The sequence below is a fragment of the Prosopis cineraria genome, unplaced genomic scaffold (assembly GCF_029017545.1).
Source record: "Prosopis cineraria cultivar Desert tree isolate PC_DT_omini unplaced genomic scaffold, ASM2901754v1 PC12, whole genome shotgun sequence".
NCBI classification, from domain to species: domain Eukaryota; kingdom Viridiplantae; phylum Streptophyta; class Magnoliopsida; order Fabales; family Fabaceae; genus Prosopis; species Prosopis cineraria.
The window spans coordinates 2,376,189-2,448,277 of NW_026555343.1; the positions used below are offsets into that span (position 1 = coordinate 2,376,189).

General features: G+C 32.6%; 5 protein-coding genes and 1 long non-coding RNA gene across 12 annotated transcripts; 2 read left to right on the forward strand and 4 right to left on the reverse strand.

Annotated features, from left to right (window-relative positions):
* The first annotated feature begins 14,032 nt into the window (after positions 1 to 14,032).
* On the forward strand, positions 14,033 to 16,482 carry LOC129288602 (uncharacterized). 2 transcript variants are annotated; one of them, XM_054925254.1, is made up of 4 exons: positions 14,033 to 14,171; positions 14,615 to 14,730; positions 15,134 to 15,269; positions 15,677 to 16,482. In XM_054925254.1, the coding sequence occupies exons 2-4, from the start codon at positions 14,698 to 14,700 to the stop codon at positions 16,216 to 16,218; spliced, it is 711 nt and encodes a 236-aa protein (XP_054781229.1). In that variant the 5' UTR covers positions 14,033 to 14,171; positions 14,615 to 14,697; the 3' UTR covers positions 16,219 to 16,482. The 2 variants fall into 2 exon arrangements, with proteins under 2 accessions (XP_054781229.1, XP_054781228.1); XM_054925253.1 differs by having other exon boundaries at positions 14,054 to 14,730.
* Positions 16,483 to 21,158: 4,676 nt separating this feature from the next.
* Positions 21,159 to 24,226, reverse strand: LOC129287400 (uncharacterized). Of its 6 annotated transcripts, none has more exons than XM_054923539.1 (6): positions 23,669 to 24,226; positions 23,166 to 23,451; positions 22,726 to 22,814; positions 22,577 to 22,616; positions 21,958 to 22,082; positions 21,159 to 21,432 (listed from the first exon to the last, which is right to left on the reverse strand). In XM_054923539.1, exons 3-6 carry the CDS (start codon positions 22,756 to 22,758, stop codon positions 21,304 to 21,306), a joined length of 327 nt encoding a protein of 108 aa, XP_054779514.1. In that variant the 5' UTR covers positions 22,759 to 22,814; positions 23,166 to 23,451; positions 23,669 to 24,226; the 3' UTR covers positions 21,159 to 21,303. The 6 variants fall into 6 exon arrangements, 3 of the variants coding, with proteins under 3 accessions (XP_054779514.1, XP_054779515.1, XP_054779516.1); XM_054923540.1 differs by having other exon boundaries at positions 22,726 to 22,782; positions 22,985 to 23,451; XR_008587700.1 differs by having other exon boundaries at positions 21,159 to 21,494; positions 21,958 to 22,095; positions 22,726 to 23,451.
* Positions 24,227 to 28,974: 4,748 nt separating this feature from the next.
* LOC129287728 (uncharacterized) lies at positions 28,975 to 30,554 on the reverse strand. The gene is made up of 3 exons (XR_008587788.1): positions 30,385 to 30,554; positions 29,654 to 29,719; positions 28,975 to 29,105 (listed from the first exon to the last, which is right to left on the reverse strand). It is a non-coding gene; the product is annotated as an uncharacterized LOC129287728 (long non-coding RNA).
* A 2,737-nt stretch (positions 30,555 to 33,291) lies between these two features.
* On the reverse strand, positions 33,292 to 35,860 carry LOC129288531 (uncharacterized). The gene is made up of 5 exons (XM_054925156.1): positions 35,249 to 35,860; positions 34,841 to 35,170; positions 34,444 to 34,759; positions 34,135 to 34,251; positions 33,292 to 34,028 (listed from the first exon to the last, which is right to left on the reverse strand). Exons 1-5 carry the CDS (start codon positions 35,573 to 35,575, stop codon positions 33,910 to 33,912), a joined length of 1,209 nt encoding a protein of 402 aa, XP_054781131.1. The 5' UTR covers positions 35,576 to 35,860; the 3' UTR covers positions 33,292 to 33,909.
* A 17,082-nt stretch (positions 35,861 to 52,942) lies between these two features.
* Positions 52,943 to 54,138, forward strand: LOC129289680 (universal stress protein PHOS32-like). Its single transcript, XM_054926488.1, has 4 exons — positions 52,943 to 53,235; positions 53,348 to 53,457; positions 53,593 to 53,711; positions 53,828 to 54,138. The coding sequence occupies exons 1-4, from the start codon at positions 53,061 to 53,063 to the stop codon at positions 53,919 to 53,921; spliced, it is 498 nt and encodes a 165-aa protein (XP_054782463.1). The 5' UTR covers positions 52,943 to 53,060; the 3' UTR covers positions 53,922 to 54,138.
* A 416-nt stretch (positions 54,139 to 54,554) lies between these two features.
* Positions 54,555 to 55,506, reverse strand: LOC129289679 (probable glutathione S-transferase). The gene is made up of 2 exons (XM_054926487.1): positions 55,147 to 55,506; positions 54,555 to 55,036 (listed from the first exon to the last, which is right to left on the reverse strand). The coding sequence occupies exons 1-2, from the start codon at positions 55,462 to 55,464 to the stop codon at positions 54,686 to 54,688; spliced, it is 669 nt and encodes a 222-aa protein (XP_054782462.1). The 5' UTR covers positions 55,465 to 55,506; the 3' UTR covers positions 54,555 to 54,685.
* Between the last annotated feature and the right edge of the window lie 16,583 nt (positions 55,507 to 72,089).

Here is a 72,089-nt window from a genome sequence, read left to right on the forward strand (position 1 = left end):
TTTGTAATTAAAATATTTTCAATAATTCAAATAACTAATAGAAAATCACCCATGAATTTAAATAAAGTTGATTATAAATTTAAAAAAATCACTTGTGAATAAATAAAAAATTAATTATGAATGAATAAATAATTTTACGAATAGATATCATCACTTGTAAATGTAAAAAAATCATTTGTAAATTTTAAAAAAAGATACTTGTAAATTTATCAAAAATTAGTTGTGAGTAAATATTAAAAAAAACAGAGAGAGAGGGTCACTAAATCATTGCTTTACATTTAAAGTTATTTATATTTATTCACAACTAAAGTTTCGTACATTTACAAATAATATTTTTTAAATTTAAAATTGATTATCTTTAAATTATAAGCGATGCATAAATTTATAAGACTATTTATTCTTTTACAATTGAATTTTTATAAATTTATTATTAACCTTTTTAAAACTTACAAGTGAATAATTTTAAATTCATAAATGACAACTTATAAATTCATTCATTTACAATTGACTTTTTGTTAATTCACACATAACATTACTTAAATTCATGAATTAAGTTCCATTAATTATTTTAATAATTATTTATTTTTAATTACAAATAAACATCATAATCCTTCCATAACATTTTAATAATATGATGTCTTGAATTGTCACTAATGCTTCACGGTCTGCAATTGTCATTTTACCTGGAATCTAAGTTTTGGTAAAAGATCATCGGAGCAAATTAAAAAAGTGTGTCATCTTCAATCTAGATTATGCATATATTAACATAAAAATATTAAAAATATAATAATAAAAATTAAATTAAAAATGATTGTCCATTATTATTAATTTAAACAATCTAAAAGGAGTGCTGATCGTGATTGCTCAATAACGCCAAAAATGCCCATTGATATAACACACAGATACCACCTCATAAAGGTGAGCCAATCTTTTACGGCTAAAGGCATTCGCTTGCATTATATATATATATATATATATATGGTCAGGTAACAATTTATAAAATTATTTAAAAATATATAAATTTCATTACCAAGCACGCATATAATTTTATTTTCAATCAAGTTCTGTATTTAGTATGTCATTTAGAAGAGGGGCAGCATGTAGAGCTGCATAAAAGACCTCAGATTTCGTTCATTTAAAATTGGAACTAAGGGGATTTTTTTTTTTTTAAGGTTGAGAGCGTGGATTTTTTTTTTTTTTGGGGCCAAATATCCTTGATGAAGAGAGGTATTTTTAGAAAGCAATCCGGAATTCCGGAGCAATACTACTGAAAATGAGATTGTTTTAGCATATACAAAAAGATTGGGATGGAGATGATTTGATTGAGGTGATGGGGACATCAATGGAAATTCCAACAGGTTTTGATGACGACCGAATTGGACGATGAGTTTACAAGGGGACTCGACGTGACGGCACCAAGTCCACTTGCACTCAACCTTGAATAATTCAGTGCCAAATGTACATTAAGAAATGATATTAAATAAGTTTAATAGTTATGAATTAGAGAACATTTCACTGAGAACACTTTAATCTAACTTAATTTTAATCAAAATTACAAAATTTCTAAAATTTCACTATAAGCCACCAAGTGATATGCTTGTCCCAATTCTTGATGTTGATTTCATACTCATGATTTGAGTTTTGATTATGCTGGAAGCTTCATCAAGTCTCATGAGGAGCTCATATAAATAATCTCTCTCCTTCATATCAATTAATTGCTGCCAATATGGCATGAGCAACCCCTACACTCACATTTGAGAAACAGCATAATAATCTCTAACTCATCCCATAAACTTAACACTTTGTGTAGTAAGTTGGCACCAAGGTTCAATCCTACCTCATCATTGCCATAAATTGACATAACTCATATGCATATAGGGAACTTTCCTTTTCAAATTGTTCTTCAAGACCGACTTGTATCTCACGTGTTGTCTTTGCATAACATATGTTAACATATGCATCCTTATCCATTGTACTTTTCAACTATCTTTTTACCATGACATTGCTCTACATTTATCGACTGAGATCTAGTGAATCAGTCGAAAGCATTAATTACATCTATCAATGAAATCATTTTTTTAAAAAAAAAAAGTGTGTTTCGCATGTCATTCACCCACTTTGCATAATTCCCTTCATTTAACAACTAACTCACATAGATTTACATAGGGTTATCGAATGGTTGTAAGTAGTGAGGCGATGACACATCAACTTCACTCTTGCCCTTGGTGACTTGTTCATCAGACTCATTACTATTCATAGGTAATGTAATTGCGACCTACATTTTGATACCATAAAGATTTTGACAAAGGAATGGCTTCATTCAACCAATAAATGTGTACAATACATTACATATGTGCATACTATAACTCTAATGTAATCCTCAACCTATGATATACTTGAATCTCATGTAATCATATCTACATAGTATACATTTCAATTAAATATTCTGCGATCGCAATGAAACCACAATTCTATCAAACAATATGAGGACCCACACTCAATCCAATTCCACAACGTCCGCATCATGCATTCCTTCAACACCTACATGAAATTAAAAAAAAAGAAAAACAACCTAAAAAGGCTAATATGATAACTAAATTGGATTGCCATTTTTAAGGAATTGAATTACTCTGTACTTTCTCATCAACATTACAAATCATGATAGTTGGTCTGCACATGGAGAGTTCAAGATTCATGGTTCAATGTGGAAGTTCCGAATTCACTTTCCCTCCGTCTTGTTTGTTCTTTCTCATGCTTCTTCCCAACCAACCATATGCCCCAACTATGATATCCCACTCAAAACAATGAACCCTCATAACTTAGTTCAAATAAATAAATACAAGCACAATTATTTTCCTAAGTCATATTTATAAGGTAAAGAAAGAAACTTGTTCTATTTATAAATTATGTCATTAATTTTTTATCACAAAGTTTTTCTTTTACCTTTCATTAAATGTTGGTGAAAGCAAGTATGTAAATTTAATATAGATAAAGTTAAAAATTTATTAAATTTTTAAAAAGAAGCAATGAGTTTTAAGATTTTTTTTTTATTCTATTAAAATATATGGGAAGTCACTTATAAATAAAATTGAAGGGTACTTCTTAATTTATGTAACCTATTCTCTTTCTCACCTTAAAGTCTTGAACCATTCACAACAACTATTTTATTAATTTTTAAATGTCTCCAAATAATTGTTTCTTGTTAGCCCCCGATGGAGTGTGTGACGTATAAAAACATTGTTTTAACATGATTTAAAACTCTTAATAATTAATTAGACATCATATGAAGTTTAAAGGAGTTATTGGCAGAAAAAGATAAAATCTCAAAAAATATAATACTAATTTATCAATTATATTTTATTAATAAAATACTAGATTAATTTACAATAAGAGAGATTAATTTTTGCAATGATAAAAAGAACATTTTCTACACATAACTCGGAAATTACACTCACACATTTGACCATTTAACTTGACAGTTGTATTAAATTCAGGAAGGAAGCCAGATTCAAACTTCAAAGTACAGGTTTACTTACTCATTTCACTTCATTGTTATCCTTATTATTTTTATATTATTACCCATTACAATTTTATATTATTTTATATGCATTGGAAAGCATTAGTTGCACGATCCCATTGACATTTCTCGCAAAGTTCAACTGATTCGAAGAAATATCTTCTTGCATGTGTCAGCTAAAATTTCTTCCACTGTTTTGTCCGCATGATATTTTATAAAGAATTAGGTTTTGGTGTGACTTTTGATGCTTGGTAATAATACTTTCCCTTATAAAATGATAAAAGATACACAGTTTTAAAAGTTTGTAGCATGATATTAAATAGTACAAATTATATGATTATTTCCACAAAATAAAATTCATTATGTTATTATTGAAAACTATATGTATTAATAGTAACAATAAAAACAATAGCTTCTATGTTTTTTCTTCTTTTGAAATTCCGTTGCTTAGGGGCTGCGGCTTAGCCACCAACGACTAACCAAAACCATGACCTTGTTTGCTTGTCTTGTTTTAACCCCAGCAATAAAAAATTTTTAAAAAATACAATCATCAGTATAATTTTATCGAATATTACTTTTAGTCTTTAAAATTTTTTTACAATATTTTTAATTTTTATAGTTTTAAAAAATTGAGTAATATTTATTTCTCAAATTCTTATAGTTTCAATTTTTTCAGTATTTTTTATCCTTATAAAAATTAAAAACACTTAAAAATAAACTATAAGGATTAAAAGTAAAATTTGATAAAATTATAAGAATTAAAGATTATGTTTTCTCTCAAAATTATAATATGGAAATGAATTTTGTCTTCTTCTTGTATAATATTCACGCGAAAATTTTGAAAGGAGACAAATAAGAGGAAAGAAATTAAACGACGAAAATAGAGCATGAGTTACATTTCTATAACAGGAGTATTGATGAAGTCAAAAATAAATGGTCAAGTGCACCTTCCTTTAATATTTGATTTAATTGTTTTTTGTTATTTCAATGCTCAAATGTCTTTAACAATTTTATTTATTATGGCTGCATATGGCAGGACTCAGACCTTGATACTTCAAAATATGCTAATTTGACTTTCTTGATCAATCAAAATAAACGCAACTTGATTGATTTAGATGTTTCTTGAATGTAAATTAGAATCACGATACTCATAAAAGCTTCATTTTTCGTATTGTCACTGAATCAAACGGCAACAAAAATTAATATCCGTTCTCATGGATTTAGGATATGTTCCGAACAAGTTGCTACGAAAAAGGGGGCACTAAATTTGATTTGAGAATAGGCCTAAATAATTGATTGTGAAATAAAATTAAGACGGTGGATGCTTAGTTGGGAAAAAAAATTGCTTTGGGATTGTCCTGATAACCATTTTCCACACAGCACATATCACAGAATAACTTTACGAAGGTGACAACAAATAGGCTTAGCTCATTGAAGTTGAATAAATTCCAGCAAATTTAAAAAAGTTATGTTGACATTTTAGGCATTGCTATGTGAGAAGACACAATAATCTAATTAGGTGGGAATGAGTTGTAGGTTGGAGAAGTTTAATGGAATGTTATTAGAAATTATAATTTTTTTAATTTTTCATTTCTTACTTTTCAAAACTAATATTGGAATAAAAGAGAATATGATCTGGGCCAGCCCAACATGTTGATCATTTCCGTGTAACACTGACATAACTTTTTGGGTACGCAAATGTGGCCCAATAAACTAATACAATTGTATCACATATAGTCCAAAAATATCTATAAAGGTTTAAATGAATCAAAAAATTTGTTAACTGTAACCATGTGTGAATCATTTTCGCCCCACAAAAAATGCGAATAATACTGGCAAAAATATTTGAATAATATACAGAAGGAGTTTACCAATTAATTGAACTTTTCACAACTTTTTTCAAATCAATATAACGATATATTAATGTATATAATAAACCTTGAAATAAGCTCCCAAATCTTTTGTAATAGGGAAAATATCTGGGGCTTTTTTTTTTTTTTTTGGGTGCTGAAAGAGAACACGATATGTCAATAATCAAAATAAAACAAGCAATACCCCGATAAAGGGCAACCAAAAAAAAAACCAAAAAAACAAAAATAAAAACCCCAAAGATGACAAACCAACAAAAACAAAGAAATATAAATTCGAATGCCAACAAAGAGAACATCCTAAAACTCAATTTGACAAGATCTAGAAGAAAAGTCAATGGGGGTGGAGGTTGAACAACTCAATCTAAAGAACACACCTCTAAATTTATTGTAAGAAAGATCCCATTTGCAGCAAGATTTAAATTTTATGGGATCCGTTTAAAGTTACAAAAGCTTAGTGTTTGCCCGTGATTCAAAAAATAATCCACAATGGTAAAGCACTTCCATTCAAAGCATGAAGCAATACATCTTACGATTTCTACCAAGGGGAACCAATTCGACGAAATCAACACCTTATTTGATAGTCCCAAAAAAGAATGGCACTCTAGGCAATAATTCAAGGCTTTAATAAAATATGTCCCTTATCTAATCACAATTAGTTACCAAATCCAAGATAATCAAGGGTATAACCCTAATAAAAATTACCAACTTTGAATTTTATAGAATGGTGATCCCAAGTTTTTTTAGTTTCAAATAGATTAAAATCACTTATTAAACTTGTAATTAGAGCAAAATAATGTTTCAAAAGAAATCTAAGGTATTCGATGCTTTCGAAATATTATTTTACTCTGGTTAAAAGTTCAATAAGTGATTTTAATCAACTATAAAAACTTAGGATCTCATTTCTACAAAGTTCAAACTTAATAATCTTTATTGGGGTTAGACCTTTTTTACCTTAAATTTGGTAACTAATTGTGATTAGATAAGGGGAATATTTCAACTTGTTATTAGTTTCTCTAGCTTTAAAAACTGGTATGTGGTTGGGGTAAGCGTTGCTTGCAAATGTGTTTATGCATTGCATATAGAATTGGTAATATCTTCTTGCACATGTTATTTTCCCTTACCAAGCTAGTGCTAACTCTCTTTTCCCTTTAGGATTACTTTCATCTATAGGAAGGAAGGGTATGGTGCAAACAAGAGCTATGAATGCCAGCAACACACTAGAAAATGTGCTGAGACTGGAACAAGGTGGTCCAGTATCAGTGAGACAACAAGTAATACCGGCTAGGTAAGAACAATAGTTGGAGCTTCAACAGGGCAATAGTAGTGATGCCTTGAAAGAATTGAGGCAAATGACAAGAAGCACCTAGAAAAGAATGGATAGTTATGATGAGATTATCAGAAAGAGACCTGGGAAGAGCAGCAAGACTGTAGAGCAAGGTAGGGTCGATTATGAGAAAGCCTGAAATGATATACACGCTGAGGTGCATAGGTATGTGGAGAAAGAATACTATGATGAGAGTATTTTTTAGAGGCCAATGTGATTGGTATGGCCTAGGAGAAGTGAGTCAGAAAGCTCTATTGATATAACTTTGAAGAGATTCACAAGGTTAAATCCTTCATCTTTTGAGGGTTTAATGGAGGATAGAGCAGCAAAAAAATAGACAAACATACTTAAGACTATCAGTGTCTTTCTATTACAATCAAGTGTCATACCATTGGCTAACAATCAATTCATTCCTAACATCACATCAATGCCACTTAGAGGTAAGCAGATTAAGTCAATCATAGTGACTCTATTACCAAACTTCAACTCTAATTTCAAACAAGCCTGACTGATCCTTACAGATGCACTAGCTGATACAAACACATTAATGGAAAATGGCATTTCAAGCACATGCAATTTCAATCTTTTTGCACACTTATCAAAAATAAAAGAGTGCATGGCACCAGAATCAACTAAGGCATCTATATGTACAACACACCACATGAACTTTTACATTACAATATCAAATTTTCACTTATCAACCCCTTTAATACCAAAAACAGAAGGGGGAGGCTTTAACATTGCATTTCAAAATCAATATTTATAGTTGTAATCAAATGAACATCCCTCCACTTGCACTAGTATTTTTGCTTTTTCATACACATGAACAACTTACAAACAATTTCTACTATATTTTATAGGCTTTAACTCTAGTGCAAACAAAAAAAAGGCTCCCAAGGCTTAAAAATCTATGATTCCTACTGTACAGCCTCTTAACTATATTTTTTTCTTTATGTAATAATTGATATATTGCCAATTAAATTTATATTTTGCATACACTTACACTTTTGATGTTTATGACTTTTGAAATGTATTTTGGGCACTAGATTGTTGTTTATCAATTGATTTAAATACATAAAACGAGTTGATTACTCAAAAACATTCAATTACATGTGATACAAGTTATAATTCGATAATTCATTTTATTTTCATATATCTCATCTCAAATCACATAGTATATTGCCATAAGACACACATGCATACCCAATTCATTTGTTCCTTACTTATTGTCACAATTTAGGCAACCATATGATAATGGCACATTCATTATCCCAACTTGTCACAAGCTTAGCAACAATGTGACACGTCAGGTAGACATATATGCATTATTGAACCATCACTATACCCTTTTTATTTTCTCCGACTAAAACCATAGGCTATAATATCAATCAAGGCTCCATCTGTGTGACTGTACTACTCAAACTCAGTAATTGTAAAGTGTGACCTAGCTAAAGATCACAATACTCACTCTCAAACCATGGCTTTCCCCATTCTCAAATTTCTGAGGTATTGTATTCTCTAAGCTAATTTTTTTGATAAACATATAGAGTTAGTTAGGTTCTAGTCTCTTAACAAACTATAGGACAACACTATGCCTTCGTGCACTGGAAGGCAACCATATATATCATATGAATTTTATGTACTCCTCTCTCTAGGCAAACTCTCGCTAACTTATCATGCAATGTACGATATTCACTCATTTCACAATTTTATTATTTCAATGTCAATACATTAGGCTTACGATAATTGCTACCCAAGCGAGCATCAATATTATTGTCACACATATCACATATACTTATCATTTTCAATCTTAACACAATTATCTTTATCCTACTATACTAAATCATAAATCAAATTCATCATACCAATCGTCAACTCCTTATTCCAATACAACATCATAGTTTGAAATTCATTTCAAATTCACCTTTGCATGTTGGTCTAAATCAAAGTGAATACACTATCATATGTTTCATAGCATGTTTACACATTCATAATCACAATTATACATGCAAACAAACACATTTCATGTTACAATGCAATTAATAAACAACTACCCAAGATAGGGTCCCTTCGATTACGTTAAACCTTTGAGAGGTCAAAGGTTTATCCCTCAATAACTTGCTTCTAAGCTTGCTTTCCAGGTCAAATACGATGCCCGAATGATTAATCTACTATTAATCAAGTCCAACTCATCAACATCATCAAATACACACTTCTAAACAGTCCCTTTTCACTTCTAAAATGCCAATACCTTTATTTCTCACATTTAGGCTCATCCATTCGGTATATCAACTCTCTTTATAGCTTCATTAAACTCTCACATTATCATTAATAGCTGAACAATCTTTATAATTTTATATTTAATACCTATTTTCAAACATTAATTGCTCCCAATTGTCACTAATGTCTAAACCAAAAAATTTTAAGTTTAAATACTTAAAACAACTCTTATTCACTCCATTTGAATCAATGGATTCAAACTCATAACCTATATGGAACAAAAATCATCATTCCAACTAAAACCCTCACTTTAATCCTCATTAAAATGGAAGAGAAATGGGGAAAGGAGTTTAGGAATCTTTTAGGTAATTGGGAGCTTTAAACCCTTTAAATCCTTTCCAAAGTCGTGCCCTAACAAAGATTTCTTTGTTCCTCTCGTTTTTATTTTCCTTTCCTCTACTTTTGACACTAATTCATGACTTAAGACTATAGAAAATGGGTCATGCGTAGCAACGCACGCTGCTTGTGCCGTGTGGCACAATGAGGTTTTACCTCTCTACTTTAGTCTATTGTGCCACAGTGGACCATGCCTACACCGTAGCATGTGATATAGGACCACACACCTTCATTTTCTCTCCCTTTTTAGTCTACATAGCCCTTACACAGCCTTGGACCCACATCCTAAGGTCATTATCAAGCTCAAAAAGGTTCTTTTATCCTCTTCAACCGTTTTCTACATCAATTTTACCAAATTAACCTTGAATAATTTATTACTAACTAAAGGATTAAATTTTCAAATGTTATACTTAACATCGATGTAAAAAGGAGAGAGAATGCTAATAAAGGTATAAGAGAAAAAAAGGGAGAGAGGAGAGGCAAAAGGAGAATAGAAAGGAAGAGAAAAATTAATTCCATTCATACCAATCTATTACAATTTAAAGACCTATTTATAGATAATATATTAAATCCAAACTACCGCTATATCCCTAATTTCCCTAATATTTCTAAATCTCATTATATTAATACTCCCCCCAACAAGAGATCCTTACCCTCAAGGATCAATATAAAAGCAAAAAATATATCTAAAATAAGACTTCTCTAGTTTTTTTTTATACCTCAAGCTAAAACTTATAAAAGAAAATAATTTGAAAACAAAATTAATGGACATTAAAAACCTAAACTTGTTGCATTTTTCCAAAAGCCCAAAAGTATAGCAATTGTCCTTCAAACCATAAGCCCATTATGAAAATCCACAAGGACTCATATAACATCAATTGTTGAAACTTAAGGCATTGTACTTCTATATCCAATTTCATGGCCTAAATTCCATCCAAAACTTTTAGGGCTCTAAATTTGAGAAGCCCAAATCTCATCTAAATAAGGGCTAATAACACTTTTAATGAGCCCATGTCCACTAAAGTTTCAATGATTGGCACATAAATCATACTTAGGGCACACTTAGTCTTGTAGGATGCTTAGAAATGTAGAACCCATTAATCCTTGATGTAAATACTCGCTATCAAAAAAGCATGTTTGCGCCGCCAAAGGAATTTTAAGAACCTTCAATGAAAACCTGAAACCCGTTATCCTTTTGCCAACACCATCCAACTCGATGTCTTTAACAGCCTTACTTGACCCAAGAATAATGTTTCTGCTTGATTCTACTCTAGGTTGTACTCAGCTTTCGATCAATATTCCTCCTCCTGCATCATGGTTAGACCTTCAGAAGTAAACTAATGATCTGGATAATTTCAAAACTTGAAGTATCACACCTCTGACATTGATTTATGTGAGGCCACAGTAGTTAGGCATCAAGTTTTTGATTTGAAACAAAGACTATAAAATCATCATTTGAATCGTAGAGGAATCTTGATGAATGGAATTTTGGTGCTTGACTCAATGGTAAATGCATTGGCAGTGAATGGCCAAGAAGACACATGGAAAAAGGAGAGGCAAAAATTAAAGTCAGAGAACCATTCGACATCATTATAACTTTATGTTTCTCCATCTCTTCACTATCTTGCTTCTTTTAGTCTTCCACAATGCTTGCAACGACGTGATCTAATTTTAAGGCATTGACTTTCCCTGTCTTATTCATTTCATCCTTCACCTCTTCGTTAATAAGGGTAAGTGTTGAATCTACACTAGAGTTCATGACAATTGGCACATCCATGCCTTTATCTTTCTCAATTGCTACTTGTTTACAAATATTGAATTCCTTTGAAATGTATTCATCTTCTTGATTGTCATATTTCGTCTTCTACCCATATCTTTGCTAATGATTAGCAACTTTGTCTACTTATTTCATTGGATTGTCTTCAATTTTGATTTCAGGATGTGGTTTTACCTTTTACATCGCTGTCTTCAGTAGTTGATGGTGGCAACTCTTTTTCTACCCTCGAAATAGCTTCTACTGCCAATCATTTCAATAGTTTAAGAGGAACTACTATAAGAGAGGTAGAGGTAATTATTGTCTGGTACAAGCATTAGTTGACAAACACAAAAAGCTTAGCTGGGATTTCATGCATCTATCGAGAAATGTGAGACATGGTTTGCTTGATCTCACTGAAGTCCTGAGTCTGTTAGTTTAATATCTGCCGGTTGCATTAAAGCAAAGTTGATTGCATCTCCAAATAATATTTGAGAGTAATAATATGTTCATTGGATCGGCTCTCCAATAGAGCCATAGTCAAAGTGGAGACTTTGATACTTTTGATAGAGCTAGAAGAGAAAGAAGGAGAGAGAGAAGAGGCAAAAGGAGAATATATAGGAAGAAAAAGATTAATTCCATTCATACCCATCTATTACAACCTAGAGACCTACTTATAGAGAATATACTAAATATCTAAACTATCTTTATATCCCTAATTCCCTTAATATTCCTAAATCCCATGTATCAAGTACACACACAATGCAACAACCTTGATACAACAATTAGGTAGCACTTGAACCATAAAAACCATCACTGAAAACAAAAAAAAAATCTAATACAATTGCCACAATCTATATCATCAAACTTGAGTCTCTCATTAGTTTCATCATTTTCTTTCCTATCTACTTTTTACACTTTCATTTCACTACACCAATTATTGGTAGCTCAAAATATGATAAAATATGTAGCAGTGATTTTCTAACCATACTTCTAAACCATGTAATTAACAGTAAGATTCAACACAACATAAACCTCTATGTTTAAAGAAATTTTAACACAACTAGCTATTAGAGCCAGCCTTACTGATTGAAACATAAAAGGTAAAAGTAACCAAAGACAGAACATGGCATCCCTTATCTTAAACCAAATCATACCCACAAATAGCAGTATGTAAATAGTTTTAAGAGAGTTAACCAATATAAAGAAATGAGGCACCGAGTTGGGTAAAATCACATGTTGTTCTTCAATAAATTTATAGATGTACCTTACCAGGTTCCTAGATTCAGTTCGCTTAAATTTACTAAGCTTCTTCCCTGCATTAGCTAGCTTAGCTTCTTCCCCCCTTGTTTTTTATTTCAAGACACTCTATACTATTATTAGTCTTAAAGGCACCCATCGAAGGTTATCAGCCCCCCTCACACAATTGGAGAACCTCGATATATATATATATATATATATGTATGTATGTATGTATGTATGTATGTATGTATGTATGTATGTATGTATGTATGTATGTATATGCCATTGCCATAATCAACACTCCTTGTCAAAATAGATTACCATCAACCTTTCTTGCTGTCAAATCACTTCCATCCCCACCATAATTCAAAGCAAAACTCTCTCATGTTCATTATTAATCAATTCACCTTCTCCAACACACACCCAAAATATTTCTCTCAAATAAATTTAAAAGAAGTTTCTCTTGAATTTTGCTTAGAGAAATTCTCTTAAATTATTCACGAGAAACATCTTCTCTTAGATTAATTCAAGAGAAATTTTTTTCTTCAAAATATTTTGAGAGAAAATAAAAATTCCTATAAATTTTATCTCACTTAAATTTTTTGAAAGAAAATTCAAGAAAAATCTCTTTTCTCATAATTTTTCTATATTTTCTCTCAAAATAATTCTAAAAAAATGTGTTGTTTTATTGTAGTGCATTCTTGCTGTCAAATCACTTCCATCTCAACTATAATCCAAAGCAAAAACCCTCTCATCCTCATTATTAATCCATTCACCTCTTTCAACACACACCCAAAACCACACACCTACCCACCCTACCCCCACATCTTGTCACTCCACAGCCACTGAAGAGCATTGTCAAAGAACACTTCCCATTAAAAAAGAAGATCCTCTCCATAGAGGGGAGAGCTCTGAAGAGAGATCACCTACACGAAAAAAGGGCTGAGTTCCTTGGCCAAAAAAACCAAGTGACATCATGCAAGTAGGTTCCTTAAAACATTCGAATCCCTAGCATATTATCTGTGGCTGAATAAAAAAAAATCTTTGTGAAACTAATAAATAAACAAGAAATCTGTTGAATTTGATTTTTTTTTTTGTTTGCTGTTGGATTTTATATTGAGAAAATAACAATAAAATCCCTCCAAAATATATAAATAATAATTTGGTCACTTAAAATACCATAATTTCCATGAAGTCCCTATAAATTTTTTTATCATTAATAAATTTATATAAATTACTAAATTGCCCTTATTGAAAATAAACTATTCACAAGTTTTGTTTAAATATTCACAATTTTTTTCTTATATTCGCAACAATGCAATAGCAAATAAGAAATTAACAATGCAACAGCACAACTTTGCATGTTAAATTTTTTATTTATTGTTGCATTGTTACGAATATAAAAAGAAAAGTTGTGAATATTTAAACAAAATTTGTGAATCGCTTATTTTCAACAAAGATAATTTAGTAATTTATATAAGTTCATTAATGATAGAAATTTTTTTAGAAACTTCAAGAAAATTATGACATTTTAAGATATTAAATTATTATTCATATATTTTAAAAAAATTTTATTGTTATTTTTTCTTTTATATTTTTCACTCTAGCACTTGCCAAAATTGTTCTTGAATAAATCACACAGACGACAGCGTTTCGGTTGGTGAGGGCTGAGGATGACTGTTTGAGCTGACCGTTTCCTGTTCCCTGCCGTCGTTGTAGCAGGGTTGACATGATGATTGGGGACGCATGGCGATGAAACAGAGATTGGCCGTTGGGGTCTTGGAGGAGATTCGACGGCGGACGGCACACAATTGGCCATGAAACTCAGCTTCGATTCTTCCATTCAAAGTCAGATTTTCTTTGATAGATGAAACTCTTCACATATCATTCTTCTTTTTCTCAGATTTCAATTCAAAACTCCAAATCTCGATTACATTGAAAAACAAATCATATTAAATAAAATCGCTAGCTTCAGACTCAGCTTATCTGTTCAGTGGCTTTCGATTAAATAAGTATGATAGTTTTATTGCCCGGGCACATTTTGAAAGCAATCCAAACCATTCAAAGTCAAAACTTAAATTCATTTCGATTGAATAAAATGAAAAGGGAATGCATGTTACTCACCTTCTTCCTCCTTCATTCAGTCCTCTCTAGCGGAGGCTGAAGAGCTGAATGAAAGTGGACGGCCAGATTATATTGAGACGAACGGTCACGATTTCTCCTCTTTTATAAAACGGTGCACTTTAATGCTGAGTGCCTGGTGATCTGAATTGCTTCTTCCGGGCTGATAGGATAGGTTCGCGTCATAAACCCTACTTCTTATTACTGAATTACTGGCACCTCAATTCTGGAGATCCAGTTCGCAACTTCATCTATGGCGCTCCAAGGAACTGCCCTCTCCTTCAGTGTAAGCTTCCCATATCTGCTTCCCGTCAAAAATAGCTTCTATTAGCTTCCCGTCTCACGGAAGAGGATTTGGGTTCTGACGAACCTGCGCGATTGATCTTATTCTAGTGTTGAGTTTCGACTTGCATACTTGATAGTTTGGCAAAATTTATTCGTACAAGTTCCATGACTCTTCTTGCTTCGATATTGTTACTCTGACGGAATATGGGATATGATTCATATGTACTCAAGTTTCCTAATAGCTGGGGTGAATACACTGCAAGAAGTTTTATTTGATAGGTTGCTGAGAATTATGTTTCTTTTCTTCTTATTCTTTTTTTAAAAAACAACTTCAAATTAGAATCTGATTTTATTACTTGTTGTCTGTGTAAATATAGATTGATCTTGAATTTTTGTCTATGAAGGGACTTTCTTCCACCACGAAAGAGTTTAACTTCTTGCCCGGTTCATTTAATGATAGCTTTGGGAAGCTTCAACATGTTTCTCTGCCTTCATTGACAAAAAACAAGGTAGTCTTGGGCAAAAGCTTTGGAAGATTGAGTAAGTCTATTTTGCTTAGGAAAAAGTAGTTCATGTTTGACTAGGAATTTGCTTACGATATGACGACTAGGTTTTAGTGAACCACCATATTGGTTACCTTTTGTCATTTCTTCTTGATTTTGCTCTAGTTTAATTTTCTTCAAAACAAAATTTGGATACGAATTTGAAGTTTCAGGTACCTAGTTATCCAATAGAAGCATGGTATGTGCATGTCTTGTGTCCAAGTCAACACCCTAAGATTGGGCTATTTGAAAATTTTTATCTAGATGTCATGTTTGGAGAACTTGACTGCAAATATGTAACTAATTTTGTTCTTCTGAATCCAGCAAAGCTTTCAGGGTTCATTGTTGATTTTATACTGGAGCTTCTTTAGTATTCATCTGACCAATCTTCTAGTTTTCTGTCAGGGAGACTAGTTAGAGTGAAACGAGAAGACTCTGAGAGTATGTGGAGCAGTGAGAGCATTGTACTGGATGAGCAAACTTTGGAGGAAGAGCTACATAATGCCATTGCAGAAGAGAACTATGCTAAAGCAGCAGAAATCAGAGATGCTCTGAAGAACCTTCAGAAAGACATTAAGGCCACGGTATTGGGAGCCAACAGCCGGTTTTACGATTCTTTTAGGACTGGGGATCTTGCAGCAATGCAAGCTCTTTGGGCCAGAAGGGATGAGGTATGCTGTGTCCACCCTGGCTTGAAAGGAATATCTGGTTATGATGATGTTATAGAGAGCTGGAATTTTGTTTGGGCAAACTATGAATTCCCATTGGAGATTAAGCTAGAAGACATCAAGGTTCATGCTAGAGGGGACATGGGATATGTCACATGCATGGAATTTGTAAAGACAAAAGGAGGAAGATGGGGAGGACAGTTTGTGACAAATGTGTTCGAGAGGATTGATGGCCAATGGTTCATTTGTATTCATCATGCTTCCCCAATAGACTTATGAATGCTTCAAAGTTTGCTTCTGACATTCTCCTTATCAATTTTGTTTTGGTTTTTCACTTTGGCTGATGCTTCGCTCTCATATTCAGAACTCATTTTTTAAGTTACACGTGTACTGCATACATAATCTGTTAAGAGTTGTAATATTTTGATGAATAAATGAATCCATGATATATGGGAACCTGCCTCATACCGTTTTGCCCGGTCATGCCAGGTATTTACTAGGTTCACCATGTCATGGAATGAAGTCCAAGATATTTAAGTTCAACGAGCTTGTTTTTTCGCCTTTGATATGTCAAATCATTTGAGCTTGGATTTAGAGTCGAAGACTCGTTATGAGTGGCAGTGTCCACTTTTGTTTGATATGATACAATAATAGCTGGCGTCCATTAACCAATGTTTGGTAAAGATTCATTTTGCATCTCTTAAATTACAACATAGAGGAAAAGTACAATCTTAGCTATGAAGTTTTGCTCATCTTACCTTGTATTTTACTATGAGAGACTTATATACTTATTCTCATATATTTAATATACTTTTATTTACTTAAATTAAAAAATATGAATTTTAATATGCTAATAATATTAATAATAAAAATTTATTATAGAATAAATAATTTATAATACATACACATGTTTTTATTTAATTACAATAAATACCTTAAATATATAAAGTTAAATTTATAAGTTTTTTCCTTATACTATTATTACATGTTTTCAGAATTGGGTTGGGCATTATATTGGCTGGAAAACTAGTTTAAGGTTCAATGGTCAAACTTGAATCAATGTTAATTAAATTGTTATATTTTAATTAGATGTTGATTTTTTTTTATAAAATTAAGTAAAGAAAGTAAAACAGGGAATATTTTTTCAAGAAATAAGTATATAGATTCTAATGTCAAAAAATAACTATACAATACTTAGAAAGTAACGAAAATATCATGAATTAAGATTTTCATACTAGCATACAAAGATTAAGCTATACTACTACAACTTAATAATAGAGTTACTAATTTTAGTTGATGCAAGGTGAGATGTAATCAATGTATTTATCCTGAAAATTCTCCTCACAAATTAAAAAAAGCACTTAATTCTTATTAATGGAGTTCATTACCCATTAAGCGACTCAACTATATTGAATGAGGAGTACATCTGAAAAGATAAATGTTTTGGGAGCATTAACTCTGCATTGGTTTGTGTTAGTTAAAATATAAAAAATATCTCTTAATAGTAAACGCTAAACAAGAGCAACCAAAAAATTATAAAAAACAAAAAATTAGGGTCCGTTTATCAACCTATCCTGGGAATAATTTTTTATTATTAAAAACAAAAAAATATTTGGTAATGTATTTTCAAAAAATGTTTTAAAAAATAAAGTATTGTTTGAAAAATAGAAAAACAAAAACATATTTTAGATGTTTAAAAATTATTATTTTGAAGAACAAGAAAAAATAAGAAAGACACATTGATGGGAAAAAGAAAAAAGAAAAGGACATAATTAAAGATTTAAAAAATTAAAAAATTAAATATATTTTATTAGGATATTTTATTAATTAGAAATATTTTTTTTAATTGTCATAATATTTAAATTATTATTATCTTTTTATTTAATTTTAAAATTTCAAGAATTTATCACATATAATTCTAGGGTTAAGGTTAAGGCTTATAAATACCGTCTTAACTCATTTGTTTTGTAAACGTACATTTGATTAAATAAGAATTATCATTATCTTACCTCTCCTCTTCTGATTTCTTTATTCTCACTATATTATCTTTACTCTCTTTCTTGATTTTCTATATCCTCTTTTCCCTTCTCCTTCCCCCCTTCTGCATCAACTGGTGATAGGAAGAAAAAGAAGCAACTAAAGATATTAAAGATTTGAAAAGATTGAATATATTTTATTAAAAAATTTTATTAATTAGAAATATTTTATTTTAACTATTATAATATTTGAATTATAATTATCTTTTCATTTAATTTTAGAATTTCAAGAATTTATCACATTTAATTATAAGATTAAGGTTGAGGTTTATAAATAGCATCTTAACTCCTTTGATTTGAACATACATTTAATTGAATAAGAATTACAGTTATCTTGCCTTTTCTCTGAGTTTTCTCTTCTATTTATTCTCTCTATTGATCCTTTTATCTTTTTTCTATATTCTCCCCCTTTCCTTTCTCATTCTACATCAATTGGCATCAGAGTCAGGTTTCTACCACTCCGCTTCTATTACCAAATCCCTTCTTAGTACCAAAAACCATCATACGAAAAGGCTTTAAGAGATAAGTTTATAACTTAAAGCTTCTTAAGTTACTCAGTTAGGCTCTTTGATCCTAAAGTTTAAGTCCCTTGCTATTTGTCTCTTTTTTTTTATCCTTTTTTTCTATTATTCTTGTTTGTTTCCACTTTCATTCACTTTAAGCTATTCTATCATATTTCTTTCTTTTTGATATTATTTTATTTTTCATATTTTGCTTCCTTCCTTCCTTTATTTAATTATTATTTTATTCAACCCTATACTTGAGTCAAAATCCACCATGGGCTAGCCAAAGTTTCTATCGATTTTTTGAAGGGGTGTCCAAGCCCTTAAAGGTTATTGTGAAGACTTCACTCAAGTTGTTACTTATTTAGCATGTTTGATCCCTAAGAAATTTTAGAGTTTTCAAATGATTAAACTTGTTAAATAAGGTTTTTCATCTTTTAGGTGAGGGGTAACTTGAGAACCTTTTCTTAAATAAAATATTAAAACTTCCCAGTCAGAGAGAGGGAGAGAGGGAGAGAGAGATCTTACCTTCTATTGCCTACAATCACCAACAACACAAAAACATATTATGGCTTCATTTAATTGCCGATATGATTATATTGATTATCATTAATATACTTATATTGATTCTCATCGATATAATTATCATTGTTAATATGATTATGCTACTCATCACTACTATGATTATGTCAATCATCATCAATGTCACATTAGTATGATTTAGTTGACCAATCAGACTTATATTTCATATGTTCACGCCTTGGACTGGTGAGAGATAAAATTGATGAACTCTAAAGCTCCATTCGATCCACATTAAACAAACAACATTACTATCAAGTTAAGAAAGAAAAGTTGTATCAAAAGGAAATAACTCCTAATCCTCTTGATAGTATATTAAAACATTATAAAAATCCTAATATTTTGACTTCTGAAGGAGATAATATGCCTAACCAAAACAATGTACCTATATTGATTGTACTAGAAAGTAATATCACTGCTGATTTTAAGATTGAGGCATGTGACGACATAAAAATTAAATAAATACAATCGAATCATATTAAAGCTTTTGCTCATATTCTAGATATAAGCATTGTTGATACTCAAGAGGCAACTCTTAATTAAAAAGAACAAAAATTATGGAAGCAAATGCTACATATGCTAGTTGAGAATTTTAAGACAATTAATGATGGTATTCAATTTCAACCGACTCTTGCTTTGCCTAATTCATCTACTATACCCTCTAATGCTAATGCTATTGCAAATATGGAAGCTATTACTGTTCATGAACCATACGATCCCCTCCAATATTATCTTATTTGTTGAAAAGGATTTCCAAAATTATATATTATGCTTCTACATGCTCAAATTGTTTGCTGTTCACATGATATCATTTATTGGTATTTGATTTACTGAAAAGGATTTCTAAATAGAGACACAACTTAAAATCTCTTGATCACATCATACTTCCCGAACATATCCCATTGTAATTTTAAGATTTTAAGAATTTATCATGTTTAGTTCTAAAATTAAAGTTGAAATTTATAAATAACACTTTGGCTCATTTACTTTGGACGTACATTTAATTAAATAAAAATTACTGTTATGTAGCTTCTCCTCTATGTTTTATCTTTTCTTTATTCTCTATCGATCTCTTTATCTCTTTTCTATATTCTTTACCTCTTTCCTTCCCCATTCTATATCACACATATTTTCATTATTTTTGTTCTTAAAATGTGTTTTATAAAACACCAACTTTTAAAGTAATAAAACAAAACTAGTTTCAAATAGACCCTTGGTTTGAGCAGTCATTCTCTATACAAAACTCTTGCTCCCCACCCCTGGGGTAACGAAGAACAATTAAATTCCTCTCTATGAAATGGGCAATTTGACCCGACCGATCTACACATTCATTACTTTCCACACACTTATGTTTCTGTTGAAGTCATATATGTCATACCATACACCCTTCTGGAGTTGCAAAGGGTGAATTGAGAGACCCTTGCAGCTTCATATTGAATCCAAATCTAATAATTAATACATTTTAACCTTGCCAATGACAACTTAAATCAATAACTAATCCAAATCATTCCGGACTAAAGTGGGGAGGACATATAAATTGTACTCCATCACTTAAAAGTTAATGCCAACTTACCAAGTATGCATCGTACACAACATTGAAGATGCATGCCATGGTATGTCAACCGATCTTCAGCTTCTTCAGCTGCTATTTAGTAACTATTACCAACATTTAACTTTTGTTGAGCCATGTAACCAAGCGAAATTTTTTATTCAGCCACCTAATACATTTAACCATATCAATAGCTTAGGCTAAAGGAGTGGAAGGGAAGTTAGTCACTTGAAAAACTAATGTTCCTAGTTTGTTATGACTCATGACTTGTCTTGAGTTTTAGCGGCAGCTATTTCTGAATCTAGCTTGTTAATTAGCTACTCACTCACATGCTCGGCCACAGAAATCATATCAAGAATGATGCTAGGATCCAACCCTGCACCTCCTCGTTTGGTTATACCACCCTTTCCTATTAACAGAAATAGATACAGCAGAACTAATTTGTGATTCCTCTTCCGGAGTGGAATCAACAATATAGTGCCACTGTTGAATATTTTTCACAATATACCATAAATATAGGACGGGAGAGCTATACTTGCGACACGCCACGAGTGGAACCAAACATGTTTATCATGTAATTTAAGGTTTCATGCTGTGTCGAGTGAGAGGGTTAAAAGATATGTGAAACAAAAAACAACCCTTTTTTTGAGGTCGTATTTCATCATAGACGAGGAGAATAGGACCTTAGTCAGGGTAACTACAACAGGACCGCAGAAGTGTCAGACAGCAGAAACTCATCATCGCTTGTGTTAGCTTCTGTTTGCTCATCACTAGATGCACCTGCAACAACATGGATTCTTGGGATGCCCCTGTTGCTCAAAGCAGCCTTGAAGAAAAACAGGAAGTCATCAAGTCCTCCGTAAATGCCTTTAGCAATAGCAGTGTATTCTTGAAACCGTAAAAAAGAAAATCAGTGTGGAAAAAAACAAGCCAAGCATACTGTTTTCAGTATCCCATGTCTTTTGGAAACTTCTGAGCATAGCCAGATACTACTACTACAAAATAAAAGGTTATTTCACAGCTTTCCCAGTGCCCAGATATGTGTCCTGTTATTGACAGCTCAAAATTGATGCATGGAAAAAGACTGAGAATTCTAGCCTGTTTGGATAATCCTCAAAAGCACATTTAAACCACATCTGGGATGTGTTTTTGCCATGTCCAACAAATAGTTGGATCTTCCAAATGTGCTTTTGTCAAATGTAAACTGAAAACTAAACACACACTCCATAAGCATTAATTTTATTGGCATAAAGGGATAACATGAGAAATGCTAATTTGCAGTTTTGTGTGCCAAAAACCAAATATAATTGTCTTCCAAGCTCACAATAGCTTGAATAGTAAAGACTGCTACCTTAATGGAGGCTCCAAGGGCATCTAACAAATTTCCATCTGAGCTGACCACCAGCCCATCAATATAAAGTTCCCAACAAATTTTTCCCAACACAGCAAGAAACAAGGAGAAGTCAATTCCAGCACCTAGGAAAATAGCCTGGCAGTTAAGACTAGAATTTAAATTTCAATACAAAGAAATAACGCAGGAGGGAAAACATATGGTAAAATGAATACAGGCCTGCCCCACTTTTATCACCCAAGAGACAACGCTGAAGAGCAACTGACAGTTCTGTTGACAATTCCTCACCTCCTCTACCCTATGTTGAAGTATAAATGGACAAACAGGTGTAGCCAAAAAAGATACCTATATTTAAGTTATTAACTGAATAAAGACCTAAAATATGTTCCTTAATTCTTGCAAACTTAAAACCTATTGCTCCGTCTAGTAAATTTCAAGGATGAATACTTTGCTTTGTTAATAATGCTCATAGGAATCAAAGTTAACTTATATGGAAACAACCACCATACCCATAAGGCTTCTCTAAACAAAGAGGTTGAGAAACTGGCAGAGTTAAATAGGAAACCTCAAAAGCTGGCTCTGCAGTTGGGACTGCAATCAATAAGTATAGAGACTCTACCTTTGTTAGGTTGCAGTGAGTTTGGCTTTCCTAATTCAGCCTGCACATAAAGCCAATATATATCATGGTTTAGTCACACGGCTAACAAGAAGCTTAAGTGGCTTATACAATGATACAAAAGGAAGCTGAGTCCTAAAACCATAAAAAACCTTCACACTGGCAATGACATCTGTGGCACCCATTCTGACTCTTGCTGAACCATTTGCCTGTCATGAAGCCCATCAAACGTAGAAATTAAAACTACATACAACAACAACAACAACAAGCCTTTATCCCACTAGGTGGGGTCGGCTACATGGATTGCAAGACGCCATTGTACTCTATCATTTATCAAGTTTTTAGGAATATTATTAATTAAGAGATCACGTTCAACAACTTCCAAGAGTGTTCTCTTAGGCCTTCCTCTACCTCTCTTAATCGGACTCAAAGTTATATGTTCTACTCTTCTCACTGGTGCCTCCCTTGGTCTTCTTTGTACATGCCCAAACCATCTCAACCGATTTTCTACCATTTTTTCCTCAATAGGTGCCACCCTCACTTTTTCACGTACGTGCTCATTTCAACATGAAAAACCACATGGTCACAAAATAACTACATAGAGCACGCAAAATCCACATGGTCAGGCAGCCATGAAAAACCCTGGGTGAAAAGATCAGATTACTCTTTCAATTCATTTGTGTACTGCCTGAGGAATGACAGCAGTTTCAATATAGATGGGTCGAAATGTCAGTCTCTTTCAACCATCAAAGTGGAGGTCCTGAGCAATACCACCTTGTATGAATTGCTTTTCTTTCAGGGATAGACCCACCATTCTTGCACATGTGAAAATTGTGCAAAACCTTTGACAATAGTATAGTCTGGAATTCTCCAAAATCCTTCACAATTCAAGAAACAATAGCTCCCATTAATATTAGATCATAAGGGTGTTACGGGAGGGATTCAAAATTTCAAATCCCCTGCCCAAATTCCCTGTCAAACTTATAAGAACACTCAACATTATAAAACTACAAAATATGTATTTCCATGAAACAAAAATAACACTTAAAATGCCTCACAATAGAAAGACAAACCCAAATACACTATCATGAGTACCTCACAAGTGAAGTGGCCTTTATAAGTATGAGGAGCTCTCTCGGCGTAAGCACCAAAGGAGTACCTCTGAAGCGTGAACATGGCAAAATGGGCGCCAGGTTATCCGACATGAACACGCGTGGATGCGGCGTGTCCATTTTTTTTATTTTTTTTATTTTTGCGAAATAGGCTGACACGGGCAGGTGCCGGTAGAACACAGCATATTGGGCATTCTTTTTCCCCACGAACAGATGCCCTACTTCACGAGACGTCGACCGATCCCTTTCATTCCTGAGTCCTCGCCTGACTCGCGTTGCTCTGTCTCTAACCCAGTGAACTTCTACTGTCGCCGACCGATGTCCTTCCCTCCTCCTCCGTTGAGCTCGAGCGGGCTCCTCCATCACTCTGTGTCTCCGAGCCACTATCGCTCTCTGTCGTAGCCTCCTCAGTCACCGTGTCGCCCTCTGTCTCTCCTTAGTAGTGAATCGCGAGGTAATATTCTTGAGCTTGGCTGCTGTTCTTTGTTATTATGTGTACGAACTGATCGCTGAAGGTGGAGCTATTAAGAAAAAGTTTGGTTTCCCCTTTCATCCGTTGACTTTAATTTTGAAATCTTTCACGACCCTATTAAAAAAAAAGTTTGGTTTCCATGTGTTGTACTACTCTCATCTTCTATATAAATTATTTTTACCAATTTTATTAATATTAATATAAAAAAATATAAAAAAAATAAAAATACATAAAATTTTAAATACATTTTTATATAAAAAATTTTAAAAATAATGTCATATTATTTTTGAGAAAATTTGCTCAATGGCCTCAAAAAATACAACTTCTATAAATTATGGAAGAAGTTTTTGAATATTTTGGAATATGGCCCATTCAAAAATAAATTAGATGTGTTTTTACTTCTTTGTCCTCAAATCCGTTCAATTATTTTTAATAACTGATGTTATTTTTATTTGATTTTATTTCTTCATCCAGATGGTTATTTTCATCATCTTCATCAAGGATCGCAGAACGTATCTTATCGTGCAATGCTTGCCTCTCTCTGTTTATCTTCTCTGTTTTTCCCAGACATTGTCATTACATTGAACAGGAAACTGCATTATCGAATAGAAATTGTCTTGTATTCATTTTTCTAGAGGTTGAAGAGAATCATTCATAATCGAATTTCCATCATCTTCATATATTTAGATAATATATCCATTGAATTAGTAAATCATCTATTTCTAATCTATTTTTTGTTGTCATTGATCATGCAATTTGCTTGAATTTCAAACAGAAAACATATTATTTTCTCACTGTTCATGATTTTTTATTTTTTATTTCGGGTATTTGATTTTCTATGATCAGTTAAGACGTCTGTAATTTTTTTCGAACCTAGTTTGATCTGATTTGGGTGAAGGAGTATGGCGTTTTTGTGTTTCTAATTAACGTTAGTATATCATTGATATACTATAGTATCTCATTGATGGCAATTTCGTGTTTCTAATTAACGTTAGTATATCATTGATATACTATAGTATCTCATTGATAAGTAATATCAGTGATAACTTATCAACACTATGTCATCTTGTAAATATGGAGATACTTAATGTCATAATTTCTTATGATGGAAAATGAGATTTGAACAACCGTTATGTCGATACAAGGTAGGATGTTTTTAGCTCTGAATAACAGAGAAATCAGGAGGTCTAGGCATTTGATATACAGCCCTACATCAAGGATTCTGAAAAAATACTTGGTGAAGTAGGACGATTTTTTCTCTTTGATGCCATTGACAGAATATTTGCAAAATCCTCGCTTGAACTCTAGCTTGAATAACACAGTGTCATCGAACTTCTTCACCTTGAAGCTGTAGCAGTAGTTGTTCCTTACCTCGGCAGCATTTTTGATTTTTGACACCAAATTTGTGGCAGCAAGTCTGCCTCGCTTCACCTTGCCTCGCGTTCATGTGTTTTTCCAGATGAAGGCAGAGCTTCAGTTTGCCTCACCTAGCGTTTGTGTGGTGTCCTTGCTAAATCTCTGACTTCATTTGTCCACCGGCGGCAGCTATTTCGTTACCTGCTGTCAATTTCTTCGCCCACAGTCCAAATGCATAGCACTACCTCCAGGTCTTTGTGTGGTGCAAGCGAAATGCCATCTCCAAGTCTCCAAGTTTCTAGTTTAAGAAAGGCAATGAAGGTATTATAGTCTTTAAGCATTATTTTGTCTTTTGGTCCTGAGAAAAATTAGCAGATCGGCCATTCTCTTAATTTAGGAAATGGTGAGTTATTAGTTTTATTCAGCTACATAATATTGGCTATATATGCTAAAGCCCCATTATTTTTTTATAAAAAATAATTTTAAAAATAATTTTTAAATTTACTTAAAAAACCGCATCATAACTTATAAATGAAATTAAATAAATCTTTTAAAATGTAATTTATAAATAGGTCAAAGGAGTACACATTTTGTAGTTTTCGCTTCAATTTCCCTCTTCCATTTCTTATTCACAAATATTGGTTGATAGATATTGGATAGTTTTCATGGTTACAATTATGACAAGGCTTGAATTTAAATAATTTTTATTTGTTTGTTTTAAATTTTGATTACCTCTCTTCATGTTAAACTATGTAGAAAATTGCTAACAATTTTTTAATATTTATTAATTTAAGTTGATCATTATTTTTGCCACTTGATAGTGCTTATTTATTTACTTATTTATGTATATGTATCTAAATATTTAATATTTAATTATTTATATAGCTGTACCTATATGCTAAAATATTTGAAAATTACCATATCCACGTATCATGTCATATCATATCCAATATTTGTACTTGTATCAATGCTTCATAGAAGAAAACCCATTCCAAAAACCTATTCTGTTTGGTAAGAAAAGTCTCTCATACTTATAAATCTTACTTCACTTGTGAGGGACAATGCCACCTCATTCAACAGTTGATATTTTTAGCAACTTAACTCCACACCACTTTACTCAACCTTTTTATAGTCAAAACCTCTCATGGATAACCTTTTCATGACATTAAACTCTCAATGAAAGTATTAATATCACGAGCATTAAGCCCAAGTGCCAATAATTCAAGCCTACTTAAATAAAACCAACCCAATCAGGCCCAATCAGGCCCAAACTTTATGAAAAGTTTAAATCGCTAAGCTCAGTCTCAAATCAATCGGGCGATTCAGGCCGGCCCAAATACTAGCATATAATCAACGTTTTTTTTTTTTACCTTCGATTTCAATATACAGATGTTGTGAAAAACAGGATCAAAGACATACATCGGATTATTGGACTCGGGAATGGGGTTTAGGAAATAAATGAAGAAATCATCCTTCATCAAGATTCAAGCATATGAATTTCAGATTTCAGCCAACAATGTACTAGTAAGCATTCAGAACACGCTAGCAGAGATGAAGGCAGAAAGCATTCAGATTTCAGCCATTGGATTCGGTGATTCAGCCTGGGGTTACAAAATAAAAAGAATATAACTGGAGCTCGTGGGCCTCGGTCTTGGCCGTGGGTTCAACCATTAGATCCATATTTTACGTTCAGACAATGCCAACGTGAATGAGAAAAAAAGAAAGGAGAAGAATAAAACCACTTGAGCTTGTGGGTCGTGGCTGTGAGGAGTCGCCAAGCAGAGAAGTTGGCCGAGAGGAGTCACAGATGCAAAGAAAAGCGTCGAGAAGAGAAGGTGGCTGAGCAGAGAAGACAGTCGCAGATGCAAAGAAAACAGTCGCCGAGCAGATGCAAAGAAGATGGTGAGACGGAGATGCGAGAGAGAAATCAGGGAGGCACACTGGACTGAGCTCCTCCAGCTGCTTGACAGTCGACAGGCACAAGCACAGCCACTCGGTCTCTCGGACAATCAAGAAAGAGTCAGCGCGGCAAAAGATCATTTACTGAAAATTTATTTGACAAAAAATAATTTAATAAAAATCAATTATTATAATAAAATTCATATTTTGATACATTCTTTTCAAAAATTAATTTAATAAATTAAAAATTATTTAAATTAATGATAATTTATATTTTAAACAATACTTTTAAATATGTAATGATAAAAAATTATTAATTTATAATAATTGATAATTTTTATTATAAAAATTTAATATATAAAAAATGTAAAAAAATAAAATAACATAAAATTTAATATGTTTAAATAATAAGAATAAAAAATATATAATTTAATATTAAAAAAATAAAACATAATAAAAGCATTATAGTCATTTATAAAGTCCAACTCCTATTTTTAATTTCAAATTTATTAAAAAGTTAAATTGCTAAAATTATATTTTAATCACATTTCAACTCACTTTTAAAAAGTTATTTTATTCGCATACAAAATATCTAAACAATATTTAACATTTGAAAGGTTAAACATTGAAAATTCAAACACACCCTGAACGATGGAACAAAAGAGGAACTAAAGAAGGAAGGGTGGGTAGGAGATGCAGCGTTTTAGCCATTTAGCTAAACAAAAAAATAATAGTGTTTAAGCGGATATTTGAGCTGGCCGAATCTATCCTAACCTCTATCACGATTTTTTAATCCCAATAGGATGTTGTCGAGTTCTTACACACACCACGATTCGGCATATTATTTCATTTATGAAATTCATGCATATTTATATTCTATTTTAATTGTTTTATTCATAAGGAGATAATGTACACTCTAAATTTTCATATCAATTTTTTTACAAAAATATAATTTAATATTCATGTATTAACTATTAAAACACTTATTGTAACAGCCCTCCGCTCACCCCGCCTCCCCGAGGTCTTTTGCGGCGCTGAACACTCTCCCCCAAAGGCCCATAACAGGGCGACCCCACCTCTAACGGTGAGTATCAGGAGACAAAGGCTTCCCCGCAGTAGTATGCAGGATTATTCCCCTTGTGGAGAGCCTCCCCAGGTTCGATCCTCCAACCATTGAGTCAACTGATTCAATGGTACCAGGTTCAGCCTCAACTTTGTTATGTAAGAGAGGTTGGAGGATCAAACCTGGGAAGGCTCTCCGCAAGGGGAATAATGTAACACCCTCAAATTTATAAACCGATTTTTCGCAAGTTATTAATTCAAGAAATCATTTTTTTTCATTGAACCCTTATCATACCCTTATCATGGTAGAAAAATTTCTACCATGATACATCCAAGACAATATACCACAGGTCTTAAAATATCTCAAAAAGCAATTAGAACCATGAGGGACAGACATGATCCTCATAGCATGTTATTTAAATTAGGTCATGAATCAAAAGGGACAGACATAATCCTCTTGGACATATAAATGCATTTAATAAAAAGGATTAGAGTTTACATGCTCCATAGACAAGATATGTCCTAAGTTGGCACAAGATACATTGTATAATCCAAAATAAGAGGCAACGTAAAAGATGGTGTCTCATACACCATAATTACACCTCTGGTGCTTTCTCGGCCGGATTCGCTCCTGTAAAAATATTAACCACGGGGAATGAGACTTAAAAGTCTCAGTAACCAAAAATTAATATGTAATGATGCATGCGGATGTAACTAATCATGCGATTGCTAAGTGGGCACACAAAACATTTAACCGAATAATATTTTCAAACAAACCGAACAAGTATTTAATTGCATGACTGCACCTTATATCCTCCTTTCACCATGCTCGGACGCCAAATCACCCGGCCAAAGGTGAGTTGGACCAAGCGACACGCCACTCATTGGGTCCAATGAGGGCTTACCACGTGGTAATAATTAACCGAACAGAAATTCCCATTAACACCATACATTAAAATACCCTGACAAGTCATGCATCATTCAAATATCCAAACAGGAATATATCCGAACAATAATATCTCATCATGATAAACAAAAATAAATTTTTAACCCACTTGGCAATAATTTCAAACAAGTATATACAGTATTTATTTTCAATAATTCATAATTTTTCCAAACAACAAAACAACACATAACCATTCACAAACACACTCATCACAACACATTAATAATGGTTACCTTGTGTCTTGAATAACAAGTTCCCCTTCACAACTCCTTTTTCACCACTATCTTTGTCAATATAATCTACATAATTATTTCACAATACTATATATTAATTTTACATTAAAATAAATAACTCTAATTTAAAGAGTTAGAAAGTCTTAAATCTATAGTCCATATTAACACTAATTTAAGATTTATGCCTTATTTAACTTCCCAAATTCTTTTTTAAAATTCTCGTACCCTAATGAACTATTTTTTTTTATCCTCAATTCACTTCTAGTATCGCAATTTCATCCTTCTACATTCTAAAAATTCATCTAAAAATAAATTAAAAATTTTAGAATTATCCTGAAGCCTCAAATCACCTTTCTATAACCTCAAAAATACCTATTCATACTTAAATAAATATTTAATAATCATAGATTTATCCCTACATCTCAGATTCCACATAAATTCAACCATATAGATCTAGATTTTAACTCAAAAATTCTTAAACATGAGTTTCAACCTTAAGAAAATATTCTATAATATTTACTATATCCCTAAGAATTTTAACCTATATTTTTAATCCATCATATCATCAGATTAACTATCCTATAGAAAAATCCTAATCAAAATATTTACTCTATCCTACAAAATAATCATATCACTAGAAAGCTAATATTATTTAGAAAATAACTATAAAATTAATTTTGTAATTAAATAAATTTTTAAATGCTAATCTAAACAGGAAAGTTAGAACATACCTGAAGAAAAAAGAAAATAATCCCCCTTTGCGAGAAAACGCCGAGCAACGTGAGAGGAAGAGAGAAAAATAATATAAAAATGGGATTGTGAGTCCCAAAATTATATTAAAAAAAAACTATAGGTTTGAATTTAATTATTCAAACCTTTGGGCCCAAAGTTGCAATTTTCTCTAAATTGCATCTTAGCCTCTCATGCTTCCTAATGCACACACCCTCTCCTTTTTATACATGAAGGCACCTCTTCTCTTCCCTCATCTAACCAATGTGGGACTTAGAAACAACAACCTTCCACCCCCCCTTTTTTTTGTTCCTTCTACCTTCTCTCTTTTTTTTTTAACATACACATAAAAAAAATTATTTATGTATTATATCTTAACTAAATATTGCTTATGTGGTTTTAAATTTAAATTTTTAAATTCATAATTAAATACCTAATCATAATATTATTTCTAAATAACCTCAAATAATATAAATTCCTATTATTATCATTTTTTTTCCTCAAAACCTAAATTCCACAATTTCTTTATTATATAAAAATCAGGATGTTACAAATAATCCTGCATACTACTGTGGGGAAGCCTTTGTCTCCTGATACTCACCGTAAGGGGTGGGGTCGCCCTGTTGTGGGGCCTAGGGGGAGGGTGTCCAGCGCCGCAAAAGACTTCGGGGAGGCGGGGTGAGCGGAGGGCTGTTACACTTATTATGATAGAAAAATATCTAGCATGATAATAAAGGATAAAATTAATTTTTCAAAATATTATCATGATAGAAATAACTTTAAATATTATTTTCAAAAACTATTATGATATAAAGAGAACAGCCATGGTCATTAAGAATCAAAAGCACCTTTTAAAATTTATCAAAGATAAAAAGAACTTTCCTACAATAAAATATTTCACAAAACAAATTACCACAATAAAAAAGGTTTAAATATGATAAAATTTAGGAACTAAATAAATTAATTAAATAATTGTTAGTGAAATCGTTATCAACAAAGGTGCCTAATGGAATCCCATTTCATGCAAGTATTTAAAAATTCACCAATAGATTGAAAAAAACATAAGCAAGCAAAAAGCGTGGTTTTCAGGGCATTTTAATCCCAAACATGGCCGAACACAAAAAATAATCAACAACATCAACTACATATACCGAGGGTGTAACTTAAAATTCTCAAATTCAAAATCCACCCTCAACAATGTTTTATAACATTCATTAGACCTCCAACAAATTAACCATAAAACATGGGAAAAGACCAAGCTCAACTCAACAGAGCGAAGGAAAGAGAAACCAATGGTGGTCTCGAACAGTGATTTTGGATAGGAGGAGTACCATACCTAGTCTGAGACGGCTAGTGATAAAAAGGCCGTGACAACGATGGAGGACGACTGGCCACGATGACTTTCGATAGTGAAGAAGATAGAAGATGACCGTGCCCGTTCAAGGAGGAAGATGGCGGCAGAATGGTGCCTAACTGGGGATTTGGAATTGCCTTCAAACGACGTCGTGCAAGAAGAGAAAGTCAATTAAAAAAAGCAAAAGATTCGCACGGTTTGTGATTTGTGAACGACGGCGAAGTGCAAGAGAGTCAGCTAAGATTGGGATTTTCTTGAATGGGCCATATTTTTTAGCCCATGTGATAATGGGCCTATATTTGATCTACTTTTTATATTATCATTTGTTTTAGGGGGAAAATATTTGTCTAATGATTATTGTCAGTGCTGGGTATAACATCATGCAGAAATTGCAAGCCGTATCAAAACTTCACCTATTTATGGATGAAATTCTCGGAAATTTGCAGCTGCAAGTAAATTGCTCGACTTCATTTTTATACATGAAACTGAAATTCTTAATGATTTTTTTTGCCAGGTAACTCTTAATGATGTTTGGTCTTCGTCGGTAATTTGTGGTTTGCCATAATTTTGTAGCAGACTCTCTGCTTTCCAGTTAACAGCAGCATATGAAGAAAATGATCGAATGACTCTTTAATTCGATAGTTTCCAGGTGCTGCGCATATTATCACCCGTTAATTATTTAATTATATACTTCTCTAAGAGTGTTAGGATATCATGGTCCAATTCAAAAACTTGAAGGTACGTATTGCGTTGGCGTGTTTTTTCCCTAGATAAAAAGAAAAAGTTTCGAGAGATACGATATCTGGTGACTTCATAAATGCAAGGATATGAAACGACTTCATAGCACACTTTATTTGCGACACGTGTAAAGTTTCCCGTGAGGGCCCAACCCCAACCCCATTCACAGAAAAGACTTGCCTCACAAGTAAAGTCTGCCTGCCCAGACAGTTATTCGCTCTAGACTTGGAATCCGCCCTGGCCAGCCATGAGGCTTCCCCCCTCCTTCGCCTCCCTCTCTATTTTCACAAGTTAAAAATTAAAAATATTAATTAGTTCAGCGAGTTGAGTAAACATTACGCCTCAAAGATCCAGCTGCCCCCACCAAGGGCAAAGCAAAGGGTCGATATTTTTATGCCTCTTAGGGCGAACAAAAGCCCCTTCCCTCCCATAATTAATGACTTTTAAGAAAGTTGCTCATTGCTGAAGAACCTCACAATGGCAAGAAACCATTCACTCATCTTCATTTTCCTCACAGTTCTCTATCACTGCCTTAAATGAGCGTTTAGAAAAATAGTGTGGAAAAAATAACGATGACAGAGAACTAGAGAGATTCTTGAAAAGCCACTTTTCAGTAGCGAGTACTCGCTGAACTGGAGACTTCTTAAAAGATCGAATTAAATCAAACATTCATCAAATCTTGGACAACGCCGAAGCTTCAGGTTAAAACAAAAATACAAAGACCGACAAGAGACAGGACCTGACCAAATGACCCCGTGCGAAGAAAACAAAGGCAGTGAAATAAATCAAGGGAACAAGAGCAAGCAGAGAGAAAAACTGATAAAACCCAAATAATTTATTATTACTAATATAATAGGATAAGTAATGGGCGGAACAGGATTGGAATCTGAAATTGCTGACATACTTCAAATTCTGGTGTCACCAATTCCACTGGGATACAATATAAAGGGGAAGTATTTTAATGACAAATAAATCCCCCATCAGAAATTTGCTAAAGCTTTACTTAAATCCTATTCGGCTTTATCTTTCTTCATTGACTTGACTTGCCGATCTTGTTTATTATCCGCACAACAAAACAAGGCAGAAGTTATACATACTCTACCATCCATTGCTTTTGTCTTTTACCTTTTGACTGTGCCCCGAGCCCATCAAAACGAACAAAAGTTACTGCTATCACTGCATCTACTGCTGTGCTCATCATTCATCCGGCTTTAAGCAGGGACCCCTTTATTTTGCCCTTTTCATTTCCTTGCTTGCTTCTATGGCTAATAATCCAAAAAAAAAAAAAAACACGCCTTCTTCGAAAATAACTGCTTCTCCTTTAACTTCCCTGCCAAACCACCCTATTTCTTCTCTATAACACTATTCTCCTTTAGAAAAACCTAATCAAAAATTAAAGTTCCTAAGCAAAGCACTGGTAACGGTTCAGTTCAGATTAATAAGACCACTCCGGAGGGAGACGGATTTCATTGTTCACTGGTCGCTGCTGTGGCCGGAGGTAACGACTCTGTTGAGAAAGGTTATGGTCATTTCGAACATATGAAACACGGCCATCTGCAAAAGGCACAGACATTTAAAATCCGATAAATAAAACATAGTTGACAGAAACTAGTGGTAAATCATCTCAAGTTTAGGACAAGAATGCCCAGGATCTTATTACCACTGTCCATGGGGTAACATCCATTTACACGAGGCTGATATTGAGGCTGGCTTCCAATCTCAAACTTTAGATTCAGGGCCTGTATAACTCTAGCAGGAACAAGCACCGTCGAACAAGCTGGAGAGAGGAAAAAATCAACACAAATTTAGAATTTACATTTATTATAATCATTTTCTAAAATAAAATCACTAACACACAGGCGACAGTCATTAAAGAGAAACAAAACGATAAAACAGGGCCAAAATACAACGATTTGCAAGAAACTTAGAGAACATCCGAAGGATTTTTGTTGAGAAAACAAGAGTATACCTGGCTTCCTTCTTGACTCCGCAGGCTTGTCAACTCGACGAGGCAAGAAGACGCCAGTTCCGGCACATTCCCTTTTTCCGTTAGGGTTTTCAAGAAAAACGGCTCTCATTCCAGACCCAATCTGCTGCTGCTTCGCCTGAAGAGGAGGCCATACAGATGAAGACAAGCCCACATGCCGACCAGCGTTTCTGCCGCCAACAAGAGCCTCGCTACTCCTCACTCCTCTGTTTGAGACCGTTTGCTTGATTTGCCTCTGTTGGTTAAACCCACTTCCGGAAGCCGCCTTTGCCATCTGTTGCTGCCTCAGCATCTGGAACTACAACAGAACAAAAATTAGCCACAAACAAGCAAAAATACGAAACTCGTATATTCATTATAGAACCACAACGGGGCTTACTTGGGCTATCTGCAATTGCTGGTGAGAAAGCGACGATTGGTTGTAAAATCCTACATCAGGATTGGAGCTCTTCACAGGCAAGATCACGGGAGAGGGCTTTCCGGAAGGAGGACCCAATAGCCCTCGATGGTTGAAATCATAGCCATCTTCATTCATCTTCATCCTCTCCACTTCCCAGGCGGCTGCGCGTAGTAGATCCCACGTTGCCCTGGGAGATGATGCCTGGGAAGCACTATTGGGACTACCATGGCTAGAAGAACCTTTCCGGTATCCACACTCACTCCCAAATGCGCAAAGAGTGGATTGAGGCGAACCAGATAAAAACGTAGCCTACAACAAAGAAAATCTTATTAGCGCCCGATGTATAATGAAAGACTAAGTCATAACGACCTATATACTGTTTCATACCTTGGATTTCTTAAGATTGGAAGCAAAGTCCAGATCAAAATCAAGGGTGGAATGAGCCATACGACGGGTTAACTCGGCCATGTGCTCTTCCTCATCACTCTCCGTTTCGCTTGAGCCTACCACAGACTCAACCGGAGAACTGAAGTTAGAAGGAACTCCGGTGAACACATTTCCGAAGGGGTACTCGGAAGGAAACACGTTCTGGAAAGGATCAGCATCGTCGTTCTTTGCCTTGCCGAAACAGCTATTCTTCTCCATGGCAAAGTCGTCGTCCACGAGGATCTGCGGTGGCAGCCAGAACTCACCGTCATCCAAATTATCAGCCATGATCAAACACTAAGATTTAAAGGGTGACTACAGAGAAAGAGAGGCCGTTAAAGAGAGGAAAAAAGGAGGAGGAGATTTCGAGTGTGGAAATGGAAAACTGAAGCACGAAAGTGAGGAAAGGATTTGCTGCTTCGTGAAGATTTAATAATAACAAGTCGCAGAGGTGCAGCATGCAGGATATGCAGAGTCACAGGGCCCCATCACAGCCAAAAAGCAAAAGACGCAGAGGGTGGGGGGGAGAGAGAGTGACAGAGGAATGGAATGGATCCGACTGGCAGGAGGGGATCTGAAACTTTTCAACGAAACGGAGCCTGCTTTTCAACCCACAACAAAACGGTGAAACGGTTTTCCGTATTTTTTTATAAAATAAAAATATAAAATAAAACGCAGTGAGAGTGTGACTGTGTGAGCATAAAGCGGCAGTATCTCCAGAGGCGGAATGAAAGGTCAGTGACATGAAATTGACGCTCTTGGATGAACGCGTCTAACACGCTCCACCCTGCAGAAAGAGAGCGTGGTTTTTTTATCCAAAAAATACGTCACTGCAAGGAAATGTATTATGGAAAATACTAATTAATAAATGAAACGGAAAAAGTTTGTAAGATACCTTCCACTCCTCATTTTAATTTACCTAAAGCGAGTTGAGATGTCAAGATATGGCCATGAAAACATTGCCATTTTGCGAAGCAACATCCTTAACCCGCTGTATATTTATGGATCTGTCCAAAAAAAAAAAGATCTTACAATTGAGTAGTATTTAATTAAAAAATAGAATGCTATTCTTATTATCCTTTGTTATTTATTTAATTAGAGTGCACATTCCCAGCCTATGAAGAAGTTTGAAATGAATTAGATTACTCATAATTTATGCATAATACAGGAGTGTAATTTTTAATAAAATTTTCTAGATGACATGCTTATTTATTTTCTACATGGATGATAAATATGCTTGTGGAACTATAATAATGATGATTATAGAAACAGGGCAGCAGAAAGAGAGAAGAGTGATGGATGCATGTGAGAGTTAGACGGTGGAGTCACTTTTTGGGAGGTGCTCTCTGGTGATTGTCATCCACGACGTGAGAGTCGCGTTGCCTTGTCGCTATATTTAATATTTTATTTTATCTTTTTAATTGAGAAAAAAAATTAATAACATTTTTTAATTTGGACTGTCATCTGTCCAGTACATTCGCTCCCCGTCCTACGGACTCCACTTGGCACCGTGCCTGTAATCCCTCGCTCCCATTTTTTGCCCATTTTCTTTTCATTTTTTTTTTCTAGGCTTTTTGGTTGAGAATGCTTTTCCTTTTTCGACCTTCCGATATTTCATCTTTTTGGCCCAGCATCCTTCGCTTACAAGTTTTCGCATCAGTGTCTATCCGCTTGTTCGTATCCCACTACTGACATTCATTTTATTTTTTCAACTGCACACTGGAGTTTTTTAAAAAAAAATCAAACGTATTTTATTTTCAGTAGATCCAGCTCCCATGTGAGTTCATTTCATTTTTTCTTTTTAAGTGTTTTATACTGAGTTTTAATTTGTCGGGCCAACAATTTTTGGCATTTGGAACTTAGGTGTAAACATGGAGAGTAAAGGTGGTGTTAATAGATATTAAGGGCTGTGACTAAGGGAAGGGATGGTGTGATACTGATAATCTAAATATGTAATGATGATAAGGAGATTTGGGTGGTGAGAGTGAGGTGACACACTCGGGGGTTGGGGGATCAATTGCTTCCATGTTAAGGTTTTTGGAGGGGATAAGCCGGTGGTGGTGGCGCCAAAAATCTCACGGATGACGTGGCTTGCCTACCCAACGCTGTCGTTTTTGCCTTACCATCATTTCGGCGTGCCCCTTTAACTTCTTCTCTGATTGGACCGCACTCTATTTTATTTTATTTATTTTTTCCCCTCATCTCTCATTAACTGCTCCTACGTAAATTATTAGTATTGGCTCCAAGTATTAATGTTACACAATTTATTGAAGAAATAACAAGCGGATAGAAATCCTTTTACCAATATGTACATTAATATTAATCAGAACAAAATTTTAAATGAAAACGGATAATTATGCAACATCACGTCCATGTGCTGGTTTTTGTTTTTAGTCTCAATGATTTATTTTCATGTTTTTATTCTTTTTATTAACTTTATTTAAATATCAGTTTTTGTATTTAAAAATGCTCAAAAGTATCCTTAGATGGTCCAAATGGGATTGATTTTTATTACGTGGACTTAGCACCGTTAAACATGTTAGTTAACTAGAGGAAAAAAAACTGTCTAATTAAAAAAACAGAAAGAAGAACCACATCATTTTAGAAAAAAGGAGACACATTTTAGATAGAGCGACCAAAGGAGATTGGGAACCATAAAAATAAACTACAAACACTGAAAATAAAATCTGATTGAAGTAAAGGGGCTTGATGTGATATTTGTCCTTGTAGGTTATGGAGAAGAGTTCTATTATTTTTCTATTAGTATTATTTAAATATGTTAAACAAGTTTTTGATTTTGATAAACATAAAAGATGTGGATTCATGGATGAAACAAGAGGACTGAAGGTGAGAAGCACCAAGTAAGATAAACACAAGGGACAAGATATAATTAGTATCATCATTAACTTTAAAGAAACGAAGGATTGATTCATAATCCCTTTCTGATCATATATTCGAAATTTGGGCGCCGAAAGAGTCGATCTGGGGAATACGACCTTCTCATTCTCGTCCTTTGCACTCCTTTTTGTTACGCTCTTACATGCTACTTCGTATCAAATTTACTAAAGGCGTCTTTGAATGAATAAAAATTTGAATTTGAATTCAGATTTAAACTAATTTTTTTTATTTAGATATACATAAATTTATAGATTTGAAATTGAACATTTCAAATTATAATTCTTTGACAATTCAAATTCATTGTATAGCCTAATTATTTAAAATTTTAATTATTTTAAATGTTTTATTCTCTCTATATCTCTTTAATTGATACATTTATAACTTTTGTATATTTTCGCATCTCTTATCGATTAAAAAATAAATAAAAATTATCATTTTTAATCTTTCATTTTCATTTGAAATTCATTTCTCTTATTTATTTGAATTTTTTAAACTATCTAAATAAAAATTTTAAATATATAAATTTCAAAGATTATATTTAAAATGTAATATTTCAAACGTAAACTCTAAATCCATAAACCTAATCACTACCTAAATTTTCTCATATTCTCATTTTGACCATTCCACGTCATCAATCTTTTTTCTTCTTTTGCAAGATAGAGACACTTTCAGTCATGTATTTTCTAATCAATTTACTCTACGTTCGGTGAAATAAATTATTTCAAATGATGTTCCGTGTCTATATTATCTATAATTCAATTTTATATCAAAATTGGGTTTTTGCATTAGACATAAGTCAATCTGACCTTTGGAGCTGATAACCAAGCACACGTAGCGAATGGGAATTATATTGAGATAGTTCATTGTTTTGAGAGGTTAGCTCTGTGTAATATGGTTCATGAAAAATCACACTGCATTATTTTAGAATAGTCTCATAAACATTGGAGATTTAATGTATACTCGTATAATGGCTTTCAAAAAAAAAAAAAAACGGTTTACGTGCAACCAACTAAAAAGATGAATGATTTTAAAACATTCAACCAATATAGTTCAGACGAATTGATATGGCAGGACCAAAACTTTAGTCTTCAAATCTGTCTCTTTATCCTTCCTAAGAACCAGAGCATATATATGACAAGCAATCAAATCTTGAAAAATGAAACCCAAGCATGCTTGATATTTTTCTCTGTTTGGAAAAGCCAAACCGGGAGGAAAAAACAAATTTATCTGCGCATCATGCGATCACATGTGCATGTTATAACTTGAGCATTTTAATATTGACCCTAAACAATTCTTTGCGGTGTAGTCGGAACTTCTTTCTATCTTTATTATAAATTATTTTTAACTGTCTCATAAAAATTAAGAATGCCAAATATAATTAACTCATTAACTTTATTTGACAAAAGAAAAATGAAAAAAATTACATATTGGTCCTGTGGAGCAGATTTAATTATCAATAAGTCCTACAAAAATTGGCCAAAACCACAATCAGGTCCTTCGAGCTTAAGTGTAATTTAAAATTAGGTTGTAGAGACAATAATACTTTTATTAAACATACAATATATTAATGAAATAATTAATTTACAACTATTTTATCAGCAATTTGCAAATATAATTTTAATTTTTTATGATTGTAATTTCAGATATCCAATAATTAAACAATCATGTCTTACTAATAAAATTTAATATTAATTATTTATAATTACTTTATCAGTAATTTACAATTATAACTTTAACTTTAACTATTTATAATTGTAACTTTATGTATTCAATGATTAAAATAATTGGTTAATTATTAGATATATAAAGTTACAGTTGTAAATTATTTGACTAATGTAATATATTTGTGTGTGTGTGTTTAATAAGGTCATTATTGTTTGTTTATCCTAATTTTAAATTACAATCAACTCTCAAGGAATCCAATTATAGTTTGTGAATTTCATGTGATTTATTTGTAAATAAATTTACTCCACAGAACTTATATGTAATTTTTTTAAGAAAAAATTTTTAATTTTACTCAAATTTAAATGAAAAGTTTTTAAGTTTGCACTACATTCTCTATCATAATTAAAAAATTTAAATAAAAATGATGCTCAAAAAATATAACTAATATTTTGCTAAGTGTCCTGTATTCAGGTTTATTAATTTTTTTCAGATAAGTCTCATTATAACAAAGACGAAAGGGAGTAAGTAACGAATAATTTAATGAACACGCCATGGTTGCTTGGTTTGGGTGCCCGGTGATAAGTGAAATGCTAGCGCACGCTTGTACGAACTAAAGAGGGCGTCACTTTGCTCGAAATAGATAATGTCAGTAGAAAGAACCGTGTTTGCCTACTCGTGAGAAATTGTGCTACGCACGAAACATGAAAAGTAGAAAACCCTAAATATGTATTTCTTTGCAAATTATCATACCTATCAGCAGTAGCAAAACTCAGAATCTAGAAGTGCAAAATAATTTAATTAAAAAGTTATTAAATTTTAAAAATATTAATTTAATAATTAAAAATAAAAATTATTTTAGAAATAAAATTATAATAACATAAATAAATTGATCATCACTTTATTTGGTCTTTTATAAAATTATGCTCATCATTTTTTATCTTAATCATTAAAATATTACATGTCTAATAAAATTTTAAACCCAAATATTATTATTCAATCCAAAAGGTGCAAAATATCAAAAATAAAGAGTTTAAATTTTTAAAATTTACCTACCCTACTTGTAATATTTTTTAAAGTGAGGGGATGTATTTGCACACATTCACCGTGGAGTGGCTCCACTATTGTCTACTAGCATGTATAGAAATCTAGATTAACCCATTTGGTTGAATTAGTAAGTCATCAGACCAATACATCAGTCAATTTAATAAAATGCTTTGTATTTTTCGTATTTTCTATGTAAAAACATATTTTTCTTTCGAAATGTAATTGCGCTAGGGGTGTTCACCATGTTTGGGGTCTGATTGGCTTGGTGCTATTTGTATTTGGACAACCTAAGCTATGCATTATTGTTCAAAACTCATGTGTTCAATCAAAAAAGATTATAGGGTAAAGATGTAAATTTAACCATTAACTATTTTTTGAAAAGCATCTGGTTACCTATATCATGAATCGATGCGAAATAAATCACAAGCTTTAAAAAATAAAACATACAACATCTCTTGTTAAATTTCAATAGACAGACATTAATTAACCATATTTTGACCCAATCTATATCTATGTGGCTATACATGTGGGCATTGTTCCTTACATCTCTCTCATACCTTGCTATATCTTCTTCTTCTACTACCAACAAGAATTGAAACCAACCTTCATCACATCTAGATTTGCAAACAACTCTTGGCTTGAAACTGGCTCCAACCACCCAACCCAAGCCATTATGCATCTCCATCGCACAAAGAAAGGTGAAAGAACATGCTACTATTAATAGGCTGAGAATGATCAATGTATGTTTCTATAATGAGGCTCTCAAAGCGTTGACTATAATGATGCTGTAATAAAACCATTTTCAAATTTATATTGGTTATCTGACTTATGGTGTGTTTTTCTGTTCTCACTCTCACTTGATATTTTTTCAACTAATTTTAAGTTTGTTTGACTTTAAAAAAGTATCACGTGCTTCTTTATGCAGTTACACTTAATTTTTGACCTAATAAAGTCACATTTGATTTGTTTTATAAAAATTAAACTTAAGATCTCAGTTGTTAAAAAAAATACTTTTTGATTGCTGAAACCCTTTTAGGGTCTGTTTGGTTCGAGAGGAGGGGAGGGGAGGTGAGGGGAGAGAAGGGAAGGGAAGGGGAGGGAAGGGGAGGGGGAGGAGGGGGAAGGGAGGGGAGGGGAGCTCCCCCCCAATTTGGAGGAGAGGCTTTGGAGGGGAGGGGAGGGAAAATTTTAAAAATTTCCCCTCCCCTCCTCCTAACCAAATGAGGGGAGGGGAGGGGAGGGGGCTCCCTTCCTCCTAACCAAATGAGGGGAGGGAAGAGGAGCCCCTCCCCTCCCCCCAACCAAACGGAGCCTTAGATGATTAACCATAGTTGAATAATCCTATTAAATTAATCTCAATGATTACTAAGTGTATATTTGGTTGGGTATTGGATTCATAAGAGCAATCTTACAAAAGGCAATAAAGGAGACATGGCAAGATTGGTCGAGTGAGTGAGATTAGAGGAAGCAATTGATGGAGGCACAAGTGAAGAAGATTTGTGAAGGAGAGTGGTGGCAACAGTGGTAAAAGTAATGTCCTGGGACTTGGAGAGATAATCAATGATATAAGAGCGAGGGAGCGTGGTGAGGATGCAAGGAAAGAGAGGGAGAGAATGGGGGCGATGGTTAGGGTCTGTTTGGTTCGAGGGGAGGGAAGGGGAGGGGAGGGGAGGTGAGGGGAGAGGAGGGAAGGGAAGGGGAGGGGGAGGAGGGGGAAGGGAGGGGAGGGGAGCTCCCCCCCAATTTGGAGGGGAGGCTTTGGAGGGGAGGGGAGTGAAAATTTTAAAAATTTCCCCTCCCCTCCTCCTAACCAAATGAGGGGAGGGGAGGGGAGGGGCTCCCCTCCTCCTAACCAAATGAGGGGAGGGAAGAGGAGCCCCTCCCCTCCCCTCCCCTCCCCCCAAACCAAACGGAGCCTTAGAGAAGAAAAACAATGCACGTGTGGCATGACAATTCTTTTTTTTTTTCAATCTGTTTATCATAATCAACAGAAGATGCCAGTTGCCTTGTTTTTTAAAGTTAATAATTTTATTTACATTACCCGATAGTATAGGTTGTCCAATGATTTTCAAAAAAAAGTTGGTGGTTGAATTTACATTTTTATCCAATAATATATGAGATCAAGTTTAGCAAAATGAAGTTCGCCCAAGTACACGCGAAAACACTAGTAATATGATTTGGAAAGGAATATTAGTTAATCACTATAGCCGTTGACGTTAAAATCATTTTTCAAAGTATTTTCTTAGAATTAAATGGTAAACTGACCTCTCAGCTATAAGTACAGGAACATTTAGGATCTCACGTTCTTTTTTTGTGTGAAGTTTACCTTATACAATTCAAAAGGGCACAATATAGCTATTATTGCTGACAAATGTTTACAAAGAAAAACTTCAAAAATTATAAAAAAAAAAAACTACTAAAATTTTCTTAATATTTCTCATAATTATTTTGGTTATTGTATCGTAATTTTTAGGTCTTTTTTAATCTTTTGAGTTTTTTAAGTAATTTTTCATATTCTTTTATATTACTTTTGATTAACTAACTAATAATTAAAATTAATTTTTATTAATAATTGAGATAATATTATACTATTTTTTAAAGTTGGAGGAAATATCATACAAAAAATAAGTTTGAGATTTCAAATCATCCTAAACTTATAATTAAAAGGTGAATTTATCATTTGAACTTTTTTTTTTTTTTTTAAATCCTGAACAGACCAAATCGTTTTCCCCAAGCACGGACAATGGTTAAGGTGGCAACTGGTGAGTAATGCTGCCATAGTACTCTGTGAAGGGTTCAAAACTGTAGGGGCTTCTGGTCAAAAAGAAAAAAGAAAAGAAAAAGAAAAAAAACCGATTGCGGCATCCGGGCATGTGAGCCGAGGTGAGGGGTCTCGGAAGAGGGACGGAGCGGGCAACATGGAGACATGTAGGTGGGGCCCAGGAGGCCACGCAGCTCCAGTCGACAAACAGACCAAATGGCCCAATCCCTGTCTTCTGTCTCTTCCTTCGCATTTCACACCCCCTCCCCCCTCTCCCATGGCGCGTGCTTTCCACCCCCGACTGTTTCTCCTTCTCTTCCACTAACATCCTCGCCTCCTTTGTTTCTTTTCTTTTTCTTTTTTTAAATATATAAATACGTTAACCATAATCTTGACCCGTGCATTTCAAGGACCTGTTTAGACTGCTAGCTTGTTTGATTTCAAAGGTTTAAAATTATATTGTAAAAAATTGCAATTACTAATAGGATTGAATAGAGATAAATTCTTGTATGGACTGACACGTCATCTACATCATGTTATGTCTAATAAAATTATATTAATTCAGTTACATAAAATTTTACGTATTATTATTTTTAATAAATTTATTTTTTGAATAGGGTGTTCTCTAATTTTTATTTTTTATCATTATTAATAACATAATTAATTTATATTTATAATTATTTAACATAAAATATTTTATTAAACAAAACATGGATCCCAGCCTCATGGAATCCATGCAGAATTTTCCAAAATGTAGCGAGTGGCGATTGAAGGCGTGAATAGAGGCGAGTGGCATCCAGTTGGGCTTGTTCATGTGGGCCTTCACCCCCCACCATCCTCGCTCCTCCGTACCACTTCTTTCAGGCCTTATCGCTCTATTTCTCTATTTCTTTTTTTATCAAAGATTTTAACAAACGCGTCTCGGCGATTGAATTACTAATGGGTTAGAGGTTAATCCAATTTAATCATCAAATACCGTGCAAATCAATATCTGAAATTTTTTGGTCGAGACACACAAAATATTTTAACATTTAAAAATTCTTCCAATACCTTTCGCCCAACGTGCCCCGTGTTCGCTGCGTGTCTAGTGTCTACTGCCAAACAAAACATATTTCTGCCTTTGCATGTGTCCAGGAATACGAATACAATGTGTTGATAACATATCCGTATCTTTCTTTTCGTCACTAATCACCATCTCCTTGTTACTCCATCGTAGTACTCACTGCTAAAGTTGTCTATAATGTTCCAAATTTTTTTCATTTTACCTACCGTCTCATGTTAAAACCTAGAAGATAAGTTGTAAATTACATGATCAATAGTGATGTATTTTTCAAACTTCTTATTGACTTTCCAAAATTTGATGCTAACATGCAACTAATATTCTACTTTCTCCACTTAAAAATGTAATATATTTTTAATCAAATTTTACCTCAAAAAATATTACTTATTTTTAAACTAACATCATACTTTAATATTTATTCTTATTTAATAAAATATTTTACTTTAAAATAAATATAAAATAATTTATTTATTATGAGCATTTTTTAAAAAAACTTATTAATTATATCATGAAATACTAAAAATACCTTATATTTTTTAATGGTGTTAGTAACTTTTAATAGAAATTAAAAGACAAGGGTTTTGGAATGCCAACCGCATTGAATCTAACACGGATATATGAAATTTTTTTAATTGGTTCTCTAATTTTCAACATAGAATATTGAAAATACTTGTTACAAAATTTTAATATTCATCTCTCACAATTTACCTTGTTTTTTTTTTGGGGGCCAGGTTTGGCACTTGACAATTGGCTGTATACTTTACATTTTACAACTAATCTTCCAAATATAGCATGGAACATTTCATGGGAAATTTTAATTATGCAATTTTATATGATCATAATTCAGTAATTTTTGAAAAAAATTTTGTCTTAAATTTAAATTAAGTCGATGTATTGGGGCCAAATTTTCATTGCCCCAATTTCTAATGGACGACACACTGCTTTTGTTGCGTAATTACTGATTGGGATGCGATAGAAAGGCTAAAGGTCTATATCCCTCCAACCATCCCTCTGGCCCCATTCTTTCTCTATTTCACACTTTGAACCTCATTGATTACTCCGTTCCCTCTAAATTTAATCTAAACACTAAAAAGAATGTGTACTATCTCATAGTAATATGGTTGATTTTAATCAACTTTTTTTTATCTGACATGTCCTCAACATACATAAAAATTATTCAATGTACAAAACCTGAGCCATCTGTGAAACTTTAATTAATAACTTTAATGAAACCACAACATAAAAAAGTGTTCATGTAATGATCTTATATGAGAAAAAATATCCCACAGAAAAATCTATAGCATATGCAATTGTAAGTTTTACTCGGGAAAAAAAAAAAAGGGTAACAGCGACCTTGAGTGTGAGATGCTCCATGTCGGATAATCATGATTTTTTGTGTGAAATGTTCATTGACAACAATTAATACATTATTAATAATTGAGGAAGGAATAGATGTCTGAATTATGAATTGAATGATGCGCCCCACAAACATTTTAGCTTGAGTATCATTGATTGGTGTGTGTGGGCGTGGTGGATGAAGCAACATTATCAAGCAAATTAGTACTCATTCCATTTAGTATGATAAGGCATTTTTTCTGAAGCATCATGAAAAAAATACTAGTATAAAACATTTTGGGTCTTTTAATATATAATTAATATGTTTTTTTAATTCTTAATTAAGTTGTGTAATTAATAAAAAATTTTAATTGAGACAAGGGTAAATAAAAGTGTGTAATTTTAAAACTCATTGGGAGATGTAATTTAATTTAAAGTATTTTATAATATTAAAGGGATGGAGTAAATTATATATGTGTGTGTGTGTGTGGCCAATGATTAGGGCGTGGCCAGCAAGTCTTTTTTTTCCACAACGTAGAAGGTTGTTAATTATTAATTATGTTATAATAACATTATGTGCATCATCACGACCATACTCATTGCAAAGATGGTTCACTATTGGGATCGGAATCTGATCATTAATAAATTCAAACCGGTTTACATGGTGCCCCACTTCCTCCTGATTCATCCATCACCATGTTCTTTAGTGTTCATTTTCCTTTCAAAAAAGTTGAACGGCACAAGATTGTCACAAGTGTGAGAACCGTGTTAAAGTAAGTTCAGAGTGATGAATTTAAAAACGAGTAGTTCAGTGAAATGAAGTAGGGGAGGATCATAGTCAGCAAGGCTAGTTAAATCAATAAACCACAGGACCAAAACTAATATCTTTATAAGTTCAATGAAATATTACCTGTCCATATTTTAACTAATAACTCTTAAATTAATGTATTGTTGAGTTCAAGTACCAATCTAATTTTTAATGCTCTAAGAGACCTATTCTATGGGGTGGAGAAAGAAGAGGAAGGAGCATGTGAGCTTGATTAGCGGTGAAGTATGCGGTTTGGTGGGATAGGGTTTGTCGTTTGCAGGTTTAGATACTTATTTACGCGCTTATCACTGACAGACTCGCTGTCTATGGAAGCGTCTCAACTAGAAAAATAGATTCTTCTTTTTTATGAGACAACATTGCTTTGACTATATGTTCCCAATGCATCATATTCATTTACTACCCACTTGAATTGTTCAATATGTTTAGCCCCTTCCTTTGACCAACACAATAGCTATCAATCTGGGTCACATTTATAGCCTTTTCCAATATTAGCATTTTTTTCCCTCTTAGGACTCGACTTGTAAATTGAATTTAGATTCATTGGTAACAAGTAATGGTTATCGATGATTTATTATTAAAAAAAAATTCTTCATGTCAAGATGCATAGTTTGATTTAAGATTAAACAATGTGCTAAGTTAAAGCAATTTTGAATTTCTAGGTAATATTATAGGATAAATTTCACTGCTAAGGTAAACATCAATCCTTGTTTGATTTGAGTAAAATGTAGGGGGGATTTTAATTAAGATTGATTTAAAAATAATAAAAAAAGTAAGATTGGGATTTTTTAATAAATTTTTCTCACCGTTTTTTCCCTGTTTAAATTTTATAACTTCACTTCTCCATTTTCTTAACGGAATTTATTAAAATTTTTCCATCCCTCCATTCTCTTGAAACAAGGGTCGTGATAAATCATGTGTTGAGTCTAGTTTTAAACACCATACCCATTCCTTTTATCATTATAAGGTATTTTTAATCTAATTGTATCCCCAATGACCTAATTATTGTTTTTAAAATTACATTTTCATTTTTAGTTGACATTTATTTAGGAAGTATTTCAATTAGAAACCTTATCAGTAAAGTAACGGTATTTTTGACAAATTTTATTAATTACGTCTTAAAAAATTTAAAATATTTTATATTTTTAAATATCATACTTTAAAAAACTATCTTATAATATTAAATGGAGGGAATATATGATACCTTTAGGTGAATATATACAGAGATGAATTTGGGGGGCTTATTTAACTTACATTACAGGATAATCAAAGAAAGTGATGGGCTATGGATGGTGGAGGACAGAGGATAACAGATGTTAAATTATGTTTTTTCAAGAAAAGGTAAGACCTAAACCCATGTTGTGTTGGCATTAGGGTCAGATATCAAGAAAGAAAGTGGATTAATTAATGTGTGGGTGCCCAACGTGGGGACCCTGAATCCCGGTTCGTTACCAAACCAAACTGTCCTCATTATTATTCTCTATAAACCACTTTTGATTCTTTTTTTAATAAGTTTGTCTAAATTACACCAACTTCCCCTGCACTTATCCTAAATTACACTTAACATCATCCTTTTAATTTTCAATTCCCTCGCACTTATCGCTATCTTATTTCATTGAATATTCTTAGTGTTTTAGTCACTAGAATTAAATTACGTTGGAAAGTCCAAAGTCATCTGGAGAATTTAGTGCTTTTTTTTTAAAAAAAAAAGCAATCCAAGCATTCGCAAGTCCTTGAGTGTTTGATAATTAATTAAGAATGATAATACATGAAAATGTAATGTTGACGCATGCAGATCAAAGTGGTCAAGATGCGTAAAAGTTCCAAGGAATATATTTCATTCATATATCCCCTCAATAACTGAAGTCACGGGATAGAATGCAAAATTCCTTGAACGAAATTCCACGTTTTTTATGTTTAATGTACAATGAATCTATACTTTTCTATTCATTCATACTTGTTTGTTTACGTTTATCCCTAGCTAGCTGAGATTCATGCTTTGCTTTGCATTGAGTCCATACACGAACGTCAAAACCAAGCAGGTCCTGAGTTGTTTAAAAGTTTGAATTTGTAAAATAAGACAGCCAAGCGTCTAGTTAATTTTGAGACAGGCTTAACGGGGTGGGCATGTGAGAAACAAGTTGTGGAATAGCTTTCAACGGAGGTTGCGGTCAAATACTGAGAAGGGATAAAGAGATTATAGGCCTCGTGAATGAAGGTGGAATAGCATCCAATGGACAGGAATCGTGTCCTCATGACAGCCTCACAAATTAACAAGCGTGTATTCAGATAATAAGGTTGTTAGGACCTCAATCTCTCTCTCTTTCTCTCTGTGCGATCAGAAACAAATAAAAATGGACCAAATTAGATGCACCGGACAAGAATGTCAGAATCAATTCCACTGCCAAATTTAATGTTAATCCCCCTGAACATCATTGATACACAACACACCCATGAATAAATGTGATGTTATACTGACCCCATATGCCCCATCTCTCATTGGATATTTGGATCCTCCCATCCTTCACTCTCTGCATACAGAAAATGCTTCCTTACTTAAACATCCATCAATATTACACAATGTCCTCTCATTCATTTATTCATGTTCTCTTCGTATCCACTTCGCTTTCACTCCATTATTAATTTGGTCACCCATTTCCGAACGCACTAACTTCATCCTCTCAATCATACATTTATATTCTTCTGATTGTTTATTTTTTTGGCAGCAGAGGAGAAACACTCATTGAGATTTCTTCACATGATTAATGTCAATCTATGTATTCTCTTAGTCTTATTTATGAGAGATGTCATTAAATTTTTATCACAAATTTTTAGATAAAATTAATGAGTTTTAAATTTTTTTAATTTTAATAAAACATATTAAAAATGACTTATAAATAAAATTAAAAAAGTATTTCATAGCACTGATATATATAATCCGTATGGTTTTAATTTTCCCACCATAATAGAAAGGCTAGTGTGGCTTATTGTAAGCAACATACAGGCCCATTACAATTTAGTGAGAAGGAATCTGAGTTTTTGGGCCGACACTGGGCCCTTAACCCGATCTCTTAACTCTTTAATTTTTTTTGGGATTGTGACAGACTGCCTTAATTGCCGAGATTAAAAAAAAGGGATGGTATTTGACTATTTAATTGGAATTCCAAATGGTCAAAAGGCCATTATAGTTGAGCACGGGGTACGGAGAGAAACTTCGTAGCACCTTCCCGAGTCCATTCTAATTTCTAATTCAGACATTTCTCAATCAATAAACTTCTTCCCGTGCATCTGACTTTAGAAAAAAATATTTTTAACTTTTAATAATTATTAATAGTCGGCATTAATGCATATGGATGCGATATTCATAAAATCAATAATTTAAATCAAACTCAAACCCACATGCAAAATTTAAGATTGAGCCTGAAAAAAATATTTTTTTAAATATTTGAGCTCAAGAAAATTTAAGCTAAATCTGATCGGGTTTAAATTTGACTTGAATATCCAAATAATTTTTTTTAAAAAATATATAATATAATAAAGATTAATTAATTTTTTAAGTTTTATGCCATTTTATATTAAAATATCATATATTTAAATGCATTGCTATAGTTATTTTTTAAAAAATTAAAAATAATTATATTTTCGTATTTTTTATTATTTTTAGTTAATGAAGTAACTCAAATAATATTTAAAATATATTGTAATATTAATTTTTATATTTTAAGACATAATTTTTTTTTAAATTTTTTTGAGTCTTATACATTATTTGCATATCTAAAAATATATATCTTATATTTTATATTTTTATAAAATAAGATAATTAATTTTAAATTAAAAATAAATTTAAAGCATGTATGAATTTTTGACTCTATAACTACATAAATATATTAAAAATTAAGAATAAACTAGAGTAAATATTCCTTGTATATAGAGGATTAAATAATGTAAAAAGTTAAAAAAATAATTAAAAAATAGTATGTTACTCATAATTAAATAATTTTGTTTCATATAATATAATGATGGCTATTTTTTCACATTCTTAAAAATAAAAAATACAATTTATCTAAAAATTATTAAAAACTTTAAATTAGTCGGAGAAATAATTTAAAATTAATGATTTAACCGTGATTAAATTGAGATCAACTTGATTATAGTTAAAATAATATATTTTAATTAAAATATATAAAATATTTATATATAATTATGATAAGAGCAGTATTTAAACAATTGAGACAATAATTTACAAGTAAAAAAATATTTATGAATAAATTACATATAATACAATAAAACAGTAACAAAGCTACTTAAGAACAAAATTGATTAATTAATATTTTTTTAAATTTAAAATAATATTTTATGTTCAACAAAGTTATTTAAAAAATAAAATTGATTTAAAAAATAAAAAATATTTTTAAAAATTTCAGGTGTTAGGGTCGGCTCAAATAAATTCAAAGTTGTTAGGGTCGAGCTTTATTATGTAGATTTTTAAAAAAATATAATATTTTAAGCTTGATTTAAATAAGTTTGATTTGAATAATTTCAATTTACCTAAATTATCAACTTTAGATATTTGAGGGTAGTTTTTGTCGAGAAGCTGAACTATAGAGTTTAACTAACCGGGGAAGATGGATGTAGTGGATTCCAAAGAAGGCTAACACGAGTAGGAAAAAAGACTCGTTAGCATGCTTCCTCCGTCCATATCCTTATCCTTGTGCACCTGACTTTTTTTTTTTTCTCTAAGAAAATATTAAGATTGATGTATATAACTGGAAAAGGATGTAAACTATTGTCTTTGTTCAAACCACGACATTGGATTACAAAAAAAGCTTAAATATTTTATTGCTTTCCCTCTCTTAAATTATAAGACAATGTTAAAAGAATTTTTATTCTAAAATATAAAACAATTTGAAAATGCTAAGCTTTTTTTTAATGATACTTTTTAATATTATTCTTTAAGTAAAAAAAATTAAAATGATATTGTAATGTAATGATTAATTATATAAGGATATTTTTAAAATTTTATAGTTTTTTTTTAAAAATAAATTAATAAATTATGATTGTTGTATTTTATTAACATGTGTAATCTTATCTTAACTTATTTTGTAATTTGAAATAAAAGGAGTGCCTTTCAACAAGAGCGTGGAACTCGTGCATGGATGGTGCAGTGGGGGTAGGGGCATGACAGACTTTCCAGCCTCATTTCCTTCATCTCCCATCTTATAATTCGACCCCATCCTTAGATTAAATTTGACAACGCTCAAATACTCCTCCATCTACTCAATTATATGTGATTTTCTAAAAAGATTTTTTAGTCTTTCACATGAGATACTTGAACATGAAACATTTGTAGGATATTAAATAAGAATTAAATATCATCTTTATTTTTAAATTGTACGTGAAAGGTCACAAATGTCCTTAAATTTAACTATGGGTCGATTATATCCCTCAATTTTAATGATTCTCTCTGTTATCATTTTAATATTAAAAACATTTAATATTCGTTAGTTGTCAATGGATCCCATTATTTTTTAATATTTTTTATTAAGTTAAAAGTCATTTTTGCTCCTTAACTTTTATTCGAATGATTATTTTTAACCCTCAACTCAAATATTTTATAATAAAAAATATAAAGTGAGGCCTACCAACAATAAGAAAATGGCAAGGAGACGACAAAGAGAATTTTTAAAATTGAATGATAGTGTTAATTCATAATTGAGTTTAAAAAAATTTGTGATTTTTTGTATATAGTTTAAAAATAAAAATAACCCTTATTCCATTACATGATATATTTTTTAAATATTATCTTTATTTAAATTCATTAACTATGAGATAGTATGTAATATAAATTTAAAAATTATTTATTTAAACAAAAGTAAAATGAGAAATTATTTAAAAATATTTTTAAACAAAATAATAAGTTACTTCATCTCTATAATTTTGGCCAGTTAAAGGTAACTCACAAGGAGAACCGATAGTATAAGCGACCAGTTTAGTTTACGTAGAACAACAAATTCAGTGGGAGACAATTTCGTTTACGTTTCATTTGAGTTGTCGCCTGGCACAAGGATAAAAAAACTAACCTGAGATAGCGTCAAGGTAAATCCAAATCCCGCGTTAGCTTTCTGCTTCACCTCTTCTTATAAGAAACAGACAAGAGCACCGAGGCGCAAGAGAGAAAGCAACGATGGGAAAGGATCGGAAAGTTGGTGTGGCTATGGACTTCTCGGGAGGCAGCAAGAATGCTCTGAAATGGTCCCTTGAAAATTTGGCTGATAAAGGCGACACCTTTTACATCATCCATGTCAGCCCCAACTCTCTCGACGACTCTCACAAAACTCTCTGGGCCAAATCCGGTTCTCGTAAGTTTTCCTCTTCCCCTCTTTGATATCTATGAATCGCCATCTGATCTCGTTTTTCGACCCTCCCTGCTTCATGCTCTGTTGTTCCGCATTCCATCCGATTCGCTTGCAGCTCTGATCCCACTGACACAGTTCAGAGAGCCAGAGGTCATGAACAAGTACGATGTTTCAATCGACATCGAAGTTCTTGATTTGCTCGATACTGCTTCCAGGCAGAAAGAGGTTCTCTCTCTCTCTCTCTCTCTCTCTCTCTCTCTCTCTTTGTGATATCTGCAAAAATAAGTTCACTCTCTGTTTTCCGTCTGATTTCTGGAAGATTAAGTTCAAGTTGTGAGTGAAACTGAAATGATGGTGCAGGTGAATATTGTGACGAAATTGTATTGGGGTGATGCGAGGGAGAAACTTTTGGACGCGATCGAAGATCTGAAGCTGGACTCTCTGGTTGTAGGAAGCAGAGGTCTTAGCACAATCAAAAGGTCAGAAATTTTCCGATCCCCTGTTTTTACTCTTTAGATCACGTTACAATATATGTTAAATTACTCGGATATGTGTTGGATGGATGAAATGTAATGTTAATCTTGGGAGAGAACAGGATCATACTGGGAAGCGTGAGCAACTTTGTGATGACACACGCTTCTTGCCCTGTGACTATTGTGAAGGATTTGAGCAGCAGCAGCAAGAAGTAGAGACATTATCATTCATCAAATTGGGACGGAGCTGCTACTTTGAATGTTCTTCTTTTCTTGTATTTGATCTCATCTCCTTGTTGGTCGTGTGGCGTGATTATTCTAAATGGCGTTCCCAATTTCTTCCCTTTGAAATTTTCGAATAATGCAGCTTAAATTCCATCGCCGAGGGTATGAATTAGTCCAAATTTCATTTAACTTGGACACTTTAGATCTAGTTCTATATTCTTAATGCTTTTTATTTTAGTATGTGTGTAATTTAAAATAAAGACAATATTTTAATGGTTATCACTATATAAATCTTATTATATCATGTGCACTGTGAAAGGGGGTGATCCAAGGTCCCTCTTTTTACCCAATCTATTAACAAAGTTTTAACTGAACATAGATTTATTTTTTAAGTATTGAAAGTTTAAAAATATAAATAAAATCATTAGAAATGTGAATGACCATCCAAAAATAAAGGGAAGAAAAAGATATAAGACACCACATCTTAATTACGCTAGAATTTATAAATATTTTATTTTATTTTATATTATATTATTTAATGTAATTTTATTCAATGTGAAACTTAACTTTATTCATATTTAAATAAACTAACAAAAATAATGAAAATGAAAGCAGACGCATATGTTTTCATAAACTAAAGGCATGATTGAAATTTGAGTGCAAAATAAATCCTCAATTATGATACATATTTTTATTGTGGCGTGAAACATGAGATTACAACATGCAAGAATTAACCCAAAGATCAATCCATTCGTCTATTTGGAAGCACCGATGCACTGAAAGCGAGTTTTGTAGTAAGCAAGAAGATAATCTTTCGGAGGCAAAGCTTCTTTTACAACTGGATGATTCAGAACTAGATGACTCCATTTCTTCAGCTTTGGAAATTTCTCACTTGACAACTCAAGCCCTCCAGCTTCTTCAATCAAAGGCAGCCAGAAAGCCAAGAACAATCCTGCAATGTCCACAAATCCAATTGAATCTCCACTGAAGAACTCTCCTTTCAGTTCATTTTCCAGAATCCTCAGACCCTCCGACAATTCTTCACCACCTTTCTCTCTCTCCTTCTCATCAGGATTCCAAGCTGCTTTAAATGCAGCAGGCAAGACCTAAACTCAGACAATAAAAACATTTGTTCAGTTACTCAGCTCCAGATATCCAGAAGCATATTATGTATTTTCAAAAATATGAAAAGGAGAAATCCATGTTTGTTGATTACCTTGTCATCGATGAACTTGGACCAGAAACGAGCCAAGGCTCTGCGGTAAGGGTCAGAAGGCAAGAGAGAATAACCTGTCCAAGTCTCGTCGATATATTCGACAATCACAAGTGACTCACAGATTGGCTTTTGGTTGTGAAGAAGCAGAGGGACCTTCTTGAGAATCGGATTGTACTTGAGAAGAAGATCACTTTTGTTGGTCAGTGATTCATGAATGTATTCATATTCCACTCCCTTGAGTTTTAGAGCAATCTCGGCTCTCGTCACATATGGGCTTCCTACAATCCCAAAAAGCTTCACTTGTTGATTTGAAGGCATGGCAATAGTATATGCTTTTGCTGGGAACTTGAAGATCTGTGTTTGAGGGTTTTATGGTCACCGGGTTTGTGATTTTCGTTTCTTAAATAGCTATGGGTAGCGTAGGGATGGGGCGAAGGGAAAACCAAATCCGCTTCTGGAGGGAAGGAATGATGCAAGGGATTACGTCACCAAAATATAAGCAAAGTACCACTAAAATTCATACTCTCAAGTCTCAAGTAATTATATATTGATTTCTTCCTTTTTCTTATGATTAGTTTTAATTTATGATGGTTGAAAATAAGATATAAGTACACAAAAACAACAATCTATGTTAATGAATATAAGAGGTAGAATGTAAAATATATTTTTTATAAATATTAAATTACTTATATCTTGAATCAATATTAACAGAAGGAAACATTAATATATTAAATTGGAGGGAGTAAGTTGTACTATAAAAATTGTCTATTCAAACTCCCTTCATTCAATATTATAAGATATTTTTAATAGAATTACACATTCAATGAGTTAGTAACTTATTTTTAAAATTACATACTCTTTTTTTATTTATTTATATTTAATAAGGTGTCTTAATTAAAAAAATTTATTAATTACATCTCTTAATTAAGTGTGTTTTTAAAAAATAACTCTTTAATTTCACTTTGAAAGATATATTTGAATATGTAACCTAAAAAAATGTCTTATATTTTTAAACAAATGGAGTAATAATTTATTGAATATATATCACAATTTAAGGTGCACTTACTCTAAATAATCAGAGTATCCCCAAACAACATTGCTGAAACTTGGAAGCCACCTTTTTTTTTTTTGAAAAAAACTAGAGATAATTAAATTTTCAGTTTTTCATGTTTGTTTTAATTATCAATTTAATTTCTCAAATTTAATTTTAATTGATTTGGTTCTTTATGTTTTTTAAATTATTATGTTAGTTATTTAAATTTTAAAATACAAATTAACTATCCAATTATTCTATTGTATAACATATATTAATGACTTGATATCTAAATAAGAACAAATTAATTTAATTTTTTCAATCTAATCCTTTCTATTACGTTTTGTTATTTTATTTTGGAAAAATATAATCTTTAATCTTTATAATTTTATCAAATTTTACTTTTAATCCTTATAATTTTTTTATAGTGTTTTCAGTTCTTATAAAGATTAAAAATACTAAAAAAATTAAAACTATAGGGACTTAAAAAATAAAAGCCATCCAATCTTTATAAAATTATAAGGACTAAAAATATTAAAAAAAATTATAAGGATTTAAAATAAAATTATATAAAATTATAAGAGCTGATGATTATATATTCCTTTTTATTTTTAAAAATTTTCATGTGTTTACCCATTCACATGATGCTGGTGATGTAATCTCTTGCGTCACCGCACCTCATCAAGATAATCGATTTAAAATCCTTGTTTAATTACTTCAAGCAATACCACTATTTATTTTGTAATTTCGAATTTAAGTTATAAAATATAGAGTTACATTATATAAAAATTTTAAAAAGGTATTTTCAAAATATTTATGAGGCCATTAATAATAATAATAATAATAATAATAATAATAATAATAATACATTGAGTTTTCAAAGATACAAGGCTATAAAATTAAAAAAATACCACTTAGTTTTTTTTTTTTTGGGAAGAAAGAGGTCAAAGCCCAAGAACTGCTATTAATAAAAGAGTTGGGAAACAAATCCATACAATCATTTTGAACAAAAGACTGTAGATAGTTAGGAACACTATTTAAAAGAACAGTAACGTTAAGGCCTTCCTTCGCAAGTCTGTCAGCAACCTTGTTTTGATTCCTTGAGATGTGCTCCAATTTAATCTCCCATTGAGAAGTAAGAAGCTTACGACTTTCCAGGATGACAAGACCATGCAGAGAGGGTACGTTGGAGTCACAAAGAGTGTCGACAAGGGGTCTCAAGAGTCAGATTCAACTACTAGTTTTTTAAGTCCCATGCCATGTGCCAGTTGAAGACCTTTTAGGCATGCCCATGCTTCAGCGTGAAAAGGGTTACATTGGCCTAATTCCTGGGTAAAACTAGTAAGCCAAAGACTAGAATTGTCACAGATGGCCCCACCACTGCCAGCTTTCATACTGGTTTGTGAGACTACACCATCAACATTCAATTTAAACCATCCATGAGGAGGGGGCAACCAGCTAAGGTTGGTGTTGCTAAAGCCAACATTAGTACTAGGTAATGAGTTAGGCTTAGAAACAAAGGATTTCCAAACAACAGAAATAATCAACAAAGGGTTCTGCAACTTTTTAAATTGGGGCTAGAATATCATATTGTTTCTCCATTTTGATAGGTGCCAGATGGAGACTCTCTAGAAAAGGTCTCATTTGGATATAGTGTTGTTTCCTGGATTTCTCTTCAAATTCAAAGCAATCCAATCTCTTACAAAGCATGAGAAGAAGGTATGTAAGTATCTTGGATCAACGAACAAGCATCAAAAGTCTTGAGCATAGTTGCAATCTCTTAAAATATGAATTATGTCCTCATCCTTTTGTTGGCACTAGGAACAAAGAGGAGAGGTATGAGACCATGAGCTTCTCCATGCATTTGTTGGTAGAAGGTTGTGGAAGACCATCCATAAGAAGAATCTAATTTGCTTTGCTCCCTTGCATTTCCAAATGGACTTGAAAACATGACTATGGAGGTTGTCTAGGTTTTTCTCAATTGAGAAGTAGGCACTCTTAATTATGAACTCCCCAATTAGTAGTTTTGGCATGACATTGCTAGGAATTATGTTGGATTCTGAAATCCCAAGAACCAAAGGCAACCCAATCTTTGCCCTTCTTGTGTTGTGAGTGGTTGAAAACATAAGTCCTTAATGCGATTTCTTGGAATTAGCCAAAATTTCAGTGAAGAAATTGATAAAATGCCCATCTCGAATCTACCATTTTGTGCCTTGATCAATAATTTCCTTCTATTGACAAATGAAGTGCCATAGTTGTGAGTCTCTTGACTTAGCTTGTAGAAGGGAGTCTTGCTTTCTCAGCATATATTTGTTTTGTAGAACCTCAGTCCATAGACTATTGGAGCCAAAAATAAGCCTCCAAGATAGTTTTGTTCTACATGCTCTATTGACAAAAGTAAGTCGCTTAAAGCCGAATCCTCTATACATGGTTATTAGAACCCAGACTGGACCGATCGGTTTAACCGAGAACCGGCCAAGTATTCGGTCTAAAAGTGATGCAAAACTGAGGGGAGAAAGTGTAACATCTCAATTTAAATTTTAATAGTTAATTTGGATTAATAGAAATTTAAAAAAAAATATTTAGAGGTAAGCAAATTAGTAGGAGATGATTATTAAATCTAACTTAAGATATAATTCTAAATTAAAATTTAAAAAAAATTTAAAATTTAAAAAAATTAAAATTAATTAATTAATTAAAAAACTATTAAATTATTATTATTATTATTAAAAGAAAAGGAAAAGGTATAAAAAAACAAACAAACAAAAGAAAGAAGAGGAAGAGAAGCTTTCGGCATCGTCCCGTGTAATGATTATCTATATATATAATAATAATAAAAAAAGAAGAGAGAGGAAAGAGGAAAATTTTAAAAAAATTGTGGGACCCACTCTTTATTTTAAAACCAACAGACTTCTCCTACGTTTTTCATTTCTCTCCTCTTTTCTTCATTCTTTCTTGCACGACACAGAGAGCGAAAACAGAGACGGCGAGTGCGACACCTGCGACAGAGCTGATTTAGAAGGTGAAGCTCCATATTAGGATATTTCAGATGAGATTTTAAGTATTCTAAGACTAAGTAAGTATTCTAAAATTTTTCTTAGTCATCCTTTCTCTTTGGTTTCTGATTTTGTGGTGGTAGAAAATTTAAAATTTAGAAGAAGGATGAATTTATGTTGAATAAATATGGTTTTTGAGGTTGTTAGTAGTGTAATAAATATTCTAGAGTATTATTTTGTTGATAGAATTGGAATTTGAGGCATTTGAGTTTATCCTTAGATTTCTATGGGTAGATTTTTGGTTAAATTTGAAAATATAAATTAATTTTTTGATATTTAGATGATTATTTGAGATGAGAAATAAATTATTATGGCTATAGAATAATGATTCTAGGCTTGAAATCAAGTTTGTAATTTTTGAGTATTTTTATGTGCGAATTTTTGGAATAAAAAGAGAAATTTTGATATTAGAAAAAATATTTGAATGAAATTATTGTGAAGGAGACTATTGAACCAAGTAGATAGGTTCAAATACATGAAATTAAATTTTAGAATTCAAGAGACTAAGACTAATTTCTTAAAAAAATATAAATAAATAAATAAATATAAAATAAAATAAATACTTAGGTGTTAGAGTATGAGTGAAAATTATGTTAATAATATTATTGACACATTGGACATGATCAATTGTAGATTAGTTTTCTTTTGACACCATTCAAGCTTTGGAAAGCTTTGGAAGTGTTGTAACTTGAGGGATAACCTTTGACCTCTTAAAGGTTGAGGTAACCGGGAGAAATCTATTTTATGCATTTGTATGTTAATTAATTAATTATGTTGGTGAAACAAAAGAATATCTATATATATATATATATATATCTAAATTTGAAATAGTTGTTTGTAATGCATGTGGCTTTGTTGAGACCTTATGATTTGTGACCAAGTTAATTGTGACTTGGTATAAGTAATGAGATTGATGTTGATGATGATGTGCACAATCTTGACTATAAATTATGAATTATATATATGAGTTTTTAAAATGCATTTTTTTATTAGTATGATCATATGGCGGGAGTTCGCCTTAGTGAAGGAGTTAGCGATTACACAAAATCCATATGGTACTTGGCTATTAACCGATAATCCTAGAGGTTATAGCCGCTACTTACCTTGTAAGGTACTGTAGCATTGTTCCTATCAAGGGACTTGACCCTACTGGCTTACCTGGAGTTTTGGGTAGAGCTAGTTTTAGGTATGACATCCCATAGTGTGTGATTTGAGAGAAATCGTGTTCATAAGTGAGTAAGGTAATCCTGGCCTGGTAGCCCCTCATGATATGATTAAGGCTTTGGGTAGTCTCACCACATGGATGATCCCTTCCGGTTGTTAGCCCACGGATTTCTTGTCAGAGGAAATAAGGGGGATATAAGGAAGAGATTGATTATGCATATTATTATTATTATGCCATTTGAGTGATTGATGGCTATGTTGAGAATATGATTATAATTGTAGAAATGAGAACATGTAGTAATTATGCGAATAATGTATATGTGGCTATTTGTGCAAAGTTTGTACTTAACTTTATTCTTGAGATTATTCACATGAGTTAGATGTTAATGTGATTAACATGTTATTAATGTGATTGTTTACATAGTCACTTTGATAAACTTATTAGTCACTTGTATTCATGATTAATTACCATACATTTGTACAACTTAGATGTACCTTAGTTACTGAGTGGTTGTACTCATCCCTATCTTTTAACATATTACAGGAGCTAACTCATCTGAGAAGAATAGAGGAAAGGAGCATTAGGCCAAGTGATAATAATCACTTCTGTAAGCCTCTCTCCTTTTATGTTGATATGTGTATTTAGTTTATGATATTGTCAATTAGAATAATATATTCTTAATCCACTTGCACTATGGGTTTTGTGTTAGATAGAAAGACATTTTGGGCCGTTGAGAATGTGTTTTGATGTTTGTATTATAGTAATGGGCCAAAATATTTGTGCAAGTAAAAATAGTTATTATCATGCTTAAGCATATGTTTAATTAAATGATATAAATTTTTAAAATATTTTAAAGACTTGGGATCCCTTTGTATTAAATAGTTTGTAAAAAAAAAAAATACATGTCAAGAATTCATTTAGGTTAATCTCATAATGAATAATCCATTTGGGTTAGTTCTTGATTAACCATTATTAGTGTGATGACTAAGTCCTAATTTAGGACGCAGTGACTCAGTGGTACCAGACTTCACCTTAACTTCGTTAAGGTGGTAGAGGTTGGAGGTTCGAGTCTGGGGAGGTTTCAAAAGACCTCCATGAGGGTGGGGTGAGGAATAACCACTATACCACCAGTGGGAAAGCTGACAATCATGTGGTGACATGTGTGTTGTCCAGCGCTGGGAAAAACCCTGGAGAGGCAGTGGTGACCCAGAGGGCTGTTATATAAAAGGCGCCTTTTATGTAATAGCACGGCCTCACCACTGCCTCCCCAGGGTCTTCTGGCGGTGCTGGGACCCCTCCCCTCACGGGGCCCAGATCCAGCATTCCCCATTGTACCACAGTGGGGAATGCTGGATCTGGGCCCCGTGAGGGGAGGGGTCCCAGCACCGCCAAAAGACCCTGGGGAGGCAGTGGTGAGGGCCGTGCTGTTACAGAAAGAACTGGCTATGAACTGGGCTCAAATCAGATTAAACCAAGAGAACCGATAGTTCAGATGGTTCAGGTTTATTTCTGCCTCACACTTTTTTTTTCAATTTTCTGGTAGAAACAATACAAACAAAAATAACCTAATCCTAATTCTTAAACCTTTCAGTCGCACACAAACACAGTCCAGACCAGAGTTTACTTTCCTTTGCTCTGTCTCAAAGCCTCGAACGTAAGTTGTTGCTACTACTGAGGTGACCTACTATAGAACTAGTTTGGCGACTTGTTATAAAACCAGTTCGACCTAGTCCTTCAAGCTTCTGTAGAACCAGATCTGGTAAACCTCCTGTGAGATGCCTTGAGCTGCATGAAGAGCTTGAAAAAACTCTTCTCTTTTTTTTAAAAAAAATATAAAACTTTCCCTCTGATCTTTGAAAAGGTTGACAATTTTTTCGAGCTCCGTGAGATGTCTTCTCATGTTTTTGCAGAAGTCTTTTATGTGATTGAAATTTTTTATTTTCCTCCTATTTATTTTATTTTTATCTATTCTTCTAAAAAACCTCGTCTCTCTACCTTCACAAATGAGATTTGTTTCCTACTGGCATTGTGCCCTCTGCAATTAAAATTCTCACTTTATTAGCATTAAATTTTCTTTAGTTTATTATTTTTTAATATATAATATTTAAAATATATTAATTTAATTACAAATGGTCTGACCCTGATCCGACCTTCGTTTGACCTTTGAATCGTGAACCAGTTCCTTGACCGATTCAATGTCCAGTCTGATTTTAATAACATTGCTCTATAGGCTTCAGGAAGAGTAATCTGGTTCCAATTAAGTGGGTGATATCCATTTTTGATGTCCTTCTAAAAAAAATTCCTTCGTGATCTTTCAAATTCATTGCAAATAGTGATAGGTATCATAGTGACTTGCATTGGATACAAAGGAATAGTGCTCAAGATTGATTTAGCAAGGGTGATTTTGCCAGCAGTTAGGAGACAATTGGCTTTCTATCCTGCAAGCTTTTTTTTCACTCTCTCTATTAAGTATTAAAATCTTTCTGTAGGCCTTCCTTGCTTGGAAAGAAGGAAACCAAGATAATTGCCAACATCATTAGAAATCTGCATATTTTTTATTCTACCTTTGATTGTTGTAGGCACATTTTTGGAGACGAAGAGTGATGATTTGGCATTGTTGACTTTCTCTTCAGATGCTGCACAAAATGTGTTTTAACATCATTTAAATGTCATATTTTTTTATAGATGGATTATAAATGACATGGCATACCATATCTATTTAAAAATTTCTCATGAAAGATAGGCAACAATGAGCTAAACGACAAAAGCCATCAGGTTACCATGATGCATTTATATTTATTTATGAGTTAAGGGTCATTTTTGTTCTTGAACTGTATGTGAAAGGTCACAAATGTCCCTAAATTTAATTGTAGGTTAATTCTGTCTTACAACTTTAAAGATTCCCTTCCTTATTTTCTTGTTGTTTTCTCATCGTTAATTAACCATTAGTGAACTCACATTATATTTTTAAATATTTTTTATCATAAAATATTTGAGTTAAGGGGTAAAAATGACCCATAATTAAGTTTGGGATATTTGTAACCTTTTGTATATAGTTTAGAGAGAAAAAATAACCCTTAATCCTTTATTTATTATCTTGTGTGGGCATTGTTGCCTAATATTATTTGCCAAAGTAGATATTATCAATTATCAAATAGAGAAAGGAAAAGAATTTTTTTTAAAAAAATTATCTACTTGTTGCGTTAAAAAATGTAAGGCATTTTTAACAGAATCTCACCTTCAATAAAGCAATTAATTATTTTCAAACTAACATCATCTTTTTATATTTATCCTTATTTAATAAGGTATTTCACTTTAACATAAATATAAAATGATTTATTCATGAGACCACTTTTGAAAAAAAAAATACAACAATTACACCTCAAAGAAGAAAAATACAACGATTACACCTCAAACACTAAAAGTGCCTTACATTTGTTAATATTCAACCTATAAAAAAAGATGTGTCTTATATTTTTAAATGAAAAGAGTATATTATTTGCCCTCTTGAATGTGATAATTGTATCTTTTTTTAATGAAAAACTAAAATACATTACTAATCAAACTAAAACAACACAGTCTAAGCAATGTTCAAAAGAAATAACAACACTATCCTCTTTTATCATCCTCCACACCTAAATTGGGCATGGATGATGATCAAAGAGGTAAAAATTAATAACTAAGGAGTGAGATAAACTTGTTAGTAATTGGTAACTCTATTAAAGTCCCTATACACATGATTAAATTTAATTTGGTTCTCCATAAAAAAGAAGTAGGGTTGTTCATTGAACCTGAAAACCTAGTCTGTCCAGTCTCACCCAGCATAAAAGATCTTATCTAACTCGGTGAGAATGACCTAGATGAGAGATAGATTGAAAAGGATTAGGTTTCATGTTCAGGTTAGACTGAGTTCAAGATAGGGTGTCTTGACTAACATGTCTGGTTTGACCTAAGGGATGTTATATATTATACATATATACACTTATGATATGTGACGTCATTTGTGAGAGGGATCTAAAATCCTTAGAATTACTGTGGCATTCCTTTGAGATACTAATTTTGATTGGCCATCTCATCCTCATTGGAAGCCAAAGGCTTGGCGCTCTGTTGCCTCTCCATGTTGAATATCTCCTTTCATCTTCATTTTTATAGTTTCTTCTTGCTTGGAATTATGCTTTTTAGTTCTCACAATCACTTGATCTGGACTTTTCCATGCTTGGTTTCTTAATGGTCGATGCTTTCTCTTTTCTTCTTGATTCTTAGATTTGCTTGACCTCATCTTCGTCGTTCTCAACTTATAGCTTCTATTCTTAGCTGTTTGCACAACGTTCTCACCATTGATGGCATTTTTTTAATATATCTTTATATCGGCATTCCATTTTCTAAAGGGTTTATGCATTTGAAGGTTCAAGTATTTTATTATATCTTTTTGATATGGTCTGATTGTATATTGTTTTGGTGATATTGTAAAATTATTAGTGTTTTGCTCAGATATTGCATTATTGGAATATTTTTTTTGCTGATATCATGATCTTATTATTGGGATTCATGTCTTGTATCTTATTTTTGTGATATGATTTTTTTTCCTTCACTTTCAAATTGAATTGATTGTTCTTCTCTATTCTAGTAGCTCGATCCTAACCCGGATAGCCAACCTTGGTCTACTTTGTCTTGGGTAAGTTTGGGCAAAGACCAGACTTTGGCTTTCATAAATCAAACCTTTCTTTGTCAAGATCGAATATTAGGTTTACTATAAACCTAGTCTTTCCCGATCTTTGTGTATCCCTAAAAAGAAGGACCTAACTTGGTCAATAATATCCTTAAAAAGATAGTTGACATTGCAGCCATGGAAATAATTGTATTTTAAAGTTTCAACTTTCATTAACTAAGGATTAAGAAGGTTTTATTTTTCATATTTATCATTCAATTCTATCAATTATTAATTGAGAATTATATCCAAGTCAATGTATATGATACATCTAACACATTAAGTATAGCAACCGTTCTTTTTTATTAAAATTACAAGCTTGAATGGATATATCTAACACATGTAAATTATAAAATATGTAAGTTTAGAATATCAAACATTATAGAGAAAATAATTTATTGTAAAAACTATACTTTAATCCTTAATTTTATCACAAGAAAGAATCAAAAGATTGAGTATTCAAGATATGATTTATTATATAAAATTAAGACAGTATTAGATAAAATATTATTTTACAATTTTTTGATACTCTACAATTAAGATAGGGGGGAGGAGACAAGAATTAGATGATATAAAATTAAAACAAACATATAATTTAATGAAAATATTTTTAGAAAGTTTTAAATAAAAAAATAAGGTAGTGTTTGAGGAGGTTTTTTTTTTCAAATAGAATGGAATAGGATTGCTAAAATTTCTATCTTATTGTTTCGGAGAATCTTTCAATAGAAGTGAAATGACTTGAGATGGCCTTTTAAGCTATCATAAACTCATTTTTTCTAACCCTCCAATTTGGAGATAATGATGTAATGGTATAATACAAGTAATATTATTGTAAAATTACTCCATCCTTCTCATTTCTTCTCATTATTTCACTCTCTCTCACTTTGAAGTCAAAAAAACACAATTATATTTAATTCAAATATATTAATTTTGTAATAATTTTAAATAAAATCATTCATTCCTAAAATAAAATTTTGAACTAATAAATTGTTCTATTTTGTTACACCCCATCTCATTCCATTAATGATCATTTATTTATTTTATCATATACTCTCAAACACATCTTGAGAATTTTAACTAATTTAAAAACTTTTTTTTACTCTTGATATATAAAAATTAAAATCCAATTAATTAATTATTGGTCAAAAAATCATTATTTTTTTAATACAAGGCCACAGATAATCATGCAAGATTAGGTCAAATCAAGACGCATAAGAGTGCGACATTCAAGCGGAGGATCTTACAAAATTAAGATGTTGATGTTGTCATTCAAAGCTTGTTGAGCCAACTAATCTGTACAATTGTTGGATTCTTTAAACACTTGGCTGAAGTTGATGACCCAATTCCTCATGGTGAGGGCTCTAATTTTGCTTATAGCTTCGTTGAAGGGGTGGTTGGAATTGTGGTGATGTTAAATAAGCGGTAAAGCTTTATTGGAGTCAGAGTAAACATTGACGTGGGTAAATTTGTAATCTCTAATAAAGAAAAATACCCTCAAGGATGGCCAGGAGCTCAGCAGTAGTACTAGGATGATCATCAAGGTATTTGGTAAAGCCTTTTATCCAATTACCTTGGTCATTGTGGATAAGGCCACCATATATAGCAGCTCCATTGGTGAAGACTGAACCATCAACATCTAACCTAATCCAGCCAGGTTTAGGTAGAGTCCATTTAGCAAAAGATCTGTCATAGTCCAAATGCATATTCTCAATTTGATTTTGGAGACAACTGTCATTGATGATGTCTTGGGTGTTGGAGAAGATGATATCCTTGTTAGGAATATGGTCTTTAGAGTATTTATAAGAGTAGCGGTCTTTCTAAATATTCCAATAGCAAAAAGTTATTTCTAAGTTTCTTTTAGTGTTTGGGCCTTCAAAATTGTTCTTTGCATTCCAAAGAATGCAATCCTGCATGGAAAGAGAGAAGAAAGTATTAAGTTTTGAATATTTTACTAATTTCATCCATACTTTCCTTGATTTAATACAGTCGCGTAAAATGTGAATGGAGGAGTTAGGGGAGTTGCAACTGAAGGGGCAAGCTCTTATAGAAGTATTTGCATTATCAGTTTTGAAAAATTTGGTATGGAGATGATCCCTATAGCTTTCCAGAGAAAAAAACTTGATCTTTTTATAAATAGGCTATTTCCATATAGTAAACCAAATTTTGTTGTTGGTATCTTCCCTACAATTCTCAATAGCTTTATAAGCAGACTTGATGGAGAAGTTATCATTCGAAGAAGGTTTCCAAATAAGAGTATCATTTTCTTTATGAGGGTTAGGAGGTTGTGTAACGTTCTCACTCTACTAAATACAATTAATTGATGAAACACATGGTAATCAAAGGATTAGCTTAAAAAGTGATTACCAAGGTTTAATTCAAAAGTAAGGGATCCCAAATTTTCTAAATAGAAATAAGTTAAAATTGATCAAAATCTTTTATATTAGAGTAAAAATAAGTTTTGAAAGCATGAGATACCTTAGAAGAGTAAAGAAGGTAAAAAAATTATTGAAAAACAAAACATATGCTGTAATTCAGAGCCATGCGCCGCAGCTCGTGCATGCTGTGCTGTAGCGTGTTGCTCTTTGTGCTATACATCGCGGCTTAGGCACTATGCGCCGCGGCGTGTTGCACAAAATTTCACTAGTTCTGCTGTCATTTAATAACAGAATTGGGGAACTTTTTGACTTGCCCCGATTCTCTGTTCGACATCCGAATGACGTGATCTAAGTATCTACAAATAGCTCTTTACATGAACTAACTAATGGCATAGGTTTCATTTTCAAAACAAGTCACACTAAGAAGTTGGACACCCAAATATAATTTGACCACTTTTCAATACTTTTACACAAAATAGATGTTCAAAACCCTCAACAAGTGCCAAAAGCTTTTCCTAATACTTGGACCATGTCCAATGGACCTAGGACTACCAGTACAGCACGTCATAAGTATCGAAACATCAATATAACAAAAATTCACTCCTCAACTCCATTTAACCAAAAACAAAGGGGAAGGTAATTTGCCATTGCATTTTACTCAAATCATTCAAAACACGTTCAAATTGTCATTTTTGCTCTTGTATTAGTATTTTGGCCTTATGAACACACACACACACACACACATCAACATACATAAAGGCTAAAGGCTTAAAATACAATTCTAACATTTTCAAACACCAAAATAGTGCAAGTGAGGTAATATACATCTTAGAATTGGCAAGCCATATACTATTACACAATTAAAGTTAAACTAGAGGTATACAGTAGGAATATGCTAATTTCCTGCCTCTTTAGTCTTCTCCCTCTCAACACCAGAGCTAGAGCCTAAAAAGTATTAAATAAGAGGAGTGAGTCGAGCTACTCAGTAACTAAGGTTAACCCTACCCTATGCAGTTATATATCAATTATAAAATAAATATATGCACAGGGAGATCAAATATGTAAAATAAGTCCACATATATCACAATTTATCATTTATCACTCTATAGCTTCTTTACTCACATAATTAGGTGCATTGTCATCATATTCTTAGTTATGTGACATGACCCATACTCTTACGACCTACCACCACTTAACACGTGTGACACGTCATATATTTACTAAGGCAATGATCAACCAACCTTATATCCTCCTTATTTCCTCAAATTAAAACCATAGGTTATAACACTGATTAGGGCTCTGTTCGTATGACTAGACTATCCAAGCTTACTAATTGTGAGGTATGACCTGGCCAAAGATCATAGAACTCACTCTCAAACTACGGTTGCCCCTATTCTTAAATCCTTAGGGTGTCTTATACCCTAGGCTATTCTCCTCATTGAACCAGTGGAGATAGCTAGGTTCTAGTCCCTCGACAAACTATGGGATTGTCCCTTAACAAACAGTGAGACAAGGCTATAGCCACCATGTATCAGAGGGTAGCCTAATTACCATATGCATTTTCTCTACTCCCAAATCCCTAGGCAAACTCCCACTACTGATCATGTCATAAACAATATTCACTTGTTCTCGCTTTTCACTTTCATATACTCACTTTTACTATAACCACGTTGGGCTGACGAGCTTGTGCTACCAAAGTATGTATTCTCATCACTTTCTCAAATTTATTTCATTGCTAATACACAAATATCTCTACTCATCATTGCATTCATTTTTCAAAACATACGTATTTTCATAGTAAAATCCTTTTGACTCTGCATTTTGCATTTTAAGCCAATATAGTATTGTGCTCAATCAAATTTTCATATACTCATTGAAAACTAATATATAATTTTACATAAAAATCAATCTCATGCATGTAACATTCACCATTTGCATTCAATAATCAATTAACATACAACTATTTAAAGTAGAGTTTTTTCTTGGTTACCTCAAACCTTTGAGAGGTCAAAGGTTTACCCCTCAATCAATTAGCTTTCAAGTTTAAATTTCCACTCTAATAGGTGATCAAGAGCCAAAGCTACAATCAACTAAGTTAAATTCCATCAACATAACAAACTCAAACATTTGAACCCTCAATCTATACTTCTATATTGCCCAACCTTTACTTTACAAGAGGTAGAGCCTAACCATTGGGTTTAATAATTACCTTTAGCCCCAATAGCATTAATGAACCATTAAATCCCTATTAATGGCATCACAAACTTCTAACCACCCATAATAAATAGGATTTTTAGGTATTTATGGTGCCCAACAACTCAAGACACCAAAACTCATTATACCTAGGTTTAAATACTTTAATCTACCCCCATTAACTCTATTTGATTCAATAAATTCAAACCCACAATCTATATGGACTGAAATCCCACTTCCATTATCAAATCCTAACGATAAATTCATAAATGTGGAAGAAATGGAGAGACTAATGAGTATGATACTTGCTCTGGGTGTTTATAGCCTTCAAAATACTCTCAAAGTAGTTTCCAAGAAAACTCTAGCAAAGCATTGGTAAAGAGAAAATGGCCATGTGCTGCGGCACATGGCACAGAGAGGTCCTCCCTCGCTCAAAAATGGCTGTGTACCATGGTGGACGATTTACGCACCGCGGCATATGGCACAACAACTTTAACTTTTCCTTTTCTTTTCCTTTTGATGCTTGGGTGGTCCGCCTCGATACCGGACCTATAACTAGGGCTGAAATAGCAATAAACATGATTATTAGACCTCTCTGGCCACACACCACTTCAATTTACTTAATTACTCTAATTAGATTTAATTAATCAGGGAAATAAAACTCAAGATGTTACAGGTTGAACTAATAGGATAGAGTTAACCACTTCCAGGTGAAGGTAACGATTAATTTTTCCAATATTCCATCATACCCATGACTAAGTGAAAATCTAAAACTCTAGCATGTAGAATAGCCTAAGCCTTAGGAGAAGCATTCATAACAAAAGGCTCAGGAAGAGGAGACCACCTATCGTACCAGAAGGATATTTGATCTCCTTTACTGCCTTTCCAGCCAACATGATGTATAAAGGCATCTTAAACTTTACAACTACTATTCCAAAGGTAAGAGGAGGAATTAGGTTTGCCGACTAGTGGGATAGTGGGTTTATTGCATTTATATTTATCACGAAGGATCCAAACCTAAAGATAATTAGGTTTGGTAATAATTCCGTAATAGAGTTTTATAATGAAAGCAATATTTTGGTTCTTAATTTCTTGACCATTTTCTTTTCCTTTAGTAATATTATCCTAAGAGAAAAGATGAGGTTTTTTTTTTAACCATCAAAGGAGCCCCAAAGAAAGTTATGAGAACTTTTATCTAATTTAGAGAGAACATTGTCAGGAAGGAGCATATTTTGTATAAGATAGCTAGGAATGGCATATAGCACAGACTTTATGAGAATAGATTTTTCTGCAATATTGTGATAGGAACTTGTCCACGAAGATAAATGAGAACAAGTCTTTTAAATAAGAGGAGCAAAAGTTAATTTAGAAGCTCTTTCATGCAGAATGGGAATCCTAAAATATTTACCAAGATTCCTAGTAAGTAGGATTCTTAATTCATTGTTGAATTGTAAGGCTCTATTAATGTTGGCATTTTTGGAGCAATAGAGTTTTGATTTAGCATTGTTGATTTTATCCTGAGGTATTGCAAAAATTGTGAAGACAATTTTAAATGATCCTAGCTTGAAGAATAGATGCATCTGCAAAGAGCAATAAGTCATCAGCAAAGAAAAGATAGGAAATAGGTGGTCTATTAGTAGTTAGATTAATAAGTTTCCAATCATACTTATCTATACTACTAAAAATACAGTGACTTAATCTTTTAATGCAAAGTGAAAAAAGATAAGCAGAGAGAAGATCTCCCTGCCTAATACCTCGAGAAGGCTTGAATTCATGTGATGGTTCTCCATTCTAAAGGACTTTCAAGCGTGCAGAAGAGACGGCTACTATGATGATTTTTTTTAAATGGGAATTTATTGTAATAGCTTGGAGAGTATAATCAATGAAGTTCTAGAATAGTCTATTAAAAGCCTTTTCAAGATCTAATTTGAGAGCCATGAAGCCTCTTTTTTCAGTTTTAATTCTTATGGAATGTATAACTTCTTGAGCTATAATAAAGTTATCACTGCTTTGTCTTCCTTAAATGAAACTACATTGGTTGTCCATAATAAGATGATTTATACAAACTTTGAGGTGATTAGAAATGATTTTAGTGATAATTTTATGGCTCATATTACATAGATATTGGATAAAAATCTTTCATGCAAGTAAGGTGATCCAATTTAGGGATAAGTGTAATGAAGGTGTCATTAACCTCAGTGATAGTGTTTAGATCCCTAAAAGCCTTCTTAATCAATTTAAAAATGTTGTTCTTAAGATCTTCCCAATGGGTATAGATGAAATTAGCATTAAGACCATCAGGATTAAGCGTTTTGAAAGCTCCTATGTAAAAAAAAAACTGTCTCAATTTCTTCTTTAGTAGATTCTCTATGGAAGGAGAGTAGTTGGGTATAAGACAGTGGAGGAAAAGTTC

Excerpts from the sequence above, each read along its gene's own strand:
- LOC129289680 (XM_054926488.1), top strand. The coding sequence starts at position 53,061 with ATGGGAAAGGATCGGAAAGTTGGTGTGGCTATGGACTTCTCGGGAGGC. Across the intron at positions 53,236-53,347 it reads CTGGGCCAAATCCGGTTCTC|CTCTGATCCCACTGACACAG; the intron begins GTAAGTTTTCCT and ends ATTCGCTTGCAG. Across the intron at positions 53,458-53,592 it reads CTGCTTCCAGGCAGAAAGAG|GTGAATATTGTGACGAAATT; the intron begins GTTCTCTCTCTC and ends ATGATGGTGCAG.
- LOC129289679 (XM_054926487.1), bottom strand. The coding sequence starts at position 55,464 with ATGCCTTCAAATCAACAAGTGAAGCTTTTTGGGATTGTAGGAAGCCCA. Across the intron at positions 55,037-55,146 it reads CCAAGTTCATCGATGACAAG|GTCTTGCCTGCTGCATTTAA; the intron begins GTAATCAACAAA and ends GTCTGAGTTTAG.
- LOC129288531 (XM_054925156.1), bottom strand. The coding sequence starts at position 35,575 with ATGGCTGATAATTTGGATGACGGTGAGTTCTGGCTGCCACCGCAGATC. Across the intron at positions 35,171-35,248 it reads CCAATCTTAAGAAATCCAAG|GCTACGTTTTTATCTGGTTC; the intron begins GTATGAAACAGT and ends TCTTTGTTGTAG. Across the intron at positions 34,252-34,443 it reads GGAGTCAAGAAGGAAGCCAG|CTTGTTCGACGGTGCTTGTT; the intron begins GTATACTCTTGT and ends TCCTCTCTCCAG.
- LOC129287400 (XM_054923539.1), bottom strand. The coding sequence starts at position 22,758 with ATGGGTGCCACAGATGTCATTGCCAGTGTGAAG. Across the intron at positions 22,083-22,576 it reads CTCACTGCAACCTAACAAAG|GTGCTGGAATTGACTTCTCC; the intron begins GTAGAGTCTCTA and ends CTATTTTCCTAG. Across the intron at positions 21,433-21,957 it reads CCCTTGGAGCCTCCATTAAG|GCTGCTTTGAGCAACAGGGG; the intron begins GTAGCAGTCTTT and ends TTTTTCTTCAAG.
- LOC129288602 (XM_054925254.1), top strand. The coding sequence starts at position 14,698 with ATGGCGCTCCAAGGAACTGCCCTCTCCTTCAGT. Across the intron at positions 14,731-15,133 it reads GAACTGCCCTCTCCTTCAGT|GGACTTTCTTCCACCACGAA; the intron begins GTAAGCTTCCCA and ends TTGTCTATGAAG. Across the intron at positions 15,270-15,676 it reads CAAAAGCTTTGGAAGATTGA|GGAGACTAGTTAGAGTGAAA; the intron begins GTAAGTCTATTT and ends GTTTTCTGTCAG.